Consider the following 72,089-nt stretch of genomic DNA (forward strand, 5'->3'; position numbering starts at 1 on the left):
TTAGAGATCTTATGCAGCGGTCCTTATCCTGGATCACAGAGCCACGCAGCAGGGGATCTGTAACCGTCCTCCCCCTGCCACAAAGTCACATACCCCCACACACAGAGTCCCGAACAGGAGGGGTGGCAGGCTCCGTTGAAACAACCAGTCCACCAGTGCTGAGCCTGTCATTCCTCGAGTTTAGAAGCGTCCTTTGCATCACTACACTACACCCGCTCCCCACCACAGTCTGCATCCCAGGTTCAACACTTTACCGCGAAAACAGTAATAAAGAAAACGGTGTTCATTAACAAATTTCAAGTGATTTTATTTTTAAACGTGTGTTGGAAGGGGGTGAACGGAGTGAACGGGGTATGTAACTGGAGAGGATAGTGAACATTAACCGGGTAAAGAAACGGGGGCAGGTTCAGCTTCTCTGTAAACAAACTTAATAGTCACAGGTTACCCTGCTCACTCAGGAACCTAGCTTTCAAAGCCTCCCGGATGCACAGCGCGTCCCGCTGGGCTCTTCTAATCGCCCGGCTGTCTGGCTGGGCGTAATCAGCAGCCAGGCTATTTGCCTCAACCTCCCACCCCGCCATAAAGGTCTCCCCCTTGCTCTCACAGAGATTGTGGAGCACACAGCAAGCTGCAATAACAACGGGGATATTGGTTTCGCTGAGATCAGAGCGAGTCAGTAAGCTTCTCCATCTCCCCTTGAGACGTCCAAAAGCACACTCCACCACCATTCTGCATTTGCTCAGCCGGTAGTTGAAGAGTTCTTTTTCAGTGTCCAGGGCGCCTGTATAGGGCTTCATGAGCCAGGGCATTAGCGGGTAGGCTGGGTTCCCGAGGATCACTATAGGCATCTCCACATCCCCAAGAGTTATTTTGTGGTCCGGGAAGTAAATACCTTCCTGCAGCCGTCTAAACAGACCAGAGTTCCTGAAAACACGAGCGTCATGAACCTTGCCCGGCCATCCGACGTTGATGTTTGTAAAACGTCCCCTATGGTCCACCAGTGCTTGCAGCACCATTGAAAAGTAGCCCTTTCGGTTAATGTACTGGCTGGCCTGGTGGTCCGGTCCCAGGATAGGGATGTGAGTTCCATCTATAGCCCCACCGCAGTTTGGGAATCCCATCGCGGCGAAGCCATCTATGATGACCTCCACATTTCCCAGGGTCACTACCTTTGAGAGCAGTAGCTCAACGATTGCGTTGGCTACTTGCATCACAACAACCCCCACGGTAGATTTGCCCACGCCAAAGTGGTTCGTGACTGACCGGTAGCTGTCTGGCGTTGCAAGCTTCCAGGGGGCTATGGCCACTCGCTTCTGGACAGTCAGAGCTGCTCACATCCGGGTGTCCTTGCGCTTCAGGGCAGGGGACAGCAACTCACAAAGTTCCAGGAAAGTCCCCTTCTGCATCCGAAAGTTTCGCAGCCACTGTGATTCATCCCAGACCTGCAGCACTATGCGGTCCCACCAGTCCGTGCTTGTTTCCCGGGCCCAGAATTGCCGTTCCACAACATCAACATGACCCATTGCCACCATGATGTCCTCGGCGCGGGGTCCCATGCTTTGTGACAGGTCTGTGCCACTCTCAGACTTCAGATCCTCACCGCGCTGCCGTAGCCTCCTTGCCCGATTTCTCAGCATCTGCCTCTGGGAAAGGTGGATGATAAGGTGCGAGGTGTTGACAACGGCCATAACTGCAGCGATGGTCGCAGCGGGCTCCATGCTCGCAGTGCTGTGCCGTCCGCGCTGTCACTGACCAGAAAAGTGCGCGAACTGATTTCCCGCCGGCGCTTTCAGGGAGGAAGGGCGGGAGTGATGGTTGGATGATGACAGTTACCCAAAACCACCCTCGACACATTTTTTTCCCCAGAAGGCATTGGGGGCTCGACCCAGAATTCCAATGGGCAGCGGGGGACTGTGGGAACTGTGGGATAGCTGCCCACAGTGCACCGCTTCCAACGTCGACGCTTGCCCCATTAGTGTGGACTCACAAAGTCGAATTACTGTCCTTAGTGTGGATACACACGTTCGACTTTGTAATATCGATTCCACATATTCAAGTAAAATCGAACTACTCTCGTAGTGTAGACATACCCTTAGTAATGCTCAGGAAATTGAGGACTTTGTATGCATGGCATTCCAAAACTGTACTGAGAAACTGATGGAACCCAGGTGCCTATTTTTCTCCCAGGACCAGGGATCAGAGTTTATAAACAGAAAAGGGTCCATGATGCTAAGATCTTTCAGAACTCAGCCTTATTTACCTTAATGAATAAAAGAGTTTGCCTCAAGATCATTATGGACGTTAATGGCGTGAAGATTGCTCAGATTATCCTAGTAGACTTGTCTTATCCTCTGCTTTCCTGGTTAATGTAGCCATAAACCATAAAGGCCCTGTCCCTGAGGGTCTGGCATAGTGCAAGTGCTGTGGGCAAGAGTAGGGAAAAAACCCCAGTGGTTATTTTTCATAGTACAGAGAGGCAATGATAGCATTTTGTTTCATGTATATTTCTGATTTCCCTTCCCTGAGATTCTCCCCAGTCTTGGGGGGGGGGGGGGACCTCAAAGGTGTTAAGTGGCATGTACCTGAGGAGGGCTAGACTGGGATATTTTGGCCATGCAGTATATGCTCTTTGGGTTGCTGCTGTGCCTTGGACGCTGGGGGGAGTTGGGAATTATGTTTGGCTTTGCAATTTTGCTGTGAAAATTGGAGTTGGGATGGGCTTGTAAATAGTTGGTTGCGGCTTTAGCAGGAGATAGAAACAAATTGCCTTGCTGGACCAGCTGCCATTTTAAAAAATGTGTAAGGGGCAGGGTGCAAGTGGACAGCATTGTTCCTGGGAGGGAGGAAAACAGGGGCTGGATATTAAGAATCCCTCCTAGTTCACATCCACTAAAAACCAGCTGCAGCCATGGGGCTGCACAAAAGCTAGCACAGCAGTATAGTATAATAAATTGTGAAAATAGATACTTTTGTGCTGAGGGTCCCTCCATAGGATCTGCCTACTCAGTCCTGGGCTTGGTTTCTTGCTGGGAATCAAACCCGCTTTCCACATGGCCACCCTGAGAGTCTTGAGTCCTGAAAAGATCCTGGCTTTCCAGGGAAATCTCTTCACTGTCCTTTTCACATTCTCCTCTGATTACACTTGCTGCTTGTCCTCATGGGGCAGGGAAGGGAAGGGGGCCAAATGGTCCACAACCTCCTTTGGCTTGTCCAGCACCTCAAAAAAGATGACAGGTAAATTTCTATGACTGGATTGTTTCCTGGAATCCCTGTGTGGAATAGCAGTTGGAAGACTGCCAAAGTAGCACGCAGTGTTGTTGTAGCCGTGTTGATCCCAGGATATTAGAGAGACAAGGTGGGTGAGGTAATCTCTCTTATTGGACCTACTTTGGTTGGTGAGAGAGACAAGCTTTTGACTTTACACAGAGCTCTTCTTCGGATGGGAAATGTACTCAGTGTCACAGCTAAATACAAGGTGGAACAGATTGTTTACCAAGAGGACAATTATGCAGTCCCTGAAATCAAACCTCCAGGTAATAATCAAACCGGCAGACAAAGGGGGTGCCATTGTAGTCTTCAACCATGGTGACCACATTAACAAGGCCAACAGACAACTCTTCAACACCACCTATTATAAAGAACTCAAAGACAACCCCATACCACACTTTGCCCAGAAATTTAAGGTTATCAAATCCTTTCCCAAATTATAAGAGAAAATCTACAACCTCATCCCCTATGAATGTACCAATTTTAATAGGTTGATTGCTGATGCGGCATAATTTAACTAAGTTGTATTAAAATGAAGATAGGATGACAAAGTAAATCAATAGAGTCCTTAACTATTTGAATGCTGTGTATACGGTAATGTGCTCTCAGAAAGGAACCAAGGTATATCTTCCACATATCATTAGTTTGACAAGAACACATATGTAACCCATACCTGCTTGGTGTGTCACTCTGTCCCCCCTCTTGCAGTAGCTAGGTCAGGTAGAGATTGATGAGCCTGCTACAGGACTGCCAAGTGAGCTGTATCTTTTAGCTCATGGTAGAGGCTCATGCCTTAAGCTCAAGAGGTCCCAGGTATAAGCCCAGCCACCAAGGATCATGGTCTGTCAGCATTACAAGTGGTGGCCCATAGAGGGAATTAAACAGGGAAGTCTCTGAACCTCAGGATGCGCTTCCCCTCCCACAGGGAGTATGGAACTCATGCCTGCTTGGTGTTCCTGTCCCCCTCTAGTGGTGAGTAGGCCAGGTAGAGATAACCAATCCTGTAGCAGACTCTGCAAAGTGAGAGGTGTCGTTGAGCTCAGGCAGTAGTAGCATATGCATTAAGCTCAAGCGGTTCCACATTTGAGCGCAGCCACCGACAACTGGGGTCTGTCAGTGTTACACTATTTAAAACTTAGGTTTAATAGTAGAAACATTAAAATCATTTGTGTTTGTAGTTGTGACGCTCTGTACCTCACAGGGAACACCCTGCACCCCCATGTTCATCCTTATAATATGATTGTGTTGTATCCAGTGCAAAGTTTGTCATGTCGGGTGTCTTCGAAAGGCTCTTGAGGCACTGAACATTATTATAGGTTGTAATTTCATGTATATATTTATGAGGCTGAAAATGTGTCCTCATAGTTTAAAACAAGCCCAGGCAAAACTCTCCAGGAGCAGAGGGGCAGTTCACACATCATCAGGGCATGTATGGGACAAACCCAGCCCAGCCTCACAGGAACAAAAGACACTAGCCTAGGCAGCAACAAAGGATCTGTTGGACTCTCAAGTGAGTCACCCCCCCCCTTCCCTTGGTCAGTTTGGGACTACGATGAGGTAATGCTCACCTGACTCTGAAGGTTGGGGGGGCAAAGCCAAGAGGGAAGAAAGAACATGATATAAAGGGAGACACATTTGCCATGCTCTCTCGTCCACCTCCATCTACAGACAGCACCACCAAGTGACTGAGGCACTGATCAAAGGGGAGAGCCTGGCTGAAGGGCAACCAGCCAGCCTGTGGTGAGAAGCTTCTACGTTTGTAAGGGCACTGAAAGTGTTAAGATCAGTTTAAAATGAGTTTTGCTTTTACTTCATTTGACCAAATCTGACTTGTTTTGCTTTGACTTATAATCACTTAAAAATCTATCTTTTGTAGTTAATAAATCTGTTTATTCTACCTGAAGCAGTGCATTTGGTTTGAAGCATGTCAGAGACTCCTCTTGGGATAACAAGCCTGGTACATATCAATTTCTTTGTTAAATTGATGAACTCATAAGCTTTCAGCATCCAGTGGGCATAACTGGACACTGCAAGACAGAGGTTGCTAGGGTTGTGTCTGGAACTGGAGATATTGGCTAATGTCATTCAGTTGCACAATCCAAGCAGTGGCTGGCCAAAAGTGCTCACTCACGTAGCTGGGAGCAGCTTACATGCCAGAGGCTGTGTGTGAACAGCCTGGGAGTGGGGTTCTCACAGCGGAGCAGGGTAAGGCTGGCTCCCAGAGTCGAGAATTGGAGTGACCTAGCAGATCACCGGTTCAGATAACACCAGGGGAACATCACAGTAATATTTATAGTTTTGGGGTGGTTTCCTTGTTAATAGTTAGATATATTTTTCTGCTTGGCCGTACCTCTAAGAGAAGATTTCAGAACAGTGCAGCAGACCTTGAATTTTCAGATCTCAATCAGTGATCCAGAACTAAGTTCCCAAAACAGAACTTGGTAAAAAAAAGTGCTGAGGCGGTTTTATTTGTGGATAGGCTTGGAAGGATTAGATTTTTATTGGTAAATGTTGATTTCACTATACACACACAAAGCAATGAAAATATATTTCCATCAATAATAATCAAAATTTACAGATAGCTAATGTAAGAAATATACTGCTAGAGAACTTACAGTTTGATGTAAGGATATTTACTTTGTATATGTTGTGTTTTAATGTTTATAAAGCTTTAATTTTTTGAACCACAATGTCTCATTAAATTATTGTCTTATGTACCCCTACCCTCCAAATAATTTCATGCAACTCTGAAAATTTAAATAGATAACCAACAATGCTTAACAGTGATATTATCCATCAAAATAATAAAAATTAATTTCTGCCAACCCTATTGCTTGAGTACTTTAACACTATGGGTATGTCAACACTGCAATAAAAAGCCCATGCCAGTGAATATCAGAGCCCGGGTCAGCTGATTAGGGTTCGTGGGGCTCAGGCTTCAAGGCTAAAAATTGCAGTGTAGATATTTGGGCTCAGCTTCTGAGACCCCACAAGTGGAGCAGATCTCAATCCCCAGCCCAAGCCTGAACACCTACAGTGCAATTTTTAGCACCATAGCCTTCACTCTTTGAGCCTCGACAGCAGCACCAGTGCCACAGGTTTTTTATTGCAACATAGGCACACCCTGAGACACACTGAAGACAGGGAAATGGACATGTGTCTGACAGGGAAATTAATGGCACAAACAAGAAATATATAATTTCTTGTTATATATAAAAATTTAGACAGTTGTCAGTACTAGAGATGGCCCTGCCACCAAGTACCTTTGCCCTCAAAACTAGCTTTGAACACTTAACTTTGTAAGCATGGAATCAAACCTGGATCCAGATACCAGTTGTGCCAAATCAGAGCCTGCTTTCAGTACTCCTACAAACTTTGGAAGGAAAGGGTTTCAAATATAGTACGTTATGACATGGATTTCAGGTAGGAGTAAGAAGCTGGAGTGGCTATTTCCTGCCACTAGGATGCATTGTTTTCTTTATTACTCTAGGTTCATTACCAGGCACTGCCACTTTGGGAGCAATACCACAGTGGGTGGAGTGTGGTGAAATATAACTTAAGTGGGTAGCAGACCGACTTGCAAAGTGCACTCTCCAGATTGCTATCTAGATTTAGAAAAGAAATGAAGTTAGCTAGCCACTGATTTGGAGTTCCAGTTATAAGTTCTGGCCTAAGATTTTTTCATCTAGCAAGACCTGAGAAACCCCTTGAAGGGACAGTTCTTTATTCTTATTTGATATTCACAATCTCTTCCTGATACAGTAGCAAATGCAGAAGTCACATAATGCTGGTTATCAAAGAATATAATGCCATACAGATGAAAAGGTACTTCTGTTCTAGTCTAGAAAAAAATACAACTAAAGCCTGGGCTTCTCTTTCATGTGTACGCATTATATAGCAAGCATGGTATGTTAGTGAATGCAGTGACAGTTGCTGTAATGAAACATCTATTTGTGTCCTTGTATAAGAACCTTCTTGTTAAACATTTAGACAGGTCTATATTTTTTGGCCTGTAGTATATAGGAGCTCTGTTCCTAAAAGAAAAAAAATGTGAGTAACTTTGATGCTGTCATTATAAGGTCTTCCTTCATAATGTAAACTTTTACACTGGTGGAGTACAAAGTTTCCAGTGAAGTAAGTTGGTTGGTTGATTGATTGATTCTCCCTTAATGTGTAGTCAAGGTTTAGACCTAGTTATCTTTTTTTTTTTTTTAATGTTTCTTTATTTTCCAGCAATCTGTTAGATATTCTTAGACTGCAAAAGCCTTAAATAGGATTGTATCACAGAGCTCCAATTAAAAGCAGTTAATGGTGTGTACCTAAATCTCTGTGGCTAACTACAGCTAAAATTCTGACATTTTAGGGTGGGCTTAATTAGTGGTGTTTGATCCAATATTTACTGAAATCAACAAAAAGACTTCCATTGACCTCTACAGCAGCTTGATCAGGCCTGGAATTTCTTCCTTTTTAACACTAGTATAGACCTGTGTTTTAGCTTTTTGCCCTTCTTCTGCAAATCATTCAAACAATTACCAGTCTTTAAAAGTACACAGCCACTTGCTAAATCTCTCTCAATAGGTGTTAATATCTAGCAATGCCAAGATGAAGGCTGTGGCATCAAATTCCCCATACTAGAGTTCTCTAATCACCACCATTGGATTACAATTAAATTAGCTCTTTTCACATCAGCATTAATTCACCTTCTTCCTTTTGTACAATTCACTGTTTTGTTAATATACATTCTGGGCTCTGTGGGGAGGGTATCTGGGCCTGGGGGGAAGGCTGCGACTGGGTTCTGGGAGGCAGGGAGTTTGGGTGTATGGGCTCGGGGGGGCAGGACAGGGATTGTGGCTGTCTGGCCCTGCAACTGAGCTTTGGGAGGGGAGGGGGCAAAGAAACAGGAACTGGGTTGTCATAGGGGTTTCTTTAACTTTCTACTCCTGTGGAAATTTGTGTGCGTGTCCGTATTGTTAGAGACAATTTGACAGGTATTTTGAAATAAATTGCCAAAATAATTGAAACTGTTATTTTGACAAATAATATTTGTCAAATCTTGCAGAATTTTAAAATATTGTGTGCAGAATTTTTAATTTTTTGGCACAGAATGCCCTCAGGAGTATTATATCATTAACAAGAATGAGGAGTACTTGTGGCACCTTAGAGACTAACAAATTTATTTGGGCATAAGCTTTCATGGGCTAAAACCCACTTCATCAGATGCATGCAGTGGAAAATACAGTAGGGATATATAAATTAAAAAAAATCAGGCCACACACACACACACACACACACACACACAGAGAACATGAAAAAATGGGGCTTGCCATACCAACTCTAACAAGACTAAGAAATTAAGGTTGTATCTTAGAGCTTGGCTGTAAACAATGGATCGTGTGATGTGGTCTGGATGAAAGCTGGAGGCATGTAGGTAAGTATAGCAGTCAGTAGGTTTCTGGTATAGGATGGTGTTTATGTGACCATCGCTTCTTAGCACTGTAGTGTCCAGGATGTGGATCTCTTGTGTGGACTGGTCCAGGCTGAGGTTGATGGTTGGATGGAAATTGTTGAAATCATGGTGGAATTCCTCAAAGGCTTCTTTTCCATGGGTCCAGATGATGAAGATGTCATCAATGTAGCACAAATAGAGTAAGGGCATTAGGGGACGAGAGCTGAAGAAGCGTTGTTCTAAGTCAGCCATAAAAATGTTGGCATACTGCAGTGCCGCTGATTTGAAGGTTTACATTGTCCCCAAATGTGAAATAGTTGTGGGTAAGGACAAAGTCAAAGTTCAGACACCAGGTTTGCCGTGACATTATCGGGGATACTGTTCCTGATGGCTTGTAGTCCATCTAGTGGCCAGGATGGTGTTTTCTGGAAGATCACTGCTATACTTACCTACATGCCTCCAGCTTTCATCCAGACCACATCACACGATCCATTGTCTACAGCCAAGCTCTAAGATACAACCGCATTTGCTTCAATCCCTCAGACAGAGACAAACACCTACATGATCTCTATCAAGCATTCTTAAAACTACAATACCTACCTGCTGAAGTGAAGAAACAGATTGACAGAGCCAGAAGAGTACCCAGTAGTCACCTACTACAGGACAGGCCCAACAAAGTAAGTAACAGAACACCACTAGCTGTCACCTTCAGCCCCCAACTAAAACCTCTCCAGCGCATCATCAAGGAGCTACAACCTATCCTGAAGGATGATCCCTCACTCTCACAGATCTTAGGAGACACTTACAGACAGCCCCCCAACCTGAAGCAAATACTTACCAGCAACCACACACCACACAACAAAAACACTAACCCAGGAACCTATCCTTGCAACAAAGCCCGTTGCCAACTCTGTCCACATATCTATTCAAGGGACATCATCATAGGACCTAATCACATCAGCCACACCATCCAGGGCTCATTCACCTGCACGTCTACCAATGTGATATATGCCATCATGTGCCAGCAATGCCCCTCTGCCATGTACATTGGCAAACTGGACAGTCTCTACGCAAAAGAATAAATGGACACAAATCAGATGTCAAGAATTATAACATTCAAAAACCAGTCGGAGAACACTTCAACCTCCCTGGACACTCAATTACAGACCTACAAGTTGCAATGCAACAACAACAACAACAACAAAAACCTTCAAAAACAGACTCTAATAAGAAACTGCAGAACTGGAATTGATTTGCAAACTGGACACCATTAAATTAGGCTTGAATAAAGACTGGGAGTGGATGGGTCATTACGCAAACTAAAATCTATTTCCCCATGCTAATTTTTCCCTACTGTTACTCACATCTTCTTGTCAACTGTTGGAAATGGGCCATCCTGATTATCACTACAAAAGGTTTTTTCCTCCTGCTGATAATAGCCCACCTTAATTAATTAGTCTCGTTAGGGTGGTATGGCAACCCCCATTCATTCATATTCTCCCCCTTCCCCCCCCCCCCCCCCATCTGTATTTTCCACTGCATGCATCTGATGAAGTGGGTTTTAGCCCATGAAAGCTTATGCCCAAATAAATGTATTAGTCTCTAAGGCCAGGTCTACACTACCGCGGTAGTTCGACGGCTGGCAATCGAAGTTCCGGGTTCGATTTATCGCGTCTGGTCTGGACGCGATAAATCGATCCCGGAAGCGCTCGCCGTCGACTGCGGTACTCCAGCTCGGCGAGAGGAGTACCGCGGAGTCGACGGGGAGCCTGCCTGCCGCGTGTGGACCGCGTCTGAACCGCGGTAAGTTCGAACTAAGGTATGTCGACTTCAGCTACGTTATTCACGTAGCTGAAGTTGCGTACCTTAGTTCGAATTTGGGGGTTAGTGTAGACCAGGCCTAAGTTGCCACAAGTACTCCTCGTTCTTTTTGCTGATACAGACTAACACGGCTACCACTCTGAAATATATCAGTAACAGCATTAGACAAAATTAGGCATGTAAACAAAAGGAACATGAAAGCAAACACACCTAGTATAGAAACAAGTACAGAACATACTCTGGAAGAGGACAAGAAGGTGTGGTAGATGCTGAATGAGCTTGGTCTGAGCTTTCATCAGACTCAGTTCCTTCAAGCACATGTGGAGCTGAACTGGGAGCCACTGAAGTATACGGAGCACTGGAGTGATGTGCTCTCTTCAGTCATTCCCATTTAGGAGATGGGCTAAAGCAGCAGCTACAGGTATCATGTGGTTTTGTGTTTTCAGTACTAGGTAGAATGCATAGCAGAAAGGGTGTGTTAGAGCTGTGCAGATTATTAGAGCTAACATAGGGTTCGAGATGAGAGATAAGGCTCACTGCAGCTAGTCATTCAGTGGTCATCTGAAAGGAAATTCTCCAGGTTAGTCAAGGACAGAAGGCATCATTTTAACTGTTGTGGGTGGGTCACATTTGGGTCTGTTTTTTAAAAAATGTATTAACAGTCACAGATTGGGTTGGCTCATTTTGAGAAATTACCTGTGATTTGTTAGACAAATGTTTTTCCAGGGGACATTTGTATTGGTATAAACCTAACATCTGCATAGGAACAATATAATCCCCTCATTAACAATACACTGTAGAATTAGGGAAATTTATGTGCTATGGAAAGGAATGCTTACATGGTTGATAGAAGGCTCAATTCTGCAGGGTTCAAAGATATTCTGGGAGGCTTTGTTGGGAGTTAATGGTGCTCACCACCTCACAAGATCAAGGCCTTGTTTGGTCCAAAATTCCCTATTAAACTTCACCTCTTTTGAACTCTGCCATTCCAAAGCAGACTATAGTCCCTTCTTTTCTACATATCAATAAAGAATCCAATTCTACGTGCACTTTCAAAGGTGCATCTCACTTTAGAGCCATGCTTACTGTGGTGGCTTTATTCTCCGCTACAGCTAGTGGAAATATTATAAAGGGTTTCATGTGTACAGAGAGTCTGAACAAAGCATAAAGGATTGTACCACATGAGTGAAAAGCTCTGAACAGTTTTTAAGGGATATGAAGCCAGCCAGAGCTGGGTAGCTCAGTGTAGCAGCAGCTGGGGAAGTGTTTGCAGATCCTAAAGAGGAAGACACTAGACAGTTGCCTGAATGGCATATGTGATGGCCATGATCTTGGCCAACACACTGGGGATTGAAATCTTCAGAGCTAAAAGAATGGACTGCTACAGCTTCAGCTAAAAAGCCAACACTGTAGCTTTACCAGCCCATATTCTCTGTAGGCTGACAGAGGGGCACATGTAACACACACACACCAGTGTGTTACACCTATATAGGGGCATCCCCTCTCCTGCTCAAAGGTTGAGAGCCACAAATTTGTGCCCCCCTCCCCCAAAGACTGAGGGACAATTTCACAGAGGCACTGCACATTAGCAGTATCTCACTGACTGTATGCAGGAGGTCAGTCCACTGAGGAAACTGAACGTGCCACAATAACCAATCATCAAATGTTCTTAAATGGAGTGTTCAGCAAAGAGTGGAGCAAAAGGTTCATTAAGACCAAGTTGAACTCACAACACCTCTTGTGCGGACAAAATTGTCCAGTACTTGAACAAACTGTACTGAGTATTATCCTCACCCTTCTCTTTCATCTCCAACCTCTAATAACCTCCACTGCCCTAACACACAAAGCAATGATCCTGCATATATGTGAGATCTCCATACATGAGCAGTTCCACAAGTCACAACTATGAAAAGACATGGCAGTAGATATGACCACCTTTCTGTGTTTGGCTCAGATCACCTCAGGAACAAACTGGCCAGTACAGAGCTGACAAAGTAGTTGAAAGGAGCTTTTGTGACTCACCATATAACAGATCAGGATCAAATCTGGCCTTTAGCATCTTGGATAGGATGCATGGACCCAACACAGGATCTGTCAAGAATGGCTAAAGAAATGCCCCAAACAGCTAGATGCCCTCTGTAGAAGCTGCCAGGATTGCAGTGGAAACAAATACAAAAAACCCCAAACATCTGCCTGCCTTACAATCAATGAACAAGGGATAGTGGAAGAGCACAGACTATGGAAAAATAGACTTCCTCTTGCAAGAAGGAACATATAAACCATTGCTGGGAACATATGAGCACAAGAATCTGTTTTTGCTCTCTGAGGATGATTGTGAAAGACAGCCCATTTCCTTTTTATCTGAAGTTTGGATCATGGTTGAGGGAAGCCTTTTTACTTTAACTAAAGAGGTGAACATTTTATTTTCTCTCATTTGTACATTAAAATCAAACTCCTCAGTGCTCAACCTCCACTACGGTCATGCAGACTACACATAAAAACTACAGTCATAACAGCGAAACAAACCCCCATTTCAATTATGTGTAGAGTTTCTTGAAAGCAATGGTGCTTAATCAGAAGTATATTTATGAAAGCCATGGGAGGGACTTTACAGCAAGCTTTCTACAAATGTAGTTGCTGTATACCATATGTTTTTAGCATTACCTCTGAGAATCATTTATCACTTTCACAGTTTCTCCAAGAAACAGAGCACACTCTATTTCCTTACCGCCTTCATTCCACAGCCTCTAAAGCACTATTCATAACATATTACCTGAATATGACTGTGTAGTGATTCTTAATTTGTATTTCTCATATTGAGCCCAAATGTTTAAAAACCTTCCCTCTGCACACACAGTATGAACACATACTGTACATCACATTTCCGTATAAGCAAATCAAAATGAGATATTTGTCTCTAACTAGAATTACCTACTGCATTTCTATCAAGTCATTGCTGGACTTAGCATAATCTATCTGAATCAGTGTTTTCTTCTTGATTTAAATAATTTATATATTAGTTCTGTGGTATTTGTATAGTATGACCTGAGGGCTTTGGAATGATATTTTGCACTTCAGGTTTAGCGTACTAGAAAGCCAAAAATGTAGCGTATTCAACAGCATCTTCTCTCAATTCTTTTTAGTGCATAGAAAGAAGTCTGACACTGCACAGAAGATAGTCAGATTCAAAGCAAAGTTGTTTTTTTTCTTAACTACTAAAAAGCTACAGAATCACCTTTCACAAACTTCAAATTTAAAAAAAGTTACCACGTGTTGGCTATAGAAGACCTCTTTTTTCAACTTTTTTCATCAGAAGTAAGTGAGCTTGCTCTCTCCTGCCACCACTAGGATAAACCAAAATACATGTGGCCCATGATGTTTCAATGAAGGCCATTGTGCCAGTTCTCCCCCAAAAGTCAGTCCATTTTGTTTCACTTAAACAAGGCAAAAACCAGTGAAAGAAAAAGAAAAAATAGCCCAATCAAAAATCTGTGCATACATCAACCTCAGCGTATTATGAGGTCAGCTAATTAGAAGTGTTTCACAGAGACATCTATAATTTTAGCCTGAAAGCTTCAGGATTTTTTTTGCCAGTTTGGCAAGGTGTTTGAAAATGTAATCAACTGGCTGGAAAAAAATTCAGCTAAGAAGAACGCCTTAATTATAGGAACTTCAAGCCAGTTACCAACTTGGCTTGTTCAAAATTTTTTTTAAAAAAGCTTGTTTCTAATTTAATTAGAATTTTATGCCATTGCATCATTAGATGCTACAGTTAAAATGCACCATTTGGGTCAGGGGAGGCAGATACATGGAAAGACTTCCACTAAAAATAAAAAAATTCAATTAACTCAATGGATTTCTCAAGAGCTTTAGCAAATTGTCTGCTACACAAAGGCAGTAAAAACATTGGCAAGAAAAAAATCCTAATAGAAACAAAATACATCTTTTTTTCACTTTGCCATTTGCCTCTGCTCTTTACTGCTTTACATCCATTCATTCTAACAGGAAGGTTGTTTGCTGTAAGTAGTCTTTTGGAGTTTGGGTTTTATGCCTTCTCCCCTTTCCATAAAGCAGTAAAAATGAAATCTGAAATGACTGTTTCCCTTTATTTCTTTTGTCATGATTTTCAAAATTACTTAGTGATTTTGAGCACCTAACTTGAAACACCTTAAAGGCACCTGATTTTCAGAGGGTGCAGTGCTTAGCACTTTTGGGAGGGGGGCGGGGATCACATCCAAGATACCTCAGGGCAGTATCCAAATAGAGAGATCCATCATCACTTTTTTGAAGGACAAACTTTTAAAAAAAATACCTAAAATTGATTTGTCTAATGCTTGTCCTAATTACTGTAAACCTATAGAAAACAGCTCTAAAATAGGAGACAAACTGAAAAGAAATGCAAGCAGGTGAAGTCTGAAACAGATATGGAACAAAACGATTAGGTGAATAGAAATAACTGTTTAAATCTCAAAGCAGACTTTGCAGTTAATTTCAGGTGCACTATGATGCATTGGTTGTTGGGACTCTGGTATTTCCTACAAGCTAATGTAGAGAAGTACCATTTTCTGAAGTGTAATTGCATAAAGCATTTCTAAACCAGTAATGGAAGACTTTCAGATTATCCATCAAAGGAAATCTAGTGAGAAATAAACCGCATTTGGCTGAAAAGGAGGGGATTTTGTCATATTAGACACCACTGCCCTCTTCAGTCAGAGAGACTCCCTAGCATGTTGATTTTCTATTTTTATTTTAGAAAACCTACTCAGAACATTTCATCTATATGATTGCTTAATATAAATGGAAAGTTTAGAGAAGATTGTAACATTCAGTCTGAATGCTGAAAACAATCGTTCTTTCATAAGTAAATAGAGGAGTGATATGAGAAGTTAAGCAAATAAAGAAATAGTTTCCTATATATGGTTTACTTTTGCTGGTCCAGTGTTTCAGATGAACATATACCAAGTAGACAACTTACATTTGAGACTGACATTTCTCTCACTGGGATAGTTATATTAGATATCCATCTCATTTCTGGGAGAAATGGAAAGATTGTAAGATTGTCAAATTCTTAAGAAAGCAATATGATGAAGCATTCAGTCTTAAAATAGAGCTCTCATAGTTTTGGTTCATTTTAGTACTAAACAAGCTTCTGAAAATATGGGATTCTCTCTCCTAAGAACTTAGGACATGACAAAATTGGTGCCAAATGGTTTATGAAAGTACAAAATTATGCAAAATGTAGTTTTGAAAAATTTTGCATCCCAGATATTTTGATTCTTTTGCATTACCTGATATTTCAAGAACTGTTTGCAGTGCTGCATAACTAAAACTTGGAAAAGAATTTAAAGGTAAAAATGTACACATGCAAATACTTGAAAAGCCATTTTCATGCAATTTCATATGCAAGATTTTTCGAGTTCCAACAGAACGAAAAAATGGCCCCCAAAATCCACATCATCTAAATGCAGGTCTGAGAGCTCGAATGTTAAATTCAATCCCCCCTTCAGTCACTTACTGGGCTTAATAATTCTTTCAACTTGATAGCCATTTATATAATTTTATTTAGGAAGTAAATATCATCACTTCCATTTTACAGATGGGGAACTCAAGCTCAGAAGTAAGGCACATATCAAGTCAGTATTAGAACAAGGATTAGACCCAAGATCACAGGATTACCCAGACAAAGCATAACTCATTCAAATACAATGCCTTCTAACCATATTGCTTAACTTTTCTGAGCCTCAGCTTCTCCAGATGTAAGATGGAGATAGGATTTTGGAAGTCATAAGCCACACAAAGGAAGATGGGTAAATCTTATCTACTTTCAGATTTTGCTTATGGTAAAAATCATTCATGTAGTTTTACAGATGGATTTGTTTATTATTTTGATTCACATTATACTAAAAGGACACCCTTGCCACACATCATAGGAACAAAAATGCAATTAAATAGCAATCAATCTCCAGCAGAACTCAACCTCAACAAAATGCCTTTCCCTCACATACATCTAAGCCCCATTAACCACCTTCCACAACAACCCACACAAATAGACATCATACAGCATGATGTAAAAGACTATAGTTATTTCAAACCTTGTTCCAGAGCTCCAGGAAATACAGGAGATGCAGTTACTATACCACCTTTTAGAGGATACAGTGTCCACCCCCTTGTGCTCAGGCTGCTGATATTCAGGGGAGACAGGCCATAGCACAGATCATCCCTGCCCATCGTAAATTACCAGCACCAGTAACTTTGCACAGTTCTTGCACTTTGAGTGCAAGAAGTGCAGCTGTGCCTTGGCTCTGCATAGGCATGCAAGGAAATAGACTCCCTACATTCGCTTTCATTTTTCTTCCCCACTCAAATCCCTTTGTACAGCTGCACAAAATCTAGTCTGGATGCGAATATATTTTATTGTAAATTATTAATATCTGAAATGTAAGATCATGACATGGGTGTTCTAGAAACCGTTATGTTAAATCAGGGATTCCCACAGCCTTGTAAGCTTCCTGCATTGTTCCCTCGTTTTATATTTTTGTCTCATATGTAAGAAAGACAGTATGTTGCCAGTAGGCATGAGATTAGAACACAAAAGACTTGGGTTCTAATCCCAGCACTGCCAGTAACTTGCTGTATGACTGTGAGCAAGTGATTTCCTCATTGCATCTTTCAGTCACCCCAAATGTAAACTGGAGATAATGCTTACTCACCTTTACAAAGAACTTTGGGATCTAAGAAGGAAAAGCTTATTAAGGTGAACCTGTTAAGAAGTTTGAAATCTTTGAATGTACTCATACTCCAGCTAACATAACCAGATTGACATGTATTCAAGTTAGCGCCCCCCCCCCTTCATAAAAAAGGAAGTAGAACTATCAAATAGCTTAAAGCCAGGGAAAGATCTGAAAACAATGTGCTACATTACAATGAAGTTCCTGGCCAAAACTATAGATCAAGGACCTTTTGTAATTAAGTTGTCTTCATTAACACTTTCATTCATATTTATCTGAGGCAGTGATTTACTAATGCCCCCATAAGTAACTGGTCAAAAACATACAGAGTCCACATCATAGAGGACCAAATATTTCTCATTACCCATTCAAGTAACCCCATTGCATTTCTGGAGGGCTAGTGAGATTGTGAATATCGAGATATATATTGATTTTTAATATATTAATATCACCATTTAAAATCAGTTAGTACCATCAAGCTATGCACTAACTCTCCTAAGTAGCCACCCCAGATCCTAGTATTATTCAAAGCGTTCACCCCCTTTACCAGCACAATTCCACTTCCTTTATGTTGTTTGTAACACTAAGTTTTGGCATCTCATTCTACAGTTAAAAATTGTGCAGGGATGATGTTTCCCCATGTGTTTGTATAGTACACACTCTGCTTGGGGAATATTGGACATTACAGAAAATACAAATAATTACCATACTACTTGCATGAGAAGGAAGAACAGAATTTGGCCCAGAATGATTACAGATTTCATTAATACCAAAGGGGAAGTACTGTTAGGCAAGTCAGTCTCAAAACTCCATATAGGCAGTGATGAGCTGCCAAAATCTTAACAACCGGCTCCCTACCGGGTCTTCGGCAATGTGAAGTTATTGACAGAATCTGGGACAATATAGAACATGGTTGCAACCAAAGTCCTGTAGTGGCACCAAATCTTGTATAAGGGGGTCAAATGAGGTGTCTAAGACAAGGTTATGGTTTGCTGGTTATAATTATGCTGTCTATATGTGTGTATCAATTTTGTAGTTGAAGTTATGAATATTGGCTTTATACTGTCTGTATTTCAAACTTATGCTATGCTTCTGGGAAACTTCCCAGACAAGTTGGTATTAGCTCTGCCTAGCCTGCTTGATGGTCCATTAAGGACCATCAGTTATACAATTGACCCATTAAGAGAAGGCAAATACGCCTTGCAACTCAGCAAAGTATGCAAGGACTGGCCCATGTGACTCCAGACTCCATTTTGCTGTAATTTTCCATAGTAAGGACAAAGATGTTCTTACACCTGGAAAAGATTATAAAAGGCTGATGCCGCTCCTCCATCTTGTCTTCAATCCTGCTTCTTACCTCTGGAGGGACTTTGCTACAAACTGAAACTCTGAACAAAGGACTGAATGACCCATCCCAGCTAGGGATGTATTCCAGAGACTTGATTTGAACCTGCAGTTTATTCTATCGCTGCTGCAAGCCTGCACCAAGAACTTTGCCATTACTTTGCCATTGCATCCGACGAAGTGGGCATTCACCCACGAAAGCTTATGCTCCAATACATCTGTTAGTCTTAAAGGTGCCACAGGACTCTCTGTTGCTTTTTGCCATTACTGTATGTAATTGATTCCATTTAACCAATTCTAGCTCTCATCTCTATCTTTTTCCTTTTATGAATAAACCTTTAGATTTTAGATTCTAAAGGATTGGCAACAGCGTGATTTGTGGGTAAGATCTGATTTGTATATTGACCTGGGTCTGGGGCTTGATCCTTTGGGATCAGGAGAACTTTTTCTCTTTTATTGGGGTATTGGTTTTCATAACCATTTGTCCCCATAATGAGGGGCACTGGTGGTGATACTGGGAAACTGGAGTGTCTAAGGAAATTGTTTGTGTGACTTGTGGTTAGCCAGTGGGGTGAGACCAAAGTCCTCTTAGTCTGGCTGGTTTGGTTTGCCTTAAAGGTGGAAAAACACCAGCCTTGGGCTGTAACTGCCCTGTTTACACAATTTGTCCTGAATTGGCACTCTCAGTTGGGTCCCGCCAGAACCGCATCGTTACAGGCGGCGAGTCCTTCACTCGCTCTGGGTCTTTAGCAGCACGTCCTTCAGTGCCACCGAAGACCCAGAGCGAGTGAAGGACCCGCCGCCGAAGTGCCGCCGAAGCCTCAGAGCGCCGCCTGGTGAGTACAAGCCCCACATGTTTTTTTACGTGTTTTTTTTTTTTAAGTCATCCCTGCCAGGGCCCCGTCGAAACTGTTAAAATTGGGCCCCGCACTTCCTAAAGCTGGCCCTGTACATCGGGGTTGCAAAATTGTATCGAGGGCCGGGTAGGGAAGGCTGTGCCTCCCAAAACAGCCTGTCCCCCCATCCGACCCCCATCCATGTCCTGCCCCCGACTGCCCCCCTCAGAACCGGCAACCCATCAACCCCCCCTGCTCCTTGTCCCCTGACCACCCCCTCCCGAGACCTCCCCACCCTAACTGCCCCCCCCGGATCCCACCCCCTACCCAACTCGCCCCACTCCCTGTCTGCCCCACCCCCCATCCACCACCACCCCGACAGACCCCCGGAACTCCCATGCGTACCCAACCCCCCCCCCCCAATCCCCTGACCGCCCCCCCAAAGAACCTCTGCCCCCTCCAACCGCTCCCTGCCCCTTATCCAGCCCCTTCTTCCAGCCCCGGCCCGGCCCCCTTACCATGCTGCTCGGGGCAGCGTGTATGGATGCCGTGCAGCCCGCTGGAGCTCGCAGCCCCACCCCCTTACCATGCTGCTCAAAGCAGCAGGAGCTGCCGAGCTGCCCAGGAGCGGTCCAGAGCACTGGCGCCGGTGGCACGGCACGCTGAGGCTCTGCAAGAGGGGGGAACGCCGGGGAGGGGCTGGGGGAGCCTCCCAGCTGGGAGCTCAGGCGGGCCAGACAGGATGGTCCCGCAGGCCGGTGTAACAGAAAAACCTCCCTCTCCCAATTGCCCACCCCTTTAACAACCGGTTCTAAACCGGCTTCTAAATTTAACAACCGGTTCGCGTGAACCGGTGCAAACCGGCTCCAGCTCACCACTGCATATAGGTTTAAGATGTAATGAACTGATGCTGCAAACAATTCCTACTAGACATAGTATCTTGAGTAGTACCAGAGAGGCTAGCCATGATGGTGTTTACAGAATCTGGACTTAAATGTAATATTTTTACAAATGTATTAAAAACAGAGATTATGTTTAGTATTGTAACTATATTTTTGCAGTAACTACTCTGGATTTGGCCCTTTACATCAGAAAACAGTAAATTCCTTAAAATAGCTGAAAATCCCTGCACATGATAAAGATAGGAGATGATGAGTCATTGTGAATCTTTAACCCTTTCACTCCTGTATGCATCCCGTTTCTGCTTCTTTGAAATGCTGATTTCATGGAGACGCAGTGGAGACATATTTTGTCCTTGTAAAGGTGTATTAGGCAACACCCAAGTATTTAATTAGTGTGAAAGTGACCATTGCATATGGAAAAAGTCCATTTCTGTTGGTTGCATCAAAGCTGAACCACAGATTTCATAGATGGGCATCACCTTGAAAAAACTGCCTTGCTCTCTGTGAGTCAGTCCTTCCCTTTTCTCTTCTGTCCCTAAGAATATTTTCTACCGCTCTGAATTGTTGCCCATATAGCATACTCTCGCACCCTTCCTCCCTGGCTGGTATAAAAGAAGGTCAGGAAAAGAGGAGGATTATCAATTAGGCTATTATTTCAATGGGACCAAGATAGTTTTGCCACTGAGACAGTACTAAAGAAAACATTACAACTTAATGGTAAAATCTCAATCCTGATGTCTATGGATCATTAATGCGATGGAAGACAACAGCTCTGAAACAGTAGACTCATGATTCCTCTAGTCTGAGGATCTGCAGATAGAAGTTGTGATTTAAACTTGTGTAAAAATCTGCTATGAAAACTGGCGGTTATAAAAATTAAATTACTTGGAGATATTCACGCACGCATATACAAACGGCAATGTGTGTCTTCTCATCTATTTTAGGTATTTGAAGTTGACTAAGCAAACTAGTGTAACAGTATGAGCTTTTGACAGACAAGAGCTCTTGTGTGATGCGGACAACTTGATTACAAAGAAAATTTCAAAATGTTTTGAAACGATACCAACCTTATTTCAGTCCTGCTATCGTAGTGCTTTATAAGCTTGATCCCCATTGTACTATAAAACATACCCAATAAAAGCAATGCCAGAAAATGTTCTAAAGATCTATTGAACATATTCAAGCTTCCCAATCTGGAAACAGTGCTGAAGTTTGTGGCTTCAAAATTCTATAGTTAATGAATAAGAAAACATGAACCCCCCCTTGGAAATTATTCTCTTACCATCAGTATCCAATAATATTTTTAGAACTAATGATAAAGTCAAAACTGCTTCCAGTCTTTCACACTGAATTTGAAGGTGAAAAGAAAAGTGATTCACTTGTTTCTGAATCATCCAGTTTCTATCTAATGTAATAATATTGATTTAACATGAATTTTGAACATAAACTAAACTGCAGAGAAAACCGAGGAGTTACCTATTTAATTTCTTTTTGGCTGAAACTATAAGAAATGCATAGACACACTTCCAGCTAAGAGGAACTCTGCATGGTTCCTTCAAATGAACTTAAAAGGAATATTCTCTTTAGCCAACCTGTTACAGCTGTTGCCTTTAGACCACACAAATAGTGGTTGGAATCTTGGCTATGTCTATTCTAGTGTCTGGCATTAATGTTACTGACGTGATTATGGGGAATTTAAATTCATAGCTTCCATTCACTAGTAGTAATATTACAGTAGTAGCCCCAAGTAAGTTCAGAATCCTATTGTGCTCGAGTCTGTCCCCACACTTAAGAGACAGTTCCTGCTCAAAGAGCTTTAATCTACATAGACAAGACAGACTGTCATAGGGTCCACTCACCACAAGCAGCACCTCCTACTGACCATCCTGGGGATTAGTTCTGCCAGCCTGCACTCTCCCTCTGGTGTTGTCTTCTTCCATCTTGTCTCACTCTCCTGACCCACTCACTTCCAGGTCTGCCGTGCCTCTCTGTGGCTGAGCCCTCCAGCCAGGTAATTACAGTCCTCCCCTTCCAGGGAATTCAGTCTTTCCAGACCTCCTGGGTGGCGCCTCCAACACCCTTTCCACTCCCTTGTGGCTAGCAGAGGAATCCAGGCCCTCCCTCTACACTGGGTTCCATCCCAGGGACATTAACAAGCAGCCACAGTCCCTGTACGGTCCTACGTCTTGCTCCTGTTTCCCTGAGATTCTTCCTACATATCTCGTTTTCCCCCTCTCTGGGTTTGCCAGCCTCCAACTCCCTCTACTGAGGGACTGACTACAGCCTACTTCTTTAGCAGCAACAGCCCCTAGGACCTTTATAAAGTCATGAAGCTGGCTATGCCTGTTCCTGCACAGGTGAGCCTGTCCTTAATTAGCTGCCTCCAGCTTGCAGCCTAATTAGCTGATTGGGCCAAATCCAGTGCCTTTGCCATAAAACCAATTACCCTTTCTCACAAATTGAGATTAGTTTCAGTAAACCCATAAAAACTCTGTCCAAAAGAAAGGAGAGCACTTATCTAAACTGGTTGCTGTTTGTGAGTTGCTCGGCAATTTATGTTTAGTTAGGTTCAAAGAAAAGTTTTGTTGTTGTTAGGTCCTAAAAGCTACAACTTATAAACATAAGTTCACTCAGAGCCTAGCAGTTTCTTTTCTGACTATTAAACTCAGGGCCAAATTTTCAAAGCTATTTAGGAGCCTGGAGATACAGATAGGTGCCTAGTGGGATTTCAAAATGCATCATAGCTGGTTAGGTGCCTGTGTTTAGGCTCCTAAACACATTTGTAAATATAGCCTCTAATGTATTGATTTCTACTGTTTAAGACTCACGGTTACGTTGACCTCACAATCTGCTACACTGTTCTGCTGGCCTAGGGATGTAGGGAGGGGGGGGGAAGCCTTTCTCAAAACGACTAATAGCAAATTACACGTGTATGGCTATTGGGAGCTGGGAATTCCAGTCACGGTTGCAGAAAGTGAGAAAACTTTATTTTTTTGACAATCTGACTAAAGTTTGTTTTCTTTATGGATAACTCCCTTTTATTTCTCTTTTCCTTCCAAATAAATGTCAGCCTTAAGACTTTGCATCAGGTGTTTGTAATGTAAGCTATACTGTGTACCCAGGATATGCTGGGTGCCTCTGAGAAAACGTCCATGAGAGCTGGAGGCACAGTGCATAAATATCACCATTATGTGATAACCATTGGATTCTGTTGCCAGTGAGCAACATACTATCCATAAGATCAATACCACCCAAAGCATGCACCTAGACACAAGGAAAGTGCTACTCAGTGAAGTAGGAGTTGATTAGGGAACCTTTATAGTGCTTCCCTAACTACATGTCCATCCTACACTGCAATATTTGATCCACACGGTTCTCTGCAGAACAAGCTGGATGGAAAGAAGCACAAAGATGATATTATAAGTTTCAAATCCAGGTCTCCTGCTGGCAAAATGATGTGCTGACATTAGACTCCTGATTGTAGCCCATGTCTGGAAAAATCTTTAATAGATCTTTTTGTGGTGCTGTGGGGTTTCATTCAGGCCAGTAAAGGGTTGTGTCACCACTGCCGGTAACCCTAGCTCAGGGGTGGCAAACCTGAGCCTGAGAAGGAGCCAGAATTTACCAATGTACATTGCCAAAGAGCCACAGTAATACGTCAGCAGCCCTCCCATCAGCTCCCCCCCACACCCCTGCTCCCAGCACCTCCTGCCCACCGGCAGCCCTGCTGATCAGCACCTCCCTCTCCCTCCCCGCACCTCCTGATCAGCTGTTTCGTGGCATGCAGGAGGCTCTGGGGGAGGGAGAGGGAGGAGCGAGGGCACTGCAGGCTCAGGGGAGGGGGTAGGAAGGGGTGGAGTGGGGGCAGGGCCTATGGCAAAGCCAGTGTTTGAGCAGTGAGCACCCCCTGGCACACTGGAAAGTTGGCGCCTGTAGCTCCAGCCCCAGAGTCGGTGCCTATACAAGGAGCCGGATATTAACTTCTGACGAGCCGGATATTAACTTCTGAAGAGCCACCCCTGCCCTAACTGCTTCTGTGCTGTGCTGCTTTGGCTCAGACCCCTGACACCAGCAGTCTGCTCACAGCACGGGTGCCTCACACTTGGCTTCCAGCAGCATGCTTACTCCTTGCAGGGAGACACCAACAGCCTGAGTCCCCACAAAACCATTCCCCTGCAATATCCAGTCCCTCTCACTGGACTTTCACAGACGTTAACCAGTTCGCTCCAAAGAGACAGAGCACACGCCAGCCTCATAGCTTAGCTGAAGACTCACACTTCAGTTTAATACACAGCACGGAGATGGTTTTGGAATAAGACAACAATAAGTTTATTAACAGAAAATAGGTTTAAGTATTTTCAAATAAGAGTGAGAGAGATAGGAAAGGTTAAAACAAACAAAACATGCTTTCTAGTGATTAAAACTTAATTCTGGCAAGTTACAATCTTTGCCTGAGCAGTTTCCTTACTTACATCAAGTTATCAGCATTCCTAGTACTCCAGACTGGGAGACCCAACTTTCATAGGCTTGAAGGATGCTGTGCTCGATCATCCCCTCAGCAATGGATGACAAAATGACCTTTTGCCTCTGCTTAGGTCTTCCCAAAGTTCATTGACCCTGTTTCAAGAGGCAAGATGACTTCCTGGGGTTGCAGTCTCCGTTTCCCTTGGAGATTGTTAAATTGTCATCTTCCCCCACTTGCTTGCCTGATGGCTATGTTTATTGTGCATGTAAATGCACTTTGCAGTGTCTTTGGTCTCACCTTGTTTAATTTACATTAGAGACAATCAAGGCTGCAAAACAACATTCCTTTGTCTAGAGACAGTCTGGGCTTATGCAATGTCTGCCAAATACATTTTAGGAACATATTTCCAGCACACATCTTTAATTCTTTATACACCACCCATACTTATATTACACAATAATATTAATGACCAGCGCGATATCAGTTTGCATATGACACCTTACATAAAACAATATAGATACAGATTATGGCAGTGTGTCAGGCCTGATGAGACTTAGGATATGGCGTGCCCTCTGCCAGATGGCACTGAGGGGCTGCCTGGGTCACACTTTTAATGTTAATCTCACTCAGAAACTCCAACCAGACAAGAAGTAGAAAGAAATCCCACAATGATAATCAGAACTGAAAAGGCACCTTCCCGGTCACTTTCCCACTTCTACCACTGCAGCATTTTAAAAATCCTTACAAATTGATAGTCTTTCTTTAGCAATAACCTCTCACTTCTCTGTTAGCGGATTAATTATGTAATCAAAATTTAGATTATTCAAAAATCTGAATCCAAAGAATTTATTAAAGGTGAACAAACTTTTGTTCAAAAAGATAATTTGTGATTTCAACCTAACAAGTTTGCAGATGGAAACTCCCATTGGCACACACAGATCAAGTGAACAGTTTTGTGGATGCAGACACTTGTACACATTTGTCAAATCAAAGGTGGAAAATTTGACCCATCAAGTTGTAGTAAGATGAAACATAACCTCTTGTGTCAGAGGCCCAGTCTGAATCCTGAAGCCTGAACCAAAGTACTTCCAGGCCTTGCTAAGCAAAAGCTGGGCTGTGAGCCAGAGGCAGGCCCCACTCACAGATGTTGGCGAGAAGAGGGTTGCTAGAAGCAGGTGCATCCACACATAAGTGCTAATAAGAGGAACTTGTGCCAAGATGACATCAGAACACTCCACAGACATAACAAGGAACAGGCAGGTGCATCTTAAAGACAGGGTTAAAAGGACAGCATGATGGATAGATCTGAATAAAACAACATGATCAAAGGAGGAGACAGCACCCCAATGAGCCAAGGGGCTGTACTTCAATACGTCAGTAGGGATGAGTAATCTGTCCTGTAACTGTATAAAAGTAGGTCCCGGAGTGCGCACCTTTGTCCAGCCTAGGGGGCAGTGGAGTGTCCCACCACTGACTGAGCTGTGTCCATTGCCAGGGGGCACATATTCGTAGTATGTCCTGTAGAGTCTATAGGAAACTATTACTGTGCTTCGTTTGACAGTAAAACTGGCTCGGGTTCCTTCGTACCTTACTAGAGTCTGTGGTCTTTGGGGGTTCTCTCGGGGTTTGCTGTGTCAGCTATCTGCGCAAAGCTGGGACAGCACACAGAGGGAACATGCACACAGCCGACTATTATCATCATCGAACAAAAGCAGAGCACTACACCGGTAGCTACTAACAACACAAGTCTTTATAGAATCATAGAATATTAGGGCTGGAAGAGACCTCAGGAGGTCATCTAGTTCAATCCCCTGCTCAAAGCAGAACCAACACCAACTAAATCATCCCAGCCAGGACTTTGTCAAAATGGGCCTTAGGAACCTCTAAAGATGGAGATTCCACCACTGAAACAGCCGAGCTCCATCCTCTTTGGACCCCCACCCCCAGGTAGTTGAAGCCTGCTATCAAATCGCCTCTCACTCTTTTCTTCTGCAGACTAAATAAGGCCAGTTCCTTCAGCCTCTCCTCGTAAGTCATGTGCCCCAGCCCCCTAATCATTTTCGTTGCCCTCCACTGGATGCTCCAATTTGTCCACATCCATTCTGTAGTGGGGGGCCCAAAACTGGATGCAATACTCCAGATGTGGCCTCACCAGTGCCGAACAGAGGGGAATAATCACTTCCCTCGATCTGCTCACAATGCTCCTACTAATGCAGCCCAATATGCTGTTAGCCTTCTTGTCAACAAAGGCATACTGCTGACTCATATCCAGCTTCTCATCCACTGTAATTCCCAGGTCCTTTTCTGCAGAACTGCTGCTTAGCCAGTCGGTCCCCAGCCTGTAGCGGTGCATGGGATTCTTCCGTCCTAAGTGCAGGACTCTGCACTTGTCCTTATTGAACCTCAGATTTCTTTTGGCCCAATCCTCCAATTTGTCTAGGTCACTCTGGACCCTATCCCTACTCTCCAGCGCATCTACCTCTCCCCTCAGTTTAGTGTCATCTGAGAACTTGCTGAGGGTGCAATTCATCCCATCATCCAGATCATTAATAAACATGTTGAACAAAACCGGCCCCAGGAGCGACCCCTGGGGCACTCCACTTGATACCAGCTGCCAACTAGACATTGAGCCATTGATCACTACCTGTTGAGCCCAACAATCTAGCCAGCTTTCTATCCACCTTATAGTCCATTCATCCAATCCATACTTTAACTTGCTGTCAAGAATACTGTGGGGGACTGTATCAAAAGCTTTGCTAAAGTCAAGATATATCACATCCACTGCTTTCCCCATATCCACAGAGCTAGTTATCTCATCATAGAAGGCAATCAGGTTGGTCAGGCATGACTTTCCCTTGGTGAATTCAGATATGGGCAGGTTCTCTGCTTTTCTGAGGAGAAGCTGAATGGTGGAGAGGGAGTGGGGAAGGCGGAAATCAAGGAGTTGGTTGTGGCTCTCTCAATCTCAGAGCTGGGCCTGCTCCCTACACAGTTTAAAGTGACTGCTACTGGCCTAGGATAGTGCAGGATTGCTATGACAAGAAGAGCTCCACCATACCCCCACCCACCCTAACATCCTCCTGAAATGCCTCCTTCCTTCCCAGTCATACTTCTCATGAAAGGGATAGAAGCAGAGAGCCCAGTTGTAGTGCAGATGTGCTAGCAGTGAATCCTCTTTGTAAAAGGAATTGTCTGTCAGACATTTGTGGTCAATTTATGTCAGCCAAGGGGCTGTGAATCTGCCTATTTATCTGCCAATGATTTTTAGAGAGACAGGGTAGGTGATGTAATATCTTTCTTTTTAACACTACATTAGGGTGCATTGGATCTGATTCTCCCCTTGCCTTGCAGTTATTTACATCTATGTAGAGAGAGTGTAAATTGGGTGTACAACTTTTCAAATCACTTGGGTCATAACTTACATCCACTTTGCGCAACACACACTAGTGGAGAATTAGGCCCAGGGTATTCATCTTCAGCAAGGAGCTCAATAGTGTGTTGTAAATTGGGGCCTTGTCTATACAGGAAAGGTTGCACTGATTTATGCACACTCACCCAGTTTCACTGGCTAGCACAGCTATGGCTCTGCCTACTTACTTTTGGCATATTGCTGCCGAGATTATAATTCAGTAGCACAGCCATATAGGAGGAGAGCACAATCTAACCCTATCCTACATGAAGCTTATCTGAGGATCCTGCACTCTTCATTCAGACTGAACATTAGCATTTGGACATTCATTTTTATTAGAACCTTTTTTCACTGAATAAGATTTTCCTGATGAGTTTTCCTAAAAAGTTATCATAGCCCTTAATCGTGATGACTATGAGGCCAACAGACAACTCTAACACCACCTACTATAAAGAACCTAAAGACAACCCTACAGCACAATTCAAACAGGAATTGAAGGATACTATCAAACTTTCCCCCAAACAACTTCAAGAGAATCTCTACAACTTCATCCCCCACATCCTAATCCCCAGGGCCTTCTACATACTTCCCAAGATACGCAAACAAGGGAATCCAGTCAGACCCCTCATGTCTGGCCATGGCACTCTTTCTGAAGGAACATCAGCATTCATAGAAACCATTTTCAAACCTCTCACTATGCCAAGGGCCAGTTTTCATCAAGACACTACCGACTTCCTCCAGAAACTACAACATTAACAACCTCCCCAAGAACACCATCCTGGCCATCATGGATGTCACCTCCCTATACACCAACATCCCTGACCAGGACAGCATCACTGCCTGCATCAAATACCTACAAAATAACATCCACTTCATTCTTATGTATAACAAACTTCACATTTAACAACAAACACTTTGTCCAAACCATAGGAACAGCCAGGGCTGCTAGAATGGCTTCCCAATATGCCTGTCTTTTCATGGGCCACCTCGAGGAAGAATTTCTGGGAAAACATACCACAAAACCAACACTACACCTGAAATACATCAATGATCTTTTCATCCTCTTGACAGATGACCTAAACTCCCTCAGATTTCCACCACAACTTCAACAACCACCAGCCAGCCATCAAACTCTCTCTAGAACACTCACACCAGCATCAACCTCCTGGACGCCAGCTTCAAAAATGGAACCTTACAAGTGACTATATACAGAAAACCCACGGATCACCACATTTACCCCCACAGTTCCAGCAATCACCTCAGACATACAAAAAAAATCTGTTATCTACAGCAGGCACTCAGATATTTGCTCAGAAGAGAAAGTCTATGATACACACCTAAACACACTTAAAAACTACCTTCACTAAATAAGAACACTCCACCAGAGAAGTAGATTGCATCATGGAACAGGCAACCCAAATACCACTAGAGAACCTGCTTCAGTACCTGCGTGTTGGAGGAAACCTCTGGACACACATCACTAGTTGTCACCTACCACACTGGAACCTATACAGGGTATATTCAAACAGCTACAGTTACAAGGATGAAACCACATCCTTAACCTTCTCTTCTAGCCTCAAAACAACCCTCCAACCTAACCAAGTTCATCATCAGAAGCAAACTCCCCACAGACCAGGACACACCAAATCAAAGTGGCACAAAATCCTACCAGAACAAAGATGTAAAACCTGCAGACATATCACCACTGCTGTGACAATCAACACCCCCCTACCCAACACACCTTTCAAAACTAAAAGGTCCTACACAGGAATATCACAACATGTGGTGTACCTCATCCAGTGCATCAAATGCCACAACTATGTGAGTTGTTCACTATGCTCATTATTCACTATGCTCTCAGATGAATTCAAACAAAAACAAAATTTGTTTTGTGAACAAAACAATTGTTCTGTATCTGACCTATCAGTCCTTGTCCTTAAAGGAAACCTGCACAAGACCCTCAAAAGACTAGCCTGGGACCTTAAATTCATAATTCTGCTGGATACTTAAAACCATGGTTTCAGAGACACTAGTTTTTTGGCTCATTAAAACACTTTGTAACAGACCCCACTGCCTGTTAACCCTTAATTGCTCACTTCTTAAGTGGTCAGTTACAGCATATGTGAACCCCTTATGCTTAACAATCTGTCCCAATTTGTATTTAGCTTAGACACTCTGGTTACCTTCCCCAGACCTGAAGAAGAGGTCTGTGAAGCTCAAAAGTTCATACCTTGATAAACTTTCCATGGAGATCTCTCTGATATAAAGATTTTCACTGAGCTGTTTTTCATTCTACCTCACACTTCAGCATATGTTCATTTTGGCAGAAATATCATTGCAATGGTCTGCAGTTAATGAGCTATTACAATGCTTTAAAGTATCAAGATGGCTATCATTACAATCAGTGGAGAATCAGTGGAGACTCATTCTTGCTGAATGAGGACTGTTACCATTCCTCTCCTGTAATGAATTCCTTGGTGGAGACAATTTTGTTCTCCCTATGGTACAAGGTCATTTCTCCTCAAAAGGGATTGATTGTGGAACGTGTGTGGAGTCTAGGAATTACTGATACTTCTCAAAATTATGGAGATGGTACATCCTACTCATATGGGTCTAGTTTCCTTGTAGAAAAAGTAATTGTCAATTATTCCGAATTGGCAATTTGGTTCCACAGTGACTGTAGATTACTAATCTCGTTAACAACATAAATGAGTTACACTACGTTTACTACAGTGGGGGAAAAAAAACCACGAGAGAAACTGATACTCAGATTGTACCAAATTGTTTGCTATTATTCTGGGTTAAATAAAAGGATGTACAAATCTACCTCAATTGTCAACCTACAAATAGATCCTGATTAGCAGTTGTGCTACAGGCCATTTTTAGAAGTGTGTTTAGTAAAACTCTCAACTGTCTGAATTATGAGGGATATAACTGATTTCAGTCAAACTTCCACACAAACTTGGGATCCCCTTACTTTTACTGTTAAAAATTATTTACATCAGAAATAAGGGATGAAAGTGAGGCTGTAGAAAGAATTGTTTACACAAAAATTCCACAGCATTTTTAATTTCTTCGTTTTTGTTTGTTTTGTGATCCATATTTTGGATTTGTCCCACTTTTGTTTGTTGGCAGGCTAAGAGTTGTGATATCTAGAGACAGTGATTCAAGCATGGTAATCAATGCTGCAATGTATTTTCCCCACATGTAAGCAGGGGTGGGGGCTATCAAATAACTACCCTACCTTCAGAGTGGAAGCTCTCACTGTCCAGAGGTAGCTCAGTTTCACACATAACTACCATGTTTACTCTCATTGAACCAGTGTGGCCCCAGGTGCTTGTAATGTCCTTACTCAAGTGTCACTATTGGCTTCAATGATCCCCAGATGTTTCTTCTACTTACCTATTTGTGCTGGGGAGAGAGAGGAAAAAATAGCATCCCCTGTAGAGATGTGAATCTGCACAATGATGGAATGCCAAGGGGCCAAGCCTGGATCCACAAAGAGACCTTTAGGAACCTAACTCCCAGTTTAACACACCACTGTGATCCACAAACCCTCCAATCAGCTGCCACCTAACCCTAGTGATGCCTAAACTCACTAGGCAACTAAAATTTCCTCTGCAAAATGTAGGCAACTAAGTTTCTGTCTCTGGGCATATGCACTGCTGCCTCATGAGATTCCTATCTCATGCCTAATACCCAGCATGATCCTCAAACCAGGTGAAGATAGGCATGTGTCCACCTATCTCACTTGTGGGGCCTGATCCAGTCGATGTGTTCAGAGTACACCTACTGCCAAACATAACAGATGGGGGGAGGGAGACCTCCCTGATAACCTTTAGTCTAGTGGTTAGAACACTCACTCCGAATGTGGGATTCAATTCTCCCTCTGACCAAGGAGGAGAAGGGACGTTAATGGGGATCAGCTACCTTTCAGGTGAGTACCCTAATCACTGGGCTATGGCAGCGTTTCTCAACCTTTTTGATATCAAAGACCAGCTTGCTCATAGACTTTAAGGTCAGAAGGGACCATTGTGATCATCTGCTCTGACCTACTGCACATTGCAAGCCACAGAACCTCACCCACCCACTCCTGAAATAGACCCCTAACCTCTGCCTGAGTTACTGAAGTCCAGTAATTCAGCTACAGGCTCAAAGACCTCAAGTTACAGAGAATCCACCATTTACACTAGTTTAAATCTGCAAGTGACCCATGCTGCAGAGAAAGACAAAAAACCCACCAATCTGACCCAAGGGAAAATTCCTTCCTGCCCCCAAATATGGTGATCAGTTAGACCCTGAGCATGTGGGCAAGACTCACCAGGCAGACACCTGGGAAAGAATTCTCTGTAGTAACTCAGAGCCCTCTCCATCTTGTGTCCCATCTCCGGCCATTTGGGGACTTTTAAAACTGGCAGTCACCAGTTCGCTGCATGCCATTGTAGGCAGTACCATCATACCATCCCCTCCATAAAGTTATCAAATTCCATCTTGAAGCCAGTTAAGTTTTTTACCCCCACTGCCGCCTTTGGAAGTCTGTTCACTCCTCTGATTAGAAGCCTTCACCTAATTTTGAACCTAAACTTGATGGCCAGTTTATATTCATTTGTTTTGGGGTCCACATTGTTGCTTAACTTAAATAGCTCCTCTCCTTTTCTGGTCTTTATCCCTCTGGTATATGTATAGAGAGCAGTCATATCTCCCCTCAGCCTTCATTTGGTTAGGCTAAACAAGCCAAGCTCTGAGTCTCCTCTCATAAGGTAGGTTTTTCATTCCTCAGATCATCCTAGTAGCCCTTCTCTGCACCTGTTCTAATTTGAATTCACTTCCTTAAACATGGGAGATCAGAATTGCACACAATACTCCAGATGAGGTCTCACCAGTGTCTGGTATAAGAGTACTAACACTTCCCTGTCTTCACTGGCAATATCTCACCTGATGAATGCTAGGGCTGCATTAGCCTTTTTCATGGCTGCATCACATTGACGGTTCATAGTCATCCTGTGATCAACCAAAACACCCAGGTCTTTCTCCTCCTCTGTTGCTTCCAACTGATAAGTCCTCAGCTTATAACAAAAATTCTTGTTGTTAGTCCCTAAATGTATGACCTTGCATTTTGCACTATTAAATTTCATCCCATTTCTATTACTCCAGTTTACAAGGGCATCCAGAACTTTTTGTATGATATTCCAGTCCTCCTCCGTATTGGCTGTACCTCTCAACTTTGTGTCATCCACAAATTTTATTAGCACATCCCCACTTTTTATGCCAAGATCATAATAAAAGTGTTATATAAGATTGATCCCAAGACCAATCCCTTAGGAACTCCAACAGCAACCTCCCTCCAGCCTCACAGTTCACCTCTCAGTATTACCCATTGTAGTCTCCCCTTTAACCAGTTCCTTATCCATCTTTCAATTCTCATATTAATCCACATCTTCTCCAATTTAACAAATAATTTCCCATGTAGAACTGTATCAAATATCTTACTGACATCCAGGTAGATTAGATCTACTGTATTTCCTTTGTCTAAAAAAATCAGTTATCTTCTCAAAGAAGGAGATCAGGTTGGTCTGGCACAATCTACCTTTTGTAAAACCATGTTGTATTTTATCCCGAATACCGTTCACCTCTAGCTCCTTAACTACTTTTATGTTTCAAAATTTGTTCCAGGACCTTGCATATAAATGAGGTCAAACCAACAGGCCTGTAGTTTCCTGAATCATGTTTTTCCCCTTTCTTAAAAATAGGAACCATATTAACAATTCTTCAGTCATAGGGTACGACCCCTGATGTTAGTCTCTCTGGTTGAAACTGCTCCACTTTAATTAAATATTAGTTGGGGCAGAGACAGTGTGAGAATAACTGTATAGTCCAGTGCCTAGAGCACTCACCGGAACCATATGAGATCCCTGTTCAAATCCCTTCTCCATGTGAAACAGAGAGGGAAATTGAATCAGGGGCCTCCCACATCCTGGGTGAATACCGTAATCACTCAGCTAAAGTTTATAAGGGAGGCTGCTGACTTCCCTACCTTCAGGACCATTTTGTGTAAAGTTAGGCAGGCACCTAAGCTATTTTTTGCCAAAAGTGACAGATAGCTAAATCTCCTGACTGTTGATGGGAGAAGCTCTTCTGTCAACATAGCGCTGTCTACATGGGGGATTAGGTCAGTATAACTAAGTCGCTCAGGGGGGTGGATTTTTCACCCCCCTTATACCAATATAGGTCTGTAGTGTAGACCTGGCCTCAGTATTGCAATGCCTATGCCCCTTTGTGGAGCCAGGCCAAGATGCCATATGTGTGAGGGAGAAAGGCTGGATGAGATTAAGCATTGGGAAGGGGTGAGCATTCACTGTTTTTATACGTATGCAACATACAATTTTAATAATAAACATGGAGGAAAAAATGATCCCATGGAGGATGGGGAAGGGGAAAAGGGAGAAATGACTAGTCTGCAAGACTCATGGGTGTGCTTGAAGCAGTTCTAACTGGGACTTTCTACTCTCACAGGAGGTTCACCTTTAACGATGGTAAGACCCATGGCTCAGTGTCTGACTGATGTTTATGTGTAGAAAGAGCTGTCTGGAAAACAAAACCCCACCATCTAGTTTGTTTTTCAAGCTAATGCATTTAGGCTCTATAAAACACGCAGGCATTTTTTTGTAATTGTTTCAGCCTGGTTTCCAAATCCACAATTTCTTTCCTCTTTTTCTTTGTAAGAGTTGCTGAGAAACAAATAACTTGCCCCCACAGCACAGCTCATGCAGTATCCCACACACTAGACAAGCCAACCTCTCCATTAAGCAAAATATAATCAGCCTACTCTTGCCAAAATTCACATATATTCTAGCAACAGTCATGTCTGAAGCATTAAGACAAAACAATCAGCTATCCCGGAGAATCACATTTCCAAGACATTCCTTGAACATTATTCACAAGACTATTAAATGCCACTCTCAGATATCTACCTCCCTCTAGCATCCTGGTAAATTAGCAAAATCTTTGCATCACAAGCAAAGCCTTAGAAGGCAAAGGGTGAAATCCTGGCCCCAATGAAGTCAATGGCAAAACTCCCATTGACTTCAGTGAGGCAAGGATTACACCCCAGACATATTTGTAAGGGGCAGCTCCCCTTCCCTATGATTCTTAACACATTTCCTCCTCCCACAACCACAAGAAGCCCCACCCACATGGTGTTCATTCTGTTGGGGCTTCTACTTTCTTGAGTGAGGAGGTGTGGGGGAGGGGCATGCTGCCATATAATCTTCTCTCCCTTTCCACGATTTCCAGCCACAACTGGTTGATATTTACACTTGTTTTCTCCCTTCCAGGCCATGAGTATGGTGACATAGTTCTTATTTACTAGTTATACTTTCCACTTTGCCCATCACTGCCAATGTAGCCATCTCTGGAGTAAAATACAACTATTACAAGAGCACAAAGTAACACAGAACAACAGTTTATGATGGAAAGTAAAGATTAAGGGCCAGATCCTCAGCTGGTGTAAATCACATTGCTCTATTGACATCTATGGAACTACACCAATTCACACCAGTTGAAGAGCTGGCCCTACCTTATTTGAAACTACAGCAGGTTTTAGATAGCAGGGCTGGGATTTCCCAGTCTGGAATTTGATTACAACACGGGGTAAACACCTTTACTCTTCTGAAAAAGGGAGTGGAATCCTCAATGAGCATATACATCTTAGCAGTAGAAAGTGAGCAGGGAGCAAAAGCTTTCTAGCTCTCCCTAGAGGAGAAAAGAGAAAAACTGAAGAGATACCAAGCTACTAGATTTTATTTGCATAATTATCACTTATTTCTCTGTAGTCACAGAAGATTTTAAAGCTGTATTATCTGGAGTTTCTTTATGTTTGCTTCATAAAAATGTGTGTTCAATTGGTTATGTACCTAAATATATGATAGGCTATATGGGATACAATTACAACTAGTTTGGACTTCCATTTTATGTCTTATTCAAAAACAGCACCACCAGCAGAATAATGCTATGCTAGGGAACTTATTCAATACGGGTACAGAGAGGGGAAGGGCATTTATTTGAATTGCCAACATCATCTATATTCTCTCTGAAGATCTCCCATTCAGCTATTGACCTTGCTTAGTTTGAGATCTGATAAGATTACAATTCAAGATGGATATGGATAGAGGTAAGTCATAATGTTATATACAGTAGCCCCTAGCTGTTTAGTCAGATTTTCCTCAGTAAGCAACCAATTATGGGCAATATGGTGTGCATGATCACTAAAAATGGGATAGACATATTTGTAAGGGGCTTGTCTACATGGGCAAGTTTACTGCTATAATTATACTGGTACAATTAACCCCGTATAACTCCCCATGTACACACTCTTATTCCAGCATAACAATGGCTTTTTCAGTTTAGTTTAAACCCCTTCCCAAATGACATAAGCTAAAGCAAATAAATAAATAAAAATGACACTGTTATACCAGAATAGTTAACTCCCCATGTAGAAACTCATCAGTTTAAATCCACATCTTAGCTTATTTCTGTAGAATGCATGCTTTGTTATTCACAAACTTAAGCAGGGCCTTACTTTAAGCGTGTAAATGCATTAAAGTTATTGGGACTACTCATGTTTAAAGTTATGCTTGTAGATGAATGGATCAGAACCATAGGCAGCACACACTCCCAATAAGAGCAGATCCAGAATTACATAAAGGCCTGTAGGAACAATTAGCATGACCACACAAGCAGCCTTTTTTAATATGTTCTGAGTACATGGAGAGTTTTTGTATGGGGGCAATTAAACTTTTATAGAAACGGCTCGGCGCTTGCAAGTTAGTCCAAGGAACTTGGCTTTTGTTATTTTCTTATCTTTTTAATCTTGCCTCCTCCTAGAATTATTTTTTTCTGCTGTGCCTGATCTCCATTTCCATTCCTCTGTTAGTTTTTATTTGAGCCATTCAAACATCACTCCCAGGAACAGGAAGTCAATTGGAATGTATATTATTGATGTTATGTTAACAAACTCCAGAGTTAGCATGGTAAACCATAAGTAAAAAGGCATTAAAAAAACCCCAAATGGCCCCATTGTTGAAAAAGTAAACCATAAATAACAGCTTTAAAAAACGTGTAAAGCTGAAATGGAGCATCATTCCAATAAATTACCAAACAGGACCCATTAGCCTTATAAAAATGCAAACCACAATGTGCTTAAATGAAGTTAATAAAACCAGCTGGGAAAATTTTATTAACAAGCTGCTTAAGTGTCCAGCATTTCTTTTTTTTTAGTTGAAATCTCATTTTGCTAAAGAAACAAAGCTATATAAAATGTTGAGAAGGACAGTTATTATCTGAGTGCCTTTTTTGTTATCCTTCCTGTTAATTGAATCTCCTCTTCCTAAGGAACATGCTGAAGCTGTTGATTCAGTCATGCTTAATTTTGCTGAGAAATCTGAAATGTAAAACAAAGACCTAAAAATTCTCCAAGCTGCAAAGTCTAAACTTGGCTTTCAAGTACAATACACCTCTACCCCGATATAACGCTGTCCTCAGGAGCCAAAAAATCTTACCACGTTATAGGTGAAACCGCGTTATATCGAACTTGCTTTGATCCACCGGAGTGCACAGCCCCACCTCCCCGGAGCGCTGCTTTACTGCGTTATATCCGAATTCATGTTATATCAGGTCACGTTATATCGGTGTAGAGGTGTATTAATAATAATATCCTCCCTTGTTGCAGCTTACTAACATTCACTTCCTTCCCCTTCTAGCTGTCATATTTGTACCAATTCTTGTTCTGACAATACATTGTCATTCTACAAATTGAAAGCCGTAGCTTCATTAAAATGTTAAAAAAATTGCGCAATAATTTCTTCAGAGATAATCATGAACTACCACCATTTTGTAGCTGGCTAGGAAAGGATCACTGCTGCGGAGATTTCATTTCCAGGTCAATTCAACTCTGAAGTGACATGCTTCACTTACTATTGTCAACCTTCCCAGGTCATATGAAATCTCATTTGTTCTAAGGTACCACCGCTTGATTTAAATTCCCAGACAAAAAATGACACCCAGAATAAAAAAAAAAATACAGGGATGTTGTAATATCCCCACAAGCAGCATTATAAATGCAGAAAATTCAGAGCTCAAGGTTAAATTTCAAAGAAATCCACATATGTATGGAAATGAACAATGAAGGCACTCAGCTAACCTTAACTTTGTCCTGTAGTGATACCATGAAATAACCATGAAATTTTGATTCGTGCATTTTAGTGTTAGTTTGCTTAACTGAATTTTAAAGAGACATTATTTAAGCAGGTCATAGATGAAAAACTGCATAAAGGGCAAGCAGGTTTTAGACTGGAAAAAAATCCAGTGTAGATCACATCTGTCCTCAGATGACTGATTGAGAAAGGGCTTGTCCCCCATAGAAGACTGTTGTTGATCTTCATAGACTTCACCAAAGCTTTCAGTTGCATTCATAGAGAGACACTATGAAGATCTTGTGACAATGTGGGCTTCCCAGAAACACAGTGTCACCAGTCCGCATGCTGTATGACTGCTCAAAATGCTGTATAAGGACAGAAAGTGGAGAGACATATTGGTTTGATATCACTGAAGTGCAGAAGAGAGACATCATATCATCCCTTCTTTTCTGCATTGTGATAGATTGAGATGCAAAGAGCAATATCAAAGGGAGATCAGGGGTTAAGTGGAGTTGAGGGAAAACTTCAAGATCTTTACTCTGCAGATGATATTGTTCTCTTGGACGTAGATGGCAATGCCATGAGGGAGACCGCTATCAATGTCAAATGTGAGGCTGCTAAAGTAGGCTTAAGAATCGGCCAAAAGGAAACAAAAACCATGATTGCTGAAAGAGGAGTCAGCATTGATGGTACATTTGTGATTGATAGTGATTAATATGGCATGGTTAACAAGTTTGTATATCTTGAAAGCACAATCATTGCCGACGGCCAACTCCATAAGAAGGTGAAAGAAAGAACTGGAAAGGCAAATGGAGCTTTTTTCAAGACTGGCAAATATTTGGAAAAATAAGGAGATTCATGCAAGAACCAAGATAAAGTTATACAATGTCATTATGAAACTCACATTGTTATATGCTTCTGAAACTTGGCAAATGCTAGAAGCCCACAACAGGGAACAATGCATTCCATCAGAGATGCTTGCAGAGACTAGTTGGTGTCTGCTAGCAGGATAAAGTAACTAATGATATGTTACAAAAGACTGGCCAACAAACTGTACAGATAATGATTCAAGAAATGATTCAAGAAAGAAGGTTCAAGCGGTTTGGGCATGTTGTAGGGATGTCAAAAAACTGTATTCCTGGACAAGCCCTTGACTGGATACCACTTGGTGGAAGATGGAAAAGAGGAAGGCAACAGTTGACATATAAGAAAACCATTGAGAAAGATGTTGATGTCTTGGAAACAGACTACAATGAAGTAAGAAACTTGGTATTAGACAGAGGTAGAAACACTGGGTTGTCTCACAATTTAATATTCCCCCTCCTCATCATTTTCCCCTCAAAGGTCTGTCATTAAGTGACATTTTTTTTAAAGTATCTGTTGTGTAATTAATTCTAGCTTGTGAACTATTGACTGATTTACTTTTAAATTCTCATAAAATTCATTCTGTACTCTCAGAATAAATTCTGGTTTTTTTTGAGGGGTTATGCTATATTCTTCACAAACAAAGCAGGGATTCATCCTTTTTGTTAAGTGCAAAACTCAGGCTTAGCTATGGAGCTGCAATTGGTATCACTCGTAGCCTTGGGAAATGGGAGTCCAACTCCATCCAAATTGGCAAGGTGTATTTCTTATTGACTGGTATCCTGTTCTGTGTGAAAGCATCCAAAGAGATGGTATGTTTCCCTGAAATAGTTGTTTTCCTCATCGTTTTGATAGGGTGTTGCCTTGCACTACCAGGCAGATCAGAAGCTTGGTTTTCCTCTCTGTGCTAACCACTGCAGGAACATAGGTTTGCATGGCCTCTTAGGGTATGTCTACATGACAAGAAACCCACAGCAGCAACCCTGAGCCCAGGTCTACAGACTCAGGCTCATGCTACAGCGTTAAAAATAGCTATGTAGATATTCAGGCCTACAGATTCAGGCTCGCAGGACTCCCATTAGAGTGCTAAAAATAGTGGTGAAGATGTTTGGATCTGGGCTTCAGCTTAGGCTCTGAAGCCCACCCTCCCCCTTAGGAATATCTACACTGCTATTTTTAGTACCATAGTGCAAGCCCCAGTCTGTAGACTTGGGCTCTGAGACACACTGCCAAAAGTTTCTGTTTGCAGTGTAAACATGCTTTACAGCTTTAGACGGTATATATCCTTTTGTACTACATCTGCTATTTGAGCACCATCTGGGCAAAACTATTATCAACTTCTGTACTGTATAATATGATCCAAAATGGAGGGAAATCAGCTTAATGTCCAGTTCACTTGTATATGCTTTTAGGCGTCTCTTCTGACAACAAGTATATGCACACTGGGTATAACCAGCCCTGGCTGAAAATTAGAGGTCAGATCCTGCAGCAATGAAACTAACATGCAGTACTTAATTTGTAATGAAAGGTGCCAGGGCTCAAGCAATTTTTTACATTCATAAGTGATGCAGCAAACCCAGAGGTGCTGGGGCTATGAACTACCAAGCTTAGAGTTGCTGAGGCTCAGCCCTGGCAAGCCCTGGCACAAATTAAGCACTGCCACCATGAGTTCTGAGACTGAGTCCAATAAGGGTGGTAATTTTAGTTTTTTGTTTAATCATGCCTCCTTATCTTGAATGGTACTGGCATATTAAGTGATCTAATCTCATGTGTTCTATTAATTTGTTATAAAAATTTCTTTGTCAGTTCTCAAACTGGGGGTTGGGACCCCTCAGGGGGTCACAAGGTTATTACATGGGGGTCGCAAGCTGTCAGCCTCCACTCCAAACCCCACTTTGCCTCTAGCATTTATAATGGTGTTAAATATATTAAAGTATTTTTAATTTATTAGGGGGGTCGCACTCAGAGGCTTGCTATCAGAAAGGGGTCACTAGTACAAAAGTTTGAGAACCACTGCTCTAAACCTCTGTGCAACTACTAACTCCTCCATCAAGAGTGGATAATATCTCAGGAGCTATGCGGTTCACAACACATTTTTCTTAATTCCTCCCCCCCATGTGTTTTGTGTGTGAAAATGGATAATATGTGCCTGGAGTGGTGATGCAATTTGGAATCCACACCATACATAGTAAAAGTAAGAGTGGTTTAATAAGATGGTTTATGTGAATGTTTCCTACCACTATGTGTTTAGGAAATTTGAATTTAGCCAAATTACTTTAGGCAGGGAAAATTATGAACTAGCTTATTCAGTCACATTAAAACATCTACTGTTTTCCTTACCAGTTATGCCCATTAATGAATGACATACTAATACTTTGGGATAATGACTGTTTGATAAAGTATGCACTTCTCATAAGTTTTAATGCACACCCTTCCAGGAATGGTCTACATGAAAAAAGGTAATATATCAAGCAATCTGTAGTCATCAGAAATGAAATAAGAGAGATAATTAAAATAGGTGAGTTATAGTGAGATCAGAGATTGGTCTTACTTCACTTTGTCTTTAATGCTTTAGTACAAGGAGAGTCTGGTACAGTTGTATATTACATTAGATATAAATGTGTGTGGCTAGTGGTTTTTTTATTGTACTTTCTTCTGAAGCATCAGATATTGGCCACTTCTAGATGTAGGGGACCAGGTTTGATGTACGCACGTTTTGATCTGTGGAATGGTCTGAGCTATGAAAAAGGAAGCCCACTATGACATCTGTAGAACGTCACAGCTATATCGGGAGGGTGAGATGTTTTATCATTTGTATGCCTCCACTTCTATAATTCTAGCAACATATTGCATGCCTTACTGTGTATACTTTTCAGAATTCAATACATGTTTTTGTCTTTCATGCATTTCCTTTCTTGGGAGCCAGGGAAAATTGATTTTCATGTTCTTAATTGTTAATTCTGTTCTTGAGGTTAAAACAATAAAGGAATAATATTTAAAAAGTAACCATCCTCCCTACAATGTGCTTTGTTAAATGGCACTGTTCTCCGCTGTTTATTACAGTTGTTAGTTTGTATGGATTTACACGAATGAGAAATAGTATAATTTAATGAATGCTTTGTATATCTCTTCTCTATCTTCTGAGCCTGCCACTCACATTTGATCAAAATCTGTTGGGTGACAAGCTTGAAGACCACCATCAAGAAAGTTCCTTCACTACTTAACATTAATCAGTTAATCTTGTCGAAGTGTAAAGTATGCATATATTGTTTTCTGATGCTATCCTTGATTCTGGGACTAAATGTATTAAAGGCATGTGGTACAAGATTAGGGAGCAGGGTTTTATAGCTTATTGTTATGGGCACATGGAATACAACTGGATTCAAGGATTATTCTACTTGAATATTAACTCCTTACGTGTGAGCAAAATGAAAACCAATGAAATTTACTAACCAGTGTGTGTAAATGTTAAGGACCAAATCTGATTTTTAAAATACTTGTGTGCATATTTTGAACTCCTCTAAAACAAATTATAATGAACACTGCAATAAAAAAAAAAGAGAGAGAGAGACTTGCTGACGTTATTCACACTGACATACTCAGACCCAAACTGAATAATGCCAAATTTCGAAGAGATTTAGTATATATGGGCCAGGTAGTACAGTTAATGAATAGCACATTTTATAATTTCTTTCATTTTCCAGGCATTGAGAGAGAGAAATATACCCTCTATGAAGGTTTTCTGAACCATAAGAGACAAAAGTGGGGCTTGAGAATGAATAAGTAAATAAAACCTTTTTCCATCATCAAAGGGAACTTCTAGCCAGGAGTTTTGCCACTTACACAGTAGGACCAGAATGATTTTCCTCCAATGGGCTGATTGAATAAATAAAGGCAGATGTAGAAATATTTTTGTAATATTATTTCTGAAAAATAAAACAGTCTAGGCCACATTTTCTCACCAGCTCTCTCTAATTCCTTTTGTCTTTCTTCTCAACTTTTGCACAATGGATGGTTGTTCTGGTTCTTCATACAAGGGATTATAAACTACCTAGCCAGGTGATGCAAATCCTATTATTCCACATATTGTACTCCACAGGCTACAATATATGGAAGGGTCTAAGACCTTACAGACATCATAACCGAATTTATGATATAACAGAAATTTGTTGTGTGTCATTATACTTCAGTGAGTCATCATTTTGCAGATTTCCATATGAATGAATAGCCACTATTCCCTAAAACATATATCAACACCTAAACTAAGACACTTATATTTAAAATAAATCCTTACCAAGCTGAATTGGCTGCCCAAGTCTTTTGTATTTGGTTAATTACTGTATCTATCTTTTGGCATATACTGTTCAGTATCTCATTTTCTGCCATGCCATGCTGGTTGAGGTCAATCGCTCTTGAGCATTAGAGATGAGAGAGAACTCAAATGTTGAACTAAGACTTTATTAGTTCAACTCCTGATGGACAGTACTCTACATCCCAAAAACTTTCATCACACTAGGCAACGGGCTCCTTTAAGGTGAGTCAGGGCCCAGGCCGCCTGTGACTGCCTTCTAAAGACCCACCTGGGATAATTAACAGTCCCAGGTAGGTCTTCAGAAGGCAGTAATGGGCAGACTGGGCCACAACTCTCCGTAAAGGGGCTAGTTGTCCCATGACAGCAACATAACAGTCTGAGTTTGTACAGGTAGGCCAAGGATGGAATGGCACAGAGACCTCCTCCGTTACAATCTTCCTCCAAAGTGGAAGATTGGACAAATGACCAGGGAGGAGTATAAAAATATTGCTCAGGCATGCAAGAGTGAAATCAGGAAGGCCAAATCACACTTGGAGTTGCAGCTAGCAAGAGATGTTAAGAGTAACAAGAAGGGTTTCTTCAGGTATGTTAGCAACAAGAAGAAAGTCAAGGAAAGTGTGGGCCCCTTACTGAATGAGGGAGGCAACCTAGTGACTGAGGATGTGGAAAAAGCTAACGTACTCAATGATTTTTTTGCCTGTCTTCACGAACAAGGTCAGCTCCCAGACTACTGCACTGGGCAGTACAGTATGGGGAGAAGGTGACCAGCCCTATGTGGAGAAAGAAGTGGTTCGGGACTATTTAGAAAAACTGGATGTGCATAAGTCCATGGGGCCGGATGCGCTGCATCCGAGGGTGCTAAAGGAGTTGGCAGATGAGATTGCAGAGCCATTAGCCATTATTTTTGAAAACTCATGGCGATCGGGGGAGGTCCCGGATGACTGGAAAAAGGCTAATGTAGTGCCCATCTTTAAAAAAGGGAAGAAGGAGGATCCGGGGAACTACAGGCCAGTCAGCCTCACCTCAGTCCCTGGAAAAATCATGGAGCAGGTCCTCAAGGAATCAATTCTGAAGCACTTAGAGGAGAGGAAAGTGATCAGGAACAGTCAGCATGGATTCACCAAGGGGAAGTCGTGCCTGACTAACCTAATTGCCTTCTATGATGAGATAACTGGCTCTGTGGATGAGGGGAAAGCAGTGGATGTGTTATTCCTTGACTTTAGCAAAGCTTTTGATACAGTCTCCCACAGTATTCTTGCCGCCAAGTTAAAGAAGTATGGGCTGGATGAATGGACTGTAAGGTGGATAGAAAGCTGGCTAGATCGTCGGGCTCAATGGGTAGTGATCAATGGCTCCATGTCTAGTTGGCAGCCGGTTTCGAGCGGAGTGCCCCAGGGGTCGGTCCTGGGGCCGGTTTTGTTTAATGTCTTTATTAATGATCTGGAGGATGGTGTGGACTGCACTCTCAGCAAGTTTGCAGATGACACTAAACTGGGAGGCGTGGTAGATACGCTAGAGGGTAGGGATCGGATACAGAGGGACCTAGACAAATTAGAGGATTGGGCCAAAAAAAACCTGATGAGGTTCAACAAGGACAAGTGCAGAGTTCTGCACTTAGGACGGAAGAATCCCATGCACAGCTACAGACTAGGGACCGAATGGCTAGGTAGCAGTTCTGCAGAAAAGGACCTAGGGGTCACAGTGGACGAGAAGCTGGATATGAGTCAACAGTGTGCTCTTGTTGCCAAGAAGGCTAATGGCATTTTGGGCTGTATAAGTAGGGGCATTGCCAGCAGATCGAGGAACGTGATCGTTCCCCTTTATTCGACATTGGTGAGGCCCCATCTGGAGTACTGTGTCCAGTTTTGGGCCCCACACTACAAGAAGGATGTGGAAAAATTGGAAAGAGTCCAGCGAAGGGCAACAAAAATGATTAGGGGTGTGGAGCACATGACTTATGAGGAGAGGCTGAGGGAACTGGGATTGTTTAGTCTCCAGAAGAGAAGAATGAGGGGGGATTTGATAGCTGCTTTCAACTACCTGAGGGGGGGTTCCAAAGAGGATGGAGCTCGGCTGTTCTCAGTGGTGGCAGATGACAGAACAAGGAGCAATGGTCTCAAGTTGCCGTGGGGGAGGTCTAGGTTGGATATTAGGAAACACTATTTCACTAGGAGGGTGGTGAAGCACTGGAATGCGTTACCTAGGGATGTGGTGGAATCTCCTTCCTTAGAGGTTTTTAAGGCCCGGCTTGACAAAGCCCTGGCTGGGATGATTTAGTTGGGAATTGGTCCTGCTTTGAGCAGGGGGTTGGACTAGATGACCTCCTGAGGTCCCTTCCAACCTTGATATTCTATGATACTATGATTCTACAGAAAGGGTCCCTGCAGGGCTGGGTTTAGAGGCACATTGATAAGGCAGCATGAAGAAGCTTGCACAGCTGCCAGCCAATCTGTAACTCCTCTGCAGATGCAGAGGTTCCGTCTCTATGAATGTCAGTCTTGTACTTTTCACAAGCATTAAATGCATAAAAAACCATAAAGTTAAAAGACCATGACCATAGTTTTATCTTCTCAATAAAAATGTAGGCTGGGAGTTTCAAAGGAGCCTTAAGGAAGTTATGCAGCCAACTCCCATAGGCCCCTTTGAAAATCTAAGCTGCAGTAACTTCAGAAGAGCATCATGTTTAGGTGGGAAACAAAAAAAGATATTAGGTGTTTTGTTTTTGTATGTCATATTTACATAAAATAGCAGCTTATGGTTGTTAAATATTAATGTTGAAGAAATGGGCCACTCTAGTTAGATATATTTAAATGGTGACCTGGATCTCCATTTTCCATACCCAAGGAAAGCCTCCTAATACTCCCAGAAGCCACAGTAAGAATGGCATCTAATTTCTTCTCAAACTGAAATGTATTCAGAATTAATAAAGAGAAGGAAACAATGCTAATTTATTTTTATGAATGTCAGGGATGACACTGCACTTTCACTTTGCATCCAGCTCAAATTATGTTTGTTAGATACTTCATTTTAAGAGTCCTGTTAAATCTTTTCAAAGGCCTCCTTTATATATTCATGAAATAACTCATTGTATTTTAGCTTCCAAGAATGGTAATTGCTGCAAATCTTGTAAATTAGTATGGGTACTGCCAGCAAGACACTGTATTAAAATTCATCTATGGTGTTAAATATTTTACTACCTAATAAATATTCTAAGAGGAAATCTACAACTACTACACTTAAAATTACATTTCTGCTTCTCTAAGTTAAAATTTTCTTGTGCAACTATTCACATTAATGATTTTTCTTCATACATATTAGAAAACATCAAATCCAATTAGAAATGTCAAGCACTAGATCATCATATCCTAGGTTTATTTTCATTAAATGGCAGAACAAAATTTTTGTACAGATCAATCATGTCCTAGTTTTCACAGAATGCAAAAGTTAGCTACAAGTAAATTGATAAGGTTACACTATGTAAGGAAGTAATAGAGTTTCCACAGTTGCACATGCAATAAAAATTTAGCACCACTTTGTTATTGGTTTCCTAGTTTGTTAGTGACCAAAGCGTTGTAGAGCTAACTGCTATCCACAAAGCTAAAGCTAGGTGTGTCTCAGTGTATCCATTACGAAGTCTTATTTTAAGAGATTACAACAGGATGGTAAACATTTGCTCAAATCTGACATGCGGAGAGTTGAGGGCTCAATCCTGTTTCCATTGTATTTAAAAGTTTCCTCTCCTCCTCTCCCCCCAAGACTCTCTCCTCCCCAAAAGGCCAACCTTGCCTCTTTCATATAGTTCTCTTTGGGGTAAAGTGGCAAGATGATGCTCTATGTTCTTTTTTGGCTGCCCTGACTGAGTCAGAATTTCAGAGGGCTTGTAGGATACAGAGGGGGTTCTGAAAATGCCCTCCCAATTTTGTTCCTCTCTTCAGATAGATGAGTTCACAGGCATCAGGAGTTTCAGATAGACACCCACTGCACCTTGCACATTGGGTAGTCACTTACAACTGCGCAAACTGAATGCAAGTTACTGTTCTGCATTTACTCTGAACAGCTCCCAATGACTATACAAGGTCCAAGGCAGTGAAGAATCAGGTCCATAATCTCTAGAGGCCCTAGCAGTATCTATCATAAGTGTCTATAAAGTATTCTATGCACTGTTATTCATAAAAATTATAAAATGATTTTTCTCTTTTGACTGATTAGAGTTCTCCACATCCCTATCATTATTCAAACAACCCAGCAATTTCTCTGCTGAATCAAGGCCACAGAGTAAATAGCTCTCCATGTGATATTTAACTTTCAGTGTTGCAAGATAACAAAGTTGCCTCAGCTTTTACCTCAAGGAATGTCCATTACAGTAGTGGGAAAAATATAAACCTTTTTACCTGTGCTTGTGAGCTAGTGTCTGGAGAAATCAAAATGGGGGTGATATTTGCCTCAGTGATATATATGATTATGATAATGTCGTTTAACTGAAACTGTATTTTCTTATTTTTAAAATAAAGATGTTTTTGACAAAGCTGAAAAATTCATTCATTCAGCTGCTGCACTGGGAACATCACAGATCATTTGTTTATACTCTGATTCAAAGTGTCTCTGCTTTGTATCTTCAAATAATGGACCCTTCAAATTGAGGTATAAGCCAATGTAATATGCTGAAAAATTAGAACTATCCTTCCTCTTAAATAGCCATTCATTTCTCCTCATGTTAACCAGTATATTGTCTTTGTCCTTTAAGAAAAAAAAAAAAGTCTGGCCACCATCAAGATTCAGTTTGAGTTGGCTCATGTCCACCCTATAAATGGTTTGTCTGAGCTGAGGCCCCGCAACAATAACCACAATTGTTAAGTGTCAAACTTACTTTCACCCTTGCAGTCTCATTTGATTCTCTAAGCTATACTCTATTGTTTAAGAGCTTTCAACCCCTCCCAGCTTGGTATCATGTGCAAATTTTATAAGTGTACTCTCTATGCCATTATCTAAATCATTGATGGAGATGTTGAACAGAACCAGACTCGAACTGATCCCTGGGGGACCCCACTTTATATGCCCTTCCAGCTTGGCTGTGAACCACTGATAACTACTCTCTAGGAATGTTTTTCCAATCAGTTATGCACCCATCTTATAGTAGATCCATCTGTGTTGTATTTCCCTAGTTTGTTTATGAGAAGGACATGCGAGACAGTATCAAAAGCCTTACTAAAATCAAGATATACCATATCTACCACTTCCCCCCATCCACAAGGCTTGTTACCCAGTCAAAGAAAGCTATTAGATTGGTTTGACATGATTTATTCTTGACAAATCCATGATGATTGTCATTTTTCACCTTATTATCTTCTAGCTGTTTGCAAATTGATCATAATGTTGGGCATCATTAAGAAAGGGATAAATAATAAGACATAAAATATCATATTGTCTCTATATAAATCCATGGTACACCCACATCTTGAATACTATGTGCAGATATGATTGCACCATCTCAAAAAAGATATATTGGAAAAGGTTCAGAAAAGGGCAACAAAAATGATTAGAGGTATGGAACAGCCTCCCTATGAGGAGAGATGAATAAGACTGGGATTTTTAAGCTTGGAAAAGAGATGACAAAGGGGGTGGGGGGTAAGATAGAGGTCTACAAAATCATGACTGGTGTGGAGAAAGTAAATAATGAAGTGTTATTTACTCTTTCTCATAACACAAGAACTAGGGGTCACCAAATGAAATTAATAAGCAGCAGGTTTAAAACAAACAAAAGGACGTATTTCTTCACACAACACATAGTCAACCCATGGAACTCTTTGCCAGAGGATGTTGTGAAGGCCAAGGCTATAACAGGGTTCAAAAAAAGAACTAGATAAATTCATGGAGGATAGGTCTATCAATGGCTATTGGCCAGGATGGGCAGGGATGGTGTCCCTAGCCTCTGTTTGCCAGAACCTGGGAATGAGCAACAGGGAATGGATCACTTGAGGATTACCTGTTCTGTTCGTTCCCTCTGGGCACCTGGCATTGGCCACTGTCAGAAGACAGGATACTGGGCTAGCTAGACCTTTGGTCTGACCCAGTATGGCTGTTCTTAGGTTCTTATAATGCCATTTTCCACCAAAACAAACAACCCAACCTTTTGATCTCATAGCATCTTTTGCTGAAGTATTAAAGTTGGTGTCCTGGCCAAATTTCAACTCTGATCATTACAGTTTGCCTACCTACATTTCCTGTGCATCTTCATTTTAATACAGTTTTCTTCATTTTCTTTTCTAAACTGTTGAATAACTTTGCTATATCCTATTTCAGCAATTGGTGAAATGATCTCTATAGGTTGTTTATCCACCTCAAAGGTGTGTTGTGAGGCAGAATTTATATAGAGAGGTCTGTGAGCTTATTGGTTGAAAGACACTATGGGCCAAATTGTGGTCTATAGCCACTGACCCAAGTAGATAGAGAAGGGAATTAAGGTGGCATAAGCATCCCCCTGATTGATGATGGAGCCCAGATGAGAAGGGACAGGCAGGGCTGGTATAAATCCAGGAAGCTGGCAGCAGAAAAAGGCCTATCTAATTTTGTGGCCATTACGTGACTGTATTGATGGGTATATGTAACGGGTTGCAGATTCACCACCGTGGTGCCTCCTACTGTCTGCTCCAGGAATTAGCTCTGTCCAGCTGTGGAGCACCGTCTACAGCTGGTGTCTCACCCATTGTCTGCCCTGCTGTTTGTCTGGGACCCACGTTGCTCCCTGACTTGCAGCGTCCTCTTCTGGACACAGCCCTCCAGCTGTGTCCCACTCGGTCCTCAGTCTGCACCTGCCCTCATGGCCAACTGCAGCCCCAAAGTCTAGCCCCTTGCCTCAGGGGCAAGCCACAGTCTGTATTGAGCCATGCTCCTCCATGGCCAGGTGCAGTGTAATGGGGGACCCAGGCCCACCTGCTACTCTGGGTCCCAGCCCAGGGACCCTCTGGTGGCAGCTATGTCCTACCCTCCTTCTCTCCCCTCGACTGCTCGCGCTCCCAGGGCCACTTCCCTTTGGCCCTTGCACCTTCTCAGCCCTTTCTTTCAGGGGTTTCAACTTGCCAGGCATCAGGCTGGAGCTTTTCCTCTGCTCAATCTAAGTGCTATCCCTGGGAGCCAGTCCTCCTCCCTTGCTGGTCAGGGAGAGACTCCTGTCTCTTCTGCTTTGCAGATTTTATATAGGGCCCAGCCTGGCCCTGTTTGGCTGCCTTTAAGCCTTCTCTGATTGGCTGGGTTCAGCGCAGCTGCTCCAAGGGCTGCTATTAACCCTTTGTCTGCCAAAGTGGGGCAACTGCCCCACTACAGTATAATGTTGGCACTGACCTGGATAAGGGATGTATGCCCAACTATGATTGCTATCCTATCTGAGTCTTTGTCGAGTATAATGGCTATTAGAAAGAGACCCTTGGAAAGCAGGAACAACTTCCTCAATAAAATACTGTATTGTTCTTAACTACTGAGATAGTACAATAAGTTATACATATAGTAATAATGTGGATTCTTGCACATGTCAGGATACTGGGCAATGAAATGGCAGCTAACACAAGAAAAATGCCTTATAAATGATGAGGTTGATATAAAGATTCCTCTGGGTAAACAGGACTTCAAAAGTTTGGCTAACAGAAACTTAAGAAAGAATGGCAAGAACTATGGACCAAAGAAAAAAAGAACAAAGGTTCTATGAAATATGTCCTAAACTTGAGGATAATGGTATACTTATAGTTATGATAGAAGAAGTGAAGTAACTATATTTAGAATGCTAGCAGGTCACTGTGACCTGAATGGTAATTACTAAACAAGCACCAAGTCCAAGAAACAGTTGATTATCTGCTTTGGCAATGCAGGGAGAATTACACAGAAAGAAAGATTCTTTATGAAGAACTGAGATGCCTCAAGGTGAAAGAATTTAGTCTGAAAGGATTGGTGAGAGAACCAGGAAAGTGGGGTAGCATTAAAAAAGCATCACTTTGATTTTTTTAAGGATATAGGAGTGGATGAGAAGATATATATTTTCGCTTATGTGAAAACTGCAGTAGTTGACATACTGAGGCTGCTGTGCCATAAAATGACTGGAAAAGAAAAGAAAAGAAAAGAAAAGAAAAGAAAAGAAAAGAAAAGAAAAGAAAAGAAAAGAAAAGAAAAGGGCTTGCTTGGGGAGGCAGGGGCTCGGCTGCTGGCTGGGCCCGGGGCAACTGGTGCCCAGGCTGAAGCCTGGCTTTGTAGGCTGGGAGAGGCTGAAACTGGGGTTTGGAACTCAGGAGCAGATTATGCTGGCTGGCTGAACAGAGCTGGAAATACAGGCTGAGAGGGAAAGACTGGAAGTTACATTGGAAAATGAGGGAGAAGAAGCAAGGGATGAGGAATGGTTTCAGATTAGGAGGAAGAGAAAAAGAATAGAAGTATCTGTATCTGAAGAAGAGGGGGCAGACAGGAATGGAAAAAAAGCGTAAGGAAAAGGATTGCCATCTTATAATTATCAGATAAGTAGCTGAAGATGTAGACATAGGAGATGTTAATCCCTAGTAAACAGTGGAATGGATTAGGCGAAGTATTGGAGATATATTAAGAGCTAAAAGAATGCAGGGTGGAGATTTACTGATAGAATGTACACATAAGAAACAGGCAGAGAGAAATGTCTTAAAACTACACATTTAGGGAAAATAAAAGTAATTTGCCAGCTACATAAATTTATGACAAAAACAAGAAGGATTGTGTACGGGGTTCCACAAGGCATGGCTGAGGATGAAATGAGAAGGGATATGTGTGATGAGCAAGTACTTTTTCTTAAGCGACTGATTAGCAGGAGATGGGGAGAACACTAACCGTCCACAGTAGTCCAAGTAACATTTAAAGGTACAACGGTACCTGTGATGGGGTGGACCAGGCCCTGAAGTCCCCTGCTGGAGGCCTCGTGGCCCTGCCACACCCCACCCCAGAAAAGGGCAGTGAAGAGAGTCCTCCAAGCTGCCTAGAGTGGCTGTATGGGACACAGCCAATCAGAAAGGAGCTGCAGGGAGCAGCCAATCAGGGTCCAGCAGGCTATTATAAGAAGAGCAGAAGGGCCAGAGTGAGTTTAGTTTCTTGCTAGAGCTGGAGGAGAATGGATGGTGTACCTGGTTGGCTGAAGGAGCTACAGGACCTTGGACAGAGAAGTGTTGACAGAGGCTGAGGAAACTCAAAGGAGCTCCAGGCTGGCTGCTGGGACTCAACCAGGAGAAGGCTCTGAGGTAAGGGTGAAGAATGTGCTGGGGCCACAGGGAAAGTGGCCCAGAGAACTGTAGCAGTGAGACAGTTTATTTAAAAGAATGTTGTGGATGGCTGCTATCTATAGGGTTCCTGGGCTGGGACCTCGACCCCCCCACCAGCCACTGGGAAAGTGACCTTATCTTTGGTACACTCCAAAGGGGGAAAGGAACTCTTTGAGTGGCCCAGCTGAAGAGTTGGGGCCAGAAAGGCCCACTGAGGTGAAGTCTCCAGGGAGCGAGCCTTGAGTGATGTGGCCCCACACGATGGCCAGGACTGCTTGAAGAGCAGGGACAATTTGGGGGAGCCCAGAAGAGGCTGAGACACAATTCAGACCAGGGTACTGCGATAGGCCTTGCTGGACTGATTGAGGAGCGAGCCTAGGGATCGGGCTGAAGATAAAGGGACCTTGAAGAAGGCGCTGAGATAGGCCCCCTGTTAGACTTCATTAAACCCCTTCCAGGATATATCTCACATACAGACTGTGTGTGACTTGGCCAGAGAGAAATTGCAGAGAGAAAGTGCAGGCACACATACTCAGCAAGGAGGCACTTGTGAGAGGTGAGTACACCTCCCATTACAGTATCCAATACGATTAATACAGGATATCAACTCTTCTGGGTTAAACCATATTTCCCAGTCCCTTTGAGACCTTATGGCAAAGATTTGGGCATGTGGTGGCTATCTGTAAGGGGAAAACCAGGTGTGGTAAATATGGAGGAGAACACTCATATGAGAACTGGATGTAAGGAATAGAACTAAAAAGGCAGCAATTGTGGGGATTAGTGCAGTGCAGCATACAAAAGGTATGTGGCAGCAGAATGAGTTAGACAGATACAGAAAATTAAAACTATCCATAAAATATCCTAAGCAGAAGCTACTAAAAGATATTCACTGTGGAATGTGGAGAAGGAGGAAAATGCCATTTAGGGGAAAGTGCTGCTGGTACTACAACATGCAGTTCGGGGCAAGAAAGATAATATAAAGGGAATAGATGAAGATATCCTGCTTGAACACAAAGAGAAATGTATAGCATTTATGATAGATGTGATTAATTGCACTTTACAGATAGGGAAGAAGACTGAAAGAATAAAAATTATAACAAGTGGTAGAAAAGTATTTGCATATAGGCAATTTCTAGTTCCCATTCATGCAATTTTAAATGAAGGTAATAATGTAGTTTAAAAAACATGGTTCTAACACTTTTTTTGCTGAAACAAACAGTTTAATAACACATGTTTTTGAAAAGGATAACAAACCTGACATGATATGTACACAAGAAACATGGTTAGTGAGAAAAACTTAGGTTTAGACTTCCAGGATATGATGTAATCTGACATGACAGAGAAATAACAAGAGGAGGACGGGCCTACATATTTCTAAAGGAAGTTTTTAGTTACATTGACAGACGTACAGAACTTAAGCTTTAAGTACAATGCTTTTGAGGTTCCTCTGCAGAATAATAACACCTTTATAAGAATCTATTATGTTTACAACTCATGTAAAAAAACTATCTAGAATTGGAAGAGTTGGTTAACGGTATCAAAGGTCTGTATATTATTTGTGAAGACCTTAATAGCTATAATGAATTATGGGGAATCAGGGAAACTGATTATAATTGCAAATGCCTAGAACAGTTCATTGACATGCACAACCCATATTGCTCAGTACTGGAGCACCAACTAGGTTTGATTTGGCAGATGGAACCTTTTCATATTTAGAGCTGGGAATTGCAACAAGCAATATATCCAGTAAATGCAGCTGGGAAATCTATGAAGAAGATGGAAGAGGACATGATCACTTCCCTATGCTAATTACATATTAAGGCCAAGGTAATATTGAAAACACTGAAGGAATTCCTACCTGTAGCCTTAGAAAAGCAAATTGGGTGTCTCTTTAAGAGTAAATGTGTGAAGTATCTAAGTACGAATTGTATAAGTGATAATCTAGAAAAATGTCATAACGTAATAAAGGGAGTTCTGGCAGAAGTAAACATAGCTATACGTAAGACATTGAACTGCCACAAACTCAGAAATCCAGTTCCCTGGTGGAATAAAGATTGTAAAGCAGCAAATTAAAAATAAAATATGGACTACAAACAAGCAAAGTACAGTGAAGAGCAAGGACTTAATGATCTATAAAAGGTATAAAGCAGTGGCACAAAGATTTATTAAAAAGGTAAGAGTTGGAGAAGGTATTGTGGGAAAATGAACAAAGATTCCAAGGTTTCAGAGAGATATAAACACAATTTAAAAGAAGGAATGGGAAAATAATTTTTTACCGGATCTCATTGTAAATGATAAAATTGAAAGTTCTAACTTATGAAAAGCAGACATTTTAGCAAAACAGTTCCAAAAAGTTAGTAGCAATACAAATCAAAAAGCTTTTGAACAAACAAGAATATTTGTTCAAGAAAATTCTGAGCTCTTAAATGGCTAGGTAGAATATAAAGATAATGTACTGAATGAAAAATTCAGCATTTAGGAACTCAAAAAAGCTATAGACAAAAGTAAAAATACAGCACAGGTAAAGATAGCCTACATAATGCAATGCTTTAGCACCCACCAGAAGGGAGTTTGAATTTTACCAAAATTACATAATAAAATATGGGGAAAAGGAATTCTGGCAGAAAGGAAGCAAACAGTGTTCATCTTTTTAGGAAAACCTGGCAAATTATGCACAAGACCTGCTGCACATTGTGCATGTGCAAAATTATAAATGAGATATTAATAGCATATTTGGGGGTGGGGTGAATGAAATCACAAACTGTGTACAAAGTGGTTTCAGGAATGGAAGATGCAGTTGATCATATTGTAAGATCAGGAAAAAATAGCTGTTTTTTTGGACATTGAAAAGGCGTGTAACATGCAATATTACACATGTATACAATAGCTGCAAATGGAATAAGAGGGAAATTGTTCTGGTGGATAAGAAACTTTGTAAGTGATAGAACAAGTCAGGGTTGGGGCGGCTTTGTTGGATATTTATAAACTTACTACTGGCACTCCATAGGAGGTGTTATCAGCCCAATCCTGTTTAATATTATGATTAATGATCTCCTGGAGAGCATATGGGCAGAAATACGTATTACTCTATTTGTGGACCACTGTGCTATATGGGCCAAACATAGAAGACTTAAGATAGCTGTGGAGAGAACCAATGAGGCTCTCGGGAGATTTCAGAAGGGGGAGATAGTTGGGGATTTAAGTTCTCACTTACTAAAAAATAGGGAATAATCTTCACAAAAAAGAAGTTTGGGAATGAATGGAACCTATATCTCTATACAGAAAAATACAGATAGTTCAGAATTTCACATTCTTAAGCATTTTGTTCTATAAAAAAATAACTTGGAAGGGTCAGAGATAATATCAAGATTAAATGTAAAGATAGGACGAATTTACTTAAAAGTATTGCCGGGAACAACTGGGGTGCAGATAAGGACGCGTTGTTAATGCTATTTTGGGCATTCATAAAACCAGCTACAGATTATGGATGCCAAGCCTTTAATTCAGCTTCTAAATCAACATTAAAAAAATTAGAGCAGATCCAAGCCCAAGATCTGTGAATTGCATGTGGTACAAGTATTATGACTCCATTGTGTGTGATGAATGTAGCAACCAGAGAAATGCCTATAAGTGAAGGATGAAATTATTAGATTTAATCTTTTGGGCTAAGGTTAATAGAAATAGTGAAGATAAGAGTACAAAACAAATGTACAAAGACTGTTGGGAACTAAGTAGACCAGTGCTTCACACTACAAGAAGGATGTGGAAAAATTGGAGAGAGTCCAGCGGAGGATAACAAAAATGATTAGGGGGCTGGAGCACATGATTTTATGAGGAGAGGCTGAGGGAACTGGGATTGTTTAGTCTGCAGAAAAGAAGAATGAGGGGGGATTTGATAGCTGCTTTCAACTACCTGAAAGGGGGTTCCAAAGAGGATGGATCTAGACTGTTCTCAGTGGTACCAGATGACAGAACAAGGAGTAATGGTCTCAAGTTGCAGTGGGGGAGGTTTAGGTTGGATATTACAAAAAACTTTTTCACTAGGAGAGTGGTGAAGCACTGGAATGGGTTACCTAGTTAGGTGGTGGAATCTCCTTCCTTAGAGGTTTTTAAGGTCAGGCTTGACGAAGCCCTGGCTGGGATGATTTAGTTGGGGATTGGTCCTGCTTTGAGCAGGGGGTTGGACTAGATGACCTCCTGAGGTCCCTTCCAACCATGATATTCTATGATTCTATGCTAACAGGGTCAAAAGGTGGTTAAAAGACTTGGGTGAAAAGGAAGGTATGGAAGAAATGAAAATCTTTAGTCATGGGAAATCAAACTATAGCTGAACGGTTGTCTCGCCAGTTGTGGATTTAGAATTATATAATATAACAAAGGGAAGAGCAGAACTGTCAAATATGATGACTAATATTTGTGTTTATCTACAAAAAATGGAGTCAGAATTGCCAAATCTATACTGACGGCTCTAGAGATGACAACAGAGGTAGAGTGGAAATGGCCTTTTGTATCCCTGAATGTATAATTAAAAGATCTAGAAGACTACCCAATTTTGTGGCCATTATGATGGCCAATTTAATGGGCATACTACTGGCACTGACCTGGATAAGGGATGTACGCCCAACTATGACTGTTATACTTTATGCCTCGTTATCAGGTATGTAGCGGGGTGGTTACCCGCTCCAGCCCTGACGGGGTAGAAGCCAGCCCTGGGAGAGGGCTAGGGGCTAGGAGAAAAAGCCCAAACTGATTGGGGAAGGAGCTACACCTGGGCCACGCCCCAATCAGGGCAGCTGGGCTTTATAAGAAGGAAAGGGCAGCCAGAAGCAGAGAAGAGTCTCTCCTCCAGCAGTGGAGGGAGACTGGCCTGGCTGCAGGGGAGTAAGAAGGTACCTGGGAGTGAAGCAGGGCTGGGGAAGAGCCAGAGGAGCGGGGGAGCTCCAGTCTGGCGACTCCCCAGGCTGCAGGGCCTGGTTTCAGGCCCATAGAGGTACTGGGTGGTGGAAGAAGGCAGCAGGTCAAACCCCCTTGCCTGTGATGAGTGGCTTTTACACTGCAGTCTGCTCCCGGGAGCGGGGGCTTGGTAAGGACTGGCAGTAGCCCAGACTGAGGTGAGGTGGGGGTAGTGGGTGGGGGGCTCCCTGGGGAAGGGAAACCCCCAGAGATTGTTGGGGTATTGCCAGGGGGCAGCACCCCAGAGAAAACAGGCACTGGAGTCTGGGAGGGACACAGGGGCCAAGCTGTGGCGGATCACCGGCCTGCAGAGGGCGCTCCAGGCTGGAAATCGAGCTAATTCCCTGAGAGACCAGCAGAAGGTGCTGCAGGGGTGAGTCCACAGGCCTACATGGTATAATGGTGATTAGAAAGGGAGCCTCAGAAAGCAGGAATGACTTAATCAATAAAATATGTTCTTAACTATGGAGATATGCATACTTAATTATACTATGGTAATAGTGTGGATTCTGTGGCATGACAGGATACCGGGCAATGAAATGGTAGATAAAGCAGAGAAAAATGCCTTTTAAAAATGAGGAGTTTGATAGAAAGATACCTCTGAGTAAACAGGGCTTTAAAATGTTAGTTAAAAGAGAATTTAAGAAGGAATGGCAGGAACTATGGACGAAAAAGAAAAAAGGATGAAGGTTCTATGAAATATGTCCTTAGCTTGAGGATAGTGGTATACTTAATAGATATAATAGAAGAAGTGCAGTAACTACATTTAGAGTGGTAACAGGTCACTGTGACCTAAATGGTAATTCATATTTACTAAAGATGGTGTAGCGAGGAGGCATGGCCTCCCTCAGCTGTGGACATGAAGGGAATGCTGCAAGCCGCCTGGTGGGCAGAGCCAGGAGGACCAGCCCAGCACACTGGAAGCAGAGGGGTGGGACAGGAAGTGGAAGTACAAAAGGATGGCCCAGCAGCTCAGTTGGGAGGGAGTTGCCAAAGGAGACAGGTGCTTCTTCCCCACTGCTGGAGTGGGAGTCTGGGACTCCAAGGAGAACAGCTGCTGCCCTGGGGACCAGCCTGAGCTTCCAGAGAGCCCTGACACTCCCAGCACTGAGGATCTGCTACCGCTACCTTTGCTATATCCCTGGGAGACTGAGGATGACCCCTAGACACAGGCACACCCCAGGGGGAGAGTAGGAAGCAGCCCAGGGAAACCAAGCAGCAGTCTGGTTGACAGCGGGCCTGAAACAAGGTCAGCATGTTGCAGGCAGATCCCCCGCTGATCCAGTGGCAGACCACTCTGCCACTATTAGGGCCCTGGGCTGGGACATGGTGAAGTTGAGTGGGCCCATGTCCCCCCTGCCACCCCATCCCTAGGGTGGCAGTACTCCCCCTCCTTAGGCCAGGAGGCCTGTGCTCCTCAGTCACCCCTAGCTGAGCCCCAAAGAGACTGGACTGGTGTTACAGCTCTGCCTGACTGCAGGCCAGAGCCTTAACTGCTGCCCCACCCTGCTTAACAGCTGGGCAAGCAAACTCCTACCACTCTGCCAGGTTGCAGACCAGAGCCTAGATTGTTTACGGCCCTGCCCCACTTGAAGGCCGGAGCCATTGAGAATCGCTAATTCCCCCCTTTTCCCTTTGCTTGGAGAAGGCTCTATCAGACCCAAACTGCAAGGAGGCGTGTCCTCCCTCGGAAGTGGAGGGGCGGCCCCACCAGCGTACAGATGGGTGGTGTGACACATGCAAAGCCCAAGAAACAGTTGAGCATCTGCTGTGGCAATGCAGGAGAATTACACAGAAAGAAAGATTCCTTATGAAGAACTGAGATGCCTCAAGATGAAAGAATAGAGTATGAAAGGATCGGTGAGAATACCGGGAAAGTGGGGTAGCATTTAAAAAATCATTCCTTTGCTTTTTTAAGGATACAGGACTAGGTGAGAGGATACAGATTTTTTTTTTTGCTTATGCAAAATCTGTGGTATGTGGTGATCATAGCCTCACATACTGAGGCTGCTGTCCCAGAAAACAATGTGAAAGCACGGGCTGCAGTGTGGGAACCTGCGGCCACTCTCTGGACACTAGAGAGGGAAATAAGGAGGAAACTCAGGGGCAGGGCCGGCTCCAGGCACCAGCTTGGTAAGCAGGTGCTTGGGGCGGCCACTCCGGAGAGGGGCGGCAGGTCCAGCTATTTGGCGGCAATTCGGCGGACGGTCCCTCACTCCCGCTCGGAGCGAAGGACCTTCCGCCGAATTGCTGCCGCAGATCACGATCGCGGCTTTTTTTTTTTTTTTTTTGGCTGCTTGGGGCGGCCAAAACCCTGGAGCCGGCCCTGCTCAGGGGATGAGTAGAAGCCCTAGGTATCCAGGCTCCGCAGGAAGGGTTTACCCAGAGGGGTGGTGGAGTGGAAGCCTCAGAAAAGGAAAAGGCTCAGGGAAATGGCAGTAAGATTTAAGATGATGCAAACCATGGCCGCTGATTAGAGGGTCCCTGAGCTGGAACCTGGAGTAGAGGGTAGACCTGGGTTCCTCTACCAGCCACTGAGGAAGTGGCACCGTCAGGGCAGTGGACTGCTTGAAACACATCATCCAGTGGGCTTTGATACCCCAGAAGAGGGGAAACATACAATGACCTGGCAGGAGGGTCAGGCCACAAAGAGAGATCACCCTGAGTTGCAGATTGAGAGAGGCTGCAGGGTATGCAAATGAGTGATAGAAGGGGGTGTCGGACCTGGAAAGAGCTAATTCTCAGAGGAGCCAGGAGGAGGTGCCCTAGCAGTGAATGTACCCTGTACACTACCATATCAGAATTCTTCACTCACTGGGCCAAATCTTGGTCCCTATTATGACCCCTTGTCACAAATATGTCTGTGGCAGGGTGCCTTTTTTAGGCTACATGGGGCATGTACACAGGTACGCCCAATTACGCTACCCCCATTACAGCAGGTGCTGTGGGCCATCTTTCCAGATGACTGGTGCTCCCCTTCCAGCTGGGGTGCCTCGACTACGTCATCCTGTCTCTGTGTCCCCAGTGATGCCACCAACCAGTCCATTGTCAGCAAAAAGGGTTAAACAGAAGAAAAGTAAAGAGAAACTGGTAAGCAGCTCCCTCCAGGACATGGGTCCTTGGAGTATCAATGTCCACTTCAGAGTTTGCTTGGTTCCAATGCAAGACTGAGTTCTTTTTCCCCATCAACTCAGGGGTTCTGCACCCTCCTAAGAGGGCAGGGGTTCTGCAGACTGTCAGTCCTCCCTCCCAGGATGGAGAAGCTCAACAGTCTGTTCCCTTCCCAGGGTTTCCCCCATCTGATTGGAGTTCCTCTTTTTAACTCCTCCTCCAGGACTGGAATGGTTCGCAGGTGCAGCAGGGCATAACCATTCCAGCCCAAAGCAGCTCCTTAATCCCTTCTGTGCTAGTGTAGGGTTCATATACCCCATCACACCTCTTTGTGCCACTGTGGCAGTACAAAAAAGCTACAAGATTTCCCTAACAGGACAACAAGCATTACATTAGCAGGGAGGAACTTCTGGGCAGCATAGAGCTGGCTCTATGCCAACTACCTTGCCCCATACCCACCGTATAGCGGATGTGTTGTGTGTCCTGGAGGAGCAGATATGGCCAGAGTAATGCTGCACTCTGCTGATCTCCAATTGCCCTCTACACCCATTACCAGTAGACAAAAGCTAATGCAGCCCTGACACTGTTATGTTTTGTGGCAGAGGGCTAACTAGACCTCAGGAAGCCCAAGAAATGCAAAGATGGTTAAAAGCTATATTCCCCTGAACCTACCCCAAGGCCTTTTGGGTTCTACAATGAGCAGTGCTTGGCCAGATGTAGGGATTGTCTAAAGTCCTGAGTAAGAACATCAAAATTTGACCTACAGCATACATCAGGGCCATGAATGAGAGAGGTTGCCTTTAAAGAGGCAGAGAAATTGAAGTAGCATTTCCCATCCCAGCTGTAGCTAAATCTAGGATGGTCAGGCAGCCCATTCCTTTTAAGATCTTTCCTGGGGATTATAGGAGGCAGACATTCTAATTGTTGATCTCATTGAAGGACTCAAGAGGCCTGAATCTCCCCTTGCTTTCCTCAGTATACATCATGAATAACTTAATTCAAGACAATGGCGTTATACTAATGTACAACTAGTATATTTGAGAGGAGAATCAGGTATGGCAACATGGAGTAAAGGTCTCAGAAGGGGGTTGTCCACATATCCCCACAGACATCAGGATCAGGAGAAGAATGATTAAAGGATTAGAAAACATGAAAGACTCAAGGATCTCAGTCTGTTTTATTTAACAAAGAGAAGCTAAAGGATTGATTTATCAGTCTGTTAGTAGCTACATGGGGAACAGAAATTTAACAGAGGGCTCTTCAATCTAGCAGACAAAGATAAGACAAGATCCAATGGCTGGACTTTTTGGTTTCAGACAAACCTGAAGCTCCATGCAAACTTGAGCAAAATGAATCCACTGACTGATTCACCAAAGCTATGGGAATTATGACCCAGATTTACTTTACTGGTTGAGCTGTGCTCAGCCTAAATTCAGGGTGTGAAAGAAGGTTGGGCAATGGTGATATTAAGGTGGCACTGGCCTATGCTCCTGACCCCAGACAGAGCAGCTTTGGGCCTCCTTTGTTTTATATGGACTACCTATATCACCTGGTATATACTATATATACACTACCAGGAATTCTCCTGGAGGAACTTTCCATGCTAAAGAATCCCCAGACAGACAGTTAAGCTGGATTTAAGAATGTCATGTGCTGCCAAAGTGACACAAAACAGACATAAAGGGCCATGAATCTGTTCCTAAATCCAACCAGTTTCATGTAGTCCTATATAAAACTAGAACGGTTTAAAATACCATTCCCATTCAAACTGAATGTAAACAATCTTTTTGTTGTAGTTTTCATATACATAGGTGAAACTGAGCTATATAAACTGAGGAAAATTATGAATTTCCACCTGCATCAAATTTCAGGCTTTCAATTTAGTATAATTTGGTTAGTTTCACTGCCAAAAACTCTATTCATTCTCCAGTAATGTGACGTTCTCAACCTGGATCACATCTGTGATTACTGAATGCTTGCACAATTAGCCATTTTTGCACTTGAATACTCAAAGCAAAAATTGGTAGTATCACACAGCTCTAGTCAAGAGTGGAGTTTCCAACTGTGAAAGAAAACTGTGCAGCAATTGAATATATGCAGTAGAAAAATCTATAGCTGCCCCAGTGCCTACTTTGTAATAGTTTCCTTCATATAAAATGTATTGAGTTGTCATTTACAAAATTGTCAATTTTAAGGAAATAGAGTCGGGGCTCAATGACTAGTTGTTGAAACTATCAAATCCTTTAGTGAAGCTTGACAAATGTTTCTTTTCAAGAGGAAAGGAAGATGTGTAGAGTATGCACAATAGGAGAAAAAGACAAGAAATATGAAAAAGATACTTTTTCATCAACATAGTTTTGTTTATATTATTCAACAAACATACATCAGGCATTCTGTAAAATTTGTTCTATTATTTATTTAAAACATATATACTATGAATAGCACATGTATCTATGCCCATCTAAAGCAAAGTCTTTGGTATTTTCTTTTAGACTCTATCACTCTTTTAAAATATAATCCTTTTCAGTTAGGAATAAACAGCACACCTGTAGCAGGAAGATAGTGGTGTGGTTTTGATGGAAACAAGGGTTTTGTGGTTAAGGCATTGTATTAGGACTTTAGAGAACTGGGTTCTACCAGACTTCTTGTGTGACACCGGGCAAGGCAATTACTCTCTTTGCCTTAGCTACACATCTGTACAATGGGGATAATAGTTCCTTTCTTGCACCTTTATCTGTCTTGTCTATTTAGCGCAGTGGTGGGCAACCTGCGGCCCATGGGCCACATGCAGCCCATCAGGGTAATCTGATTGCAGGCCGCGAGACATTTTGCTGAAGGGACGTGCTGGCTGCACGGCTAACCGCGGTCACTGCAGGGGGCCGCGCCTGCGGATGGTCAACAAAATGTCTCGTGGCCCGCAATCAGATTACCCTGATGGGCTGCATGTGGCCAGTGTGCCGCAGGTCTGCCCACCACTGATTTAGAGTATAAGCTCCTTGGAGCAGGGTCTCTCTCTCTCTTATTATGTACTTACACACATCCCTTACTCAGTATAACCTAGGAGATAGGCCACTGGACTTAGACCCTTCTAGTCCCAGCTTTGGTCAGCTGGGACACTTTGGGCTAGTTAGTTCACCTTTTTTACTCAGTTTCCTCAACTGTAAAATGTAGATAATGATAATTGCCTCCCTTTGTAAAGCACTTTGAGTTCTACTCATGGTATATATAAGAGCTACATCTTATTAGTGTATAGTCTCTAGCACAACAGGAAGCTGATTTTGATTGGGGCCTCTAGGTACTACCATAAATAAGAATAATGCCATTTCAATTTTGATTCATCTTTAATGTTAATGAAGTGCTCATAATCTTTTTTTTTTTTTTTTTGACAGAATGTAGGGAACATGTGCAATATAAGGCACTGGCAAGTCCAAGTTTCCCCTCACTGCCCATCAGTGTGCCTGAACCTTGACCCAGAGTGATAGCTACTAGCTAACAGAGTGTCGTTTACTCTCAATATCTATTCAGTCTCGGCCTCTATGCTGGTACTGCTGGGGTTCAGACTGACAATGATATGAACACATGTACACCACAAACTGCAGACTGCTAATACATTCCACATACACCACTTTGAATAGCCATTATATAGTCACTTGAGGAAACATTAGAAGGAAGACAGTACATTCAATTCTAAGCATTATATTACAATAAAATTCTTGATAAATGGGCAGACGTTCAGAGAAAAGAACAAAACAATCATGGATTTGGAGTGACTGGATTATGAGGAAAGATTAAAAAAGGTAAATATGTCAGCCTCTATACCACCCCTCTAAAGGCCCCTATATGCAGGTGGTGTGGCTGAGGAAATGGTGTGCAGCTGGGACATCCCTACATACTGTCAATCCCCAGCTGCTGGAATGGCCACTGGGGCCATGAATAGTCAGGTGTACTGTCCTTTCTATTCTATGTGCCATCGTCACCAGAATATCAGTGCCATAGGCGCTGACTTTTGTTTTTGCCAATGGGTGCTTTTGAAGAGATGTGTGTGAATTTGGGGGGTGGCACTCTGCCAGTTTTGGGGGAAGGCTATTTTCAGCATATTTATACACTTCTTTCATATTCTAGTTATTGAATGAGTCTTTCATTGGTATCTTTACTATTTTAATTCAATTGTTATGAACTACATAATTAAATTATCATGAATGTCAGAGAAAAAAAAAGTACAGTATATTATGATCATTGCAATCACCTACAAGCTGTCTTCACTAATGTCCCAGTTTAAAGACATTATGTATCACTGTAGCTTTCTGGATGAAACTATCAGCAATCTTATATACATCTAGATTCACTGGTATTATTTTGATGCACGTTAAGGACAGCTACATTATTCAGTTGTGTCTGTCCCATTGATGACTGGAGATACTTTTTAAGTCTTCTGAAGCAGGAGAATGAGCATTCCACAGTTCAGGATGATACAGGCCCAGTGAGAAGGATTCTTATGAATTTGCAGTACTCTGGAAACATAGTGCTTTCAGAGGACTGTAAATGACTCCAACATCTTTCTTGATTTATACACCATTTTGTATGTATTGTTGGGACTATATTTTGCCATGTGAATTAATTTGCATTTAACATTGAATTTCATCTGCCATTTTGTTGCAAATCACCCAGTTTTGTGAGATCCCTTTGTAATTCTTTGCAGTCAGTTTTGGATTTATCTTGAATAATTTTGTATCATCGGCAAACTTTGCCACCTCAGTGTTTACCCCTTTTTGCAGATCATTTAGGAATGTGATCTGCACTGATCCCAGACCAGTACAAGCTGCATGCAAGAGGAAGACTTGTTGGAAGAAAGAAAGTTATGTGGGAGAGACAGAGATTCCAAAGGCTATGGCTGCTAAGCTGAATTCCCAACCTTTTCATACCTTAAGAATTGAGACATTAAATTCACCTAAAATTCCCAATGATGCCCATGTGACATACACAAACTGACTCCCAGGGCAACAAGCCAGCTGCTTCTGAGGCTTATTTCACTGATAGCAGACTGGTGTCAAAATAAACCTTTTATTAGGAACAGGACTATGTACACAAATGAGGCAACAAAGCTCCCTACTGCTCTGTGTAGCTGTAGCCTGTGACTGCTCTCCCTGGACTGCTTTGTTTCTGTCCCCACAGGAAGTGTCCCATGAAACAGAAGTCTGCATAAAGAGTAGCCAGGACATGTGGCATCTTTTCATGTCCTGGGAGACTTACTCTGTAGCACATTGGTTACTATTCTCTTACATCAGGGTAAATCAGAAGTAACTCCATTGAAGTCAGTTAATTTACAGTGCTCTAAAAACAGAAAACTGAGAGAAGAAACAGGCCCCCAGTTTTAAAGCACCACTGAGTTAGTCACTGATATCAGCTGCTGTGTCTAGAGGGTAATAGAGAATTTTATAGTCTGCCAACACCTGAAAAAATCATAATTTTAAATTAGAACAATATTTACTTAAAGAAAGGATAAATGTATTGTCATTAGTACAAGAAAATTACCAGGGCAGACAGTCATTGATTGTGCCTATAATTGCAGACAATCTGAAAATGTTTGTTTGGAAAAATTATCAAGATATTTTAAAATCATTTGGGGGGATTAAAAATTGTAGAATGAGATATAATTGTATTGGTCCAATAAATTATAGATGAATAGTTTGAAAATGCTTCCTTTCAATTTTATTTTTTTTAAAGTTGTGGTAGGTTTTTTTAAAAATGTTAGTTGGTTTTGTTAATAAAGGGATTGTTAATTAATCACTGAGTATTATCAAGGGGTAAGGGTGAATATTTGGGAAGCTAATGTTTACAGCCTTTACATTTATAGATTAATTTTGGCCAAAAATATAGCTTGTCTAGGGCTCCTCTCCAATTTAATGACTGGGAAAATTCAGAGGTAAGTTTCAACTGATGATATTTAAATCTTTGTCCCCTTCCAAGAATATATGTGATACCCGCTTATACTTCTTTAAGCCTTCTAACACACACTTAACAAAGTTTAACTGAGGTCCGCTACATATGCAGTTTTTGTACCAGTATAACTATGTTGGTTAGGGCTGTGAATTTTTACCAAAATAGTTATACTGGTACAAATCCTAGTATGGATGAAGTTATCAGTATAAAATTGACTTATACCAGTCTACCCCATTCCTTCCTTTATAGGAATATCTATAATGGTATAAAGCCCCTATATCTACATAACTGTGTTCATACAAGGTCATTGGGGGCAGGTTGGTTGTACTACCAGTATAATTAAAGTAGTGCAACTTTTGTGTGTTGACAAGCCCTTACACACCTTTGTACATCACCTCTTTATGTGCCATTTTGAGTGTATATGGAGCCCTTTTATCACACAACAAAATTAACCCTCCACAGATAATAACTAAAATGGATTATGGGCCTGATCCAAAACCCACTAGGTCAATGGAAATATTTCAGTAGGTTTTGGATCCGACCTTATATCCTCAACCTTGGGCCTGGCCTACACTACCAAGTTAGGTCAATGTAAGTCCACTTGCATTGACTTATCTGTGCACGTGTCTACACTCCAGTTTGTCTCCAACAACATAAGTGCCCAGTTACAGTGATGCAGTAACACCACCTCTCCAAACGGTGTTGAGCAATGGTCGACCTATTGGAGGCTGATGCAATGCAAGGGTAAACAATGCATGACCTCTGTTGTCACTAACACAGGTTCTCCAGCAGCTGTCCCACTGCCTGATAATGACCACTCTAATCACAATTGAGAACTCCATCGCCTAGAGATCAGAGACTGGAAGCCACCTCCTCCCCGGCATCCCTTTAAATCCCTTTTCTGAAATGCCTTTTCCTGATTGCCAGCTTGGTGATCATTCCTAGTAATTCTCCCTTGTTGATGCAACTGCTCTACTGACCATGCCAGTTCTAAGCATAGATGCGCTCCTGCCTGAAGTAGATAGGCGGTATTGGATCTTCTGGACCTGTGGGGAGAAGAGGCTGTGCAGGCACAGCTACGGACCAGTCATAAAACATGGACATCTATAAAAAGATTGCACAGGTGATGCAGGCAAAGAACTATGACAGGGATCAGCAGCAGTGCCATGTGAAAGCAAAGGAATTCTGTAAGGCCAGAGAGGCTAACAATCGATCTAGTGTTCAGCTGCATGCCATACTTGGTGGAGACTTCATCAGCACCCCGCAGACCACCAAGGATAACTGAGGAGTCCAAGACACAGTCCCTTGCCAGGAACAGTGAGGAGGAGGAGGAGAGGAGACACAGCAGACAGGGGGCGGCTATGCCACAACCAGGATCTTCTCGAGACTCCACCACAGTCTAGCTAGTCTTGCCATTTGAGTATGGACAACCCCAATGAAGGGGAAGGAACCTCACGTAAGTGTTTGCATGCATTTTTCCTTACAGGGTTTAAATATAAAGATGGCTCATGGCCCAACCCCACACCAAGTTGTCAGGACAGAGATACTGATTTTTAATTGTTTTCCTCATACGAGAAAAAATAGTGCTATGACAGCATTATCTGTTTTTCATTCCTTCCCCCCCCCCATAGGATTCGGGTGGAAAGCATACAGAACACTTTGTTTATGTACATAAGGATGGCCCTTGTATTTGCCTGAGAGATCTCCATAAAACTGTCAGAGATACACTGCAATTCTCTCCCTAAGGTTTCTATGCATGGCAGCCTTATTTCTTCCTCTGCAGAAGGACACTTTTCCAGGCCACTGTGTGATAAATTCGGCAGGCACCATTGCAGTAAACACACTAGGAGCATACAGGCCCAGGTGGTTCAGGAAGCCAGCAGCAGCTGTGCTCTCTGTGCCTTTGTCTGCCTCAGCAGGCAGATATCAGCTAAAATCATCACTGCTTATGGAACATAATGCTAGTACTCAGTACCGTTACTCTGTACTCTTACTCATGGATACAGAGGGTCAAAATTTTGTTTCATGCAACTGAAAAATTCCCTCCTTACCTTCCCCAACCCTTACCCCAGGAGAGCCATATTCACTAAGATTGGGTCTGAAGAATGGTGCTGTGTAGCAGCACTCCAAAGCTGAAGTGTCAATAAGCATGTCTTATTTAAAACTTTTATGGGAATAAGGGAAGGGAGTTCTGAAACTTATCTTTCACTTTCTGTTGTGACTGTAAATACGGTGATATGTCTGTCTTTTCTGGAGCTGCTATCATTGCAGCATTGAGGGGTGCTTACTCCACACCCGCAAAATGCCTGATGAGAAGGAGAAAGAAGTGGACAAGGGAGGACATGTTCAGTGAGATCCTGCAAGACAGTTCTGCATCGGACCATGACCAGAGAGCCTGGAGAGTTAATATGGCAGACGGCCTGGAGAAGGAAAGAATGAACAGGAGAAAGTCCCCCCAAGTCCCAGCAGGAAAAGAAGAGAGATGCACCAGGACATAATGGGTCTTCTCAGGCAGCAAATACAAATGCTGCAGACTCTTGTTGATCTACAGGTCAAACAGTCATGTACTTATTTCCTTTTGCAGTCAATGGAGAATTCCATTTTAGCATATCCGTATATTCATCAGCATTCTAAATGGCGGCAGGTGCCACATCCCTACCCCTCCCACTCCATGCCTGGAGATAGTAAGGACAACTGCAGCTTCGCATATACTAACCTGTGAGAGGCATGGCTGGTGTATGTGTAGCCAAAATGGACTGAAAGAGACAGGAATGTTTTCTACTTTTCTAATTTTAAAGTTCTGTTCCATTAGTTTATTTTATAAGTTTGCACTGTATTTGTTTGGTTTTTATTGCATGTAATTTTACACTGTATTCGGTACACAATACATTTCTATTTTTTTTAAATAATTTCCTCTTTACAGCATATACTGCAGAATGCCTCCCAGTACTCAAAGCACCCACTAATTGTTATTATTATACAGGACCACAGAATTCATAGGTCAGTGAAAACCACAGTATAATAATTATAAATGTACAGCAAGCACCACATAATTCATAGATGCATTAACCCACCTTATTATATCCATAAATGTACACCAAACACTACACAATTTCTAACAGCCACCAAACTGTCAGGGCCAGATAGAGCCCAGCCCCCCACACCCATTACTGTGGCTGACCATTACAGTGCTCTTTCAAGGCCCCCCTCTGTCGCATAGCTTCACACTGAGCTCTTCCAATGGCCCTTAAGTCTGGCTGTTCAAACTCAACAGACAGCTGCTCCACTTGTACCCTCCACCCCAGTGGCAACTTCTCCCCTTTGCCTCACAGATACTATGCAGGACACAATAGGCAGCTATAAGCATTGGGATATTTTTTGCCCTGAGATCCAATCTTGTGAGTAAACACCATGAGCCCCCTTCAATCTCCTAAAGGCACATTCAACTGCCATTTGGCACCTGATGATCTGGCAGGTGAATCTTTCCTTGGTGGTGTCAGGGTGGCCAGTGAATGTAGTCAAGAGCCAGGAGTGTAAGGGGCAGGCTGGGTCTCCCAGGATCACTATTGGCATTTCAACTTTGCCAATGGTAATCTACCAGGTGGTGAAGCATGTCCCTGTTTGCAGCTTTCTGAACAGTTCCATATTCTTAAAGATGCGAACATCATGCACCTTCCCTGACCAGGCTACACTGATATCGATGAAGCATCCCTGATGATCCAGCCACACTTGGCATAACCATAGAAAAGTAGCTCTTTCTAGTGATGTATTCTGTGGCAAGGTGAGCTGATGCCAAAATAGGGATGTGCATGCCATCTATCACCTCACAGTAGTTTCAGACCCCCAGAGTTGCAAATCCATCCACTATATCCTGCACATGGAGGAAAGTCACAGTCCAGCATAGCAGGAGCAAATTAATGGCCCCACACATGTGCATGACACCAGCCCCCACTGTGGAGTTTCTAAATCCAAAATGCTTGCCCACTGACCAGTAGCAATTTGCAAGCTTCCACTGTCTGACTTGTTCTTGACAAACTGGACACCATCAGATTAGGCCTGAATAAAGACTGGGAGTGGTTTGGTCATTACTAAACCTAAATCTAATTTCCCCAATACTAATTTCCCCTACTGTTACTCACACCTTCTTGTCAACTGTCTGATATGGGCCACTCTCATTACCACTTCAAAAATTATTTTTCCTCTCTTGGTATCCTGCTGTCAATTGAATCGTCTCGTTAGACTGACCTCACACTTAGTAAGACAAATCACATCTTTTCATGTATTTATACCTGCTTCTGTGTTTTCCACTCCATGCATCTGATGAAGTGAGTTCTAGCCCATGAAAGCTTATGTCCAAATAAATTTGTTAGTCTCTAAGGTGCCACAAGGACTCCTCATTTTTGTCCGAAGATAATCGCTAATGGCTCAAATACCTCCTCAGTCAGCTCCTTGAGTATTCTAGAATGTATTTCATCAGATCCTGGTGAACTGAAAACATCTAACTTGTATAAGTAATTTTTTTATGTGTTCTTTCTCTATTTTAGGATCTGATCCTACCTCATTTTCATTGACATTCACTATGTTAAACATCCAATCGCTACTAACCTTTTTGGTGAAAACTGATACAGAAGTCATTTAACACTTCTGCCATCACCACATTTTCAGTTATTGTTTTCTTTCCCACATTGAGTAATGGGCCTACCCTGTCCTTGGTCTTCCTCTTGCTTCTAGTGTATTTATGTATTAATCCATGTACGTATTTAATGGAGACGAATACAGAAGTTGTTGATTTGGTCTATCTTGGAAGTACAATATCTGCTAATGGATAGCACATAATGAAATGTAGGCAAGAATCAGTAAACCTAGTGGATCCTTTTCCCATTTGTCAAACATCTGGGAGAGTAAGAAGATATATCTACACACTAAAATGAGATTGTACAATGTTATTGTTCTTCCAACACTATTTTATGCCTCAGAAACATGGCAGAAGGTGGAAGTACAGACTTAGAAGCTCAATGCATTCCACCAGCATTAAGAAGACACTTGGAAATTCATTTGAGAGATTGTGTAACCAATGTGGAAGTGTTGCACTGCACAGTTCAGCAGATTGTGGCCTTGAGAACTAGACAGCTATGGTGGTTTGGCCGCATCATCAGGCTACCCCATGGCAGAAGCACAAGGTATGTCTTAGACTGGATTTCACCTGGAGGGAAGAAATGGCATGGAGGATAAAGA

This window comes from Emys orbicularis, chromosome 6, assembly GCF_028017835.1.
Source record: "Emys orbicularis isolate rEmyOrb1 chromosome 6, rEmyOrb1.hap1, whole genome shotgun sequence".
In the NCBI taxonomy this organism is placed as follows: Eukaryota; Metazoa; Chordata; order Testudines; family Emydidae; genus Emys; species Emys orbicularis.